This window comes from Solanum dulcamara, chromosome 9 (assembly GCF_947179165.1).
Source record: "Solanum dulcamara chromosome 9, daSolDulc1.2, whole genome shotgun sequence".
Taxonomy (NCBI): Eukaryota; Viridiplantae; Streptophyta; class Magnoliopsida; order Solanales; family Solanaceae; genus Solanum; species Solanum dulcamara.
This window is the reverse complement of record NC_077245.1, coordinates 62,329,173-62,401,261: the sequence shown is the minus strand read 5'-3', so window position 1 is coordinate 62,401,261 and position 72,089 is coordinate 62,329,173. Positions and strand designations below refer to the sequence as shown.

Here is a 72,089-nt window from a genome sequence, read left to right as displayed (position 1 = left end):
AAGATTTACCTTTGAACCCAAACCTTTCTGCAACGACTTTCAAAACTGAGTAGTGAATTGAGCACCTCTATATGAAATAATAGACAGAGAAACTCCATGAAGTCAGACTATCTCAGAAATATACAATCTAGCATAATCCTCTACTAAATCTATAGTTTTAATGGACAAAAAGTGGGATGATTTGGTCATTCTATCCACAGTCACCCAAATTGAATCATGATGTCAGCGAGATCGCGGTAAACTCGTAATGAAGTCTATATTGATAATCTCTATTTCCACTCTAGAAACTCTATATTCTATGCTACATCACAAGGCCTTTGATGCTCTATCTTGACTTGTTGGCAGTCCGAGCACTTAGAAACAAAGTTCGCAATATCTCTCTTGACACCATTCCACCAATAAACTTTTCTCAAGTTATGGTACATTTTGGTAGAACCTGGATGAATTGAATATTTAGACCTATGTCCCTCTACTATGTTTATGTCTAGGAGACCATCAACATTTGGAATGCACAATCTACTTTGATACCTCAAAACACCATCTCCCCATTTGGCAAAATCCATCACTTTCTATTTGTGAACATCTTTCTTCAATTGTAGTGAAATAGGGTCTCGATCCTACTTCTCCTTTACTTCTACCACTAGTGGAGACTCGGCTCCATTCTAAACAATGACACCACCTTCATTTGAGTCCATAAGACGAACTCCCAAATGTGCAAGTTTATGCACTTCCTTAGCCAACTTTTTCCTTTCTTCCTCAACATGAGTAGTACTACCTATGGATAACCTGCTAAGAGCATCAACAACAACATTAGCTCTACCTGAGTTGTAGAGAATCTTGAGCAACTTAAGCTATCTTCCCTACCTCGGGTTAAGCTCTTTCTGAATAAACACATATTGGAGACTCTTGTGATCAATGATCAGCGAACACATCCACATACATGCCATAAAGATAGTGACACCATATCTTTAAAGTAAATACTACGGCTGCCAACTCTAAATCATGAGTTAGATAATTCCTTTCATGGATCTTAAGCTATCTTGAAGCATAAGCCATGACTTTACCTATCTACATCAATACACAACTTAATCCAACTCTGGACGCATCACAATAAATAATAAGCCCATATGTTCCCTCAGTTAGGGACAATACCGAATCAGTAGTCAATCTAGTTTTAAACTCTTAAAAACTTTTCTCACAAGCATCTCATCCTTGTAACTTAGTCAACTCAGTCAATGGGGACGATATGGATAAGAATCCCTCTAGAAATCTTCTATAGTAACCAGCCAAACCCAAGAAATTTCTTATGTCAGTCGAGGATGTGGGCCTGGGCAAATTCTTTACTGCCTCTATTTTCTGCGAATCCACTCAAATACCTTCAACAAAAATAATGTGCCCTAGGAATGCCATAAATGCAAGCTGAAACTTACACTTGGAAAACTTATCATACAAATCACTATCCTTGAGAGTTTGGAGAATAATTTTGAGATGATTGTCATGCTCCTCCTCGTTTCCAAAATAGATCAGAATATCATCGATAAACACAATAACAAGAATATATAGATATTTATTGAACACTCTATTCATGATATCCATGAATGTTGCAGGAGCATTAGTCAAACCAAAAGGCATAACAAGAAACTCATAGTGACCATATCGGGTTCTGAAAGTTGTCTTTGGAATGTCACTTTTTCTCACTTTCAACTAATGATAGCCTGATCTGGGGTCTATCTTAGAGAAACAAGTGGCACTCTAAAGTGATCGAACAAGTCATCGATTCTAGGAAGAGGGTACTTATTCTTTGTGACATTGTTCAACTGATTGTAGTCAATACACATTCTAAGGGAAGCATCTTTCTTTCGCACGAATAGGATTGAAGCGCCCAGAGTGAGATACTCGGCCTAATGAATCCCTTATCCAGAAGGTTTTTCAACTGCTCTTTTAACTCGGATGGAGCTATTCCATATGATGGAATAAAAATAGGCTATGTATCAGGAAAAAAATCTATTTTGAAGTCTATCACCGTGTCGGGAAGGACTCTAGGTAAATCCTCAAGAAAGACTTTAGGAAACTCATTTATGATTGGAAATAACTTAAGAGATGGTGTATCCATAATATCATCTCCAACTCAAACAATGTGGCACCAGGATCATGATACTGCTCGTAGAACTTCATTGAGGAAATTAGGGCTTGGGGTCTATGGACCCTTCTACGGGTATCCTCATATGGATCATAGAACCCTATCATAGGTTTTAGGTGACAATTCCTATAGCTACTGGAATTGTGTCATTAGGTCTACCACTCCCTTCTATGGGTCGTATACCCTTTGACGGGTCATAACTTGGGCTCGTGAAATGGACTATGACTTTGGCCTTAGGAATACTAATATGGGCACTTCCTACGGTCTATAGAAACTTCTACGGGCCATAGAAGCCACTCATAGGAGAGTCCCAGTGAATCAAATTTTTACTAAGTATGGATGGACTCTACGAGCCCCACCTACGACTCGTAGAACCTTTTATGGGTCGTATGTCCCACTCATGGCTCACTGGTCAGTTCACTTTCCTTACTTTCTCATGGCTTTTTGGGATTGGTCTAATTTAAAATAGTTTGGGGTGTTACACAAATGCCTTAAGAGGTTGTTCAAACCTTTAATACTTCCCAAGTTTTTTTCATGTTTGTGTAGCCTTACATGTCATGTTGATCTTAAGAATTAAGTTATTTGGCCTTTAGAATGATTGAAAACCATTTGAAATGCGTTTTAGTATTTAGATGGGAGTTTTCGACCTAAAAAGTGGATTGTGCACCATGTTTTAAGGTCCTCCTACATTGAGATTTGTGCCATGATTATTAGCAAACTTTAGCGAACCAAAATTCTAGAGCATCACGTGATGGGCACCGAGGCATGGACCCTCTGAGGCACTTTTAGCCCCGCCTCGTGAGGCCCCTAAGGCGCATTGAGGTGGAGATACCATAAAGTCAGACTATCTCAGAAATATACTAACTGAACGAAGATTTATAGCATGAGGAAGAACAAAGTCCAACATTGTGATTAGCCTTACATACCTGAAAGATCGATGATCTAGTGAGACTCGAAGAACTTGGTTGAAATGCTCGAACCCTACCTTTTCTCCTCTCCAATCCTTTCTCACAAAATATTCTAAGTGTTAATGAGAGAAAAGCATCATGAGATATTGATATAGGGATTATTTTAGTCCCAAAATATTAGGGTTTTAGTTTGGGAAAGGTGGAAAAAGATAATTTTACCCCTCACTTAAAACTGTCACTTGGCCGCTATAGGTTGTTTAACGGTCCGTAGAACTTTCTATGGGTCGTAGAAGATCCCTCGTAGAACTGATATACCAAAATTATGACTTACTGGATTTTGACTTGATGAGTTTACGACCACTTTTCTATGGGTCATAAACCCTAAGATGGATCTTGGGACTGCTCGTAGAACCTCACTTGGGAAATTGGGGTTTAGGGTCTATGGACCCTTCTACGGGTCATAGATCCTCATACGAGTCATAGAACCCTATCGTAGGGTCTGGGTGACAGTTCCAGTCGCTACTAGAATTGTGTCATTGAGTCTATGAGTCCCTTCTGCGGGTTGTAGACGCTTTGACATGTCATAACTCAGGCTCGTGAAATGGGAGTGACTTGGGCCTTAGGGCCACTTCTACGGGCACTCCAGTCGATAGAAACTTCTACGGGTCGTAGAAGCCACTTGTATGAGAGTCTGAGTGACTCAATTTTTCACTAAGTGTGTAGAGCTCCACCTACGACTCATAGAACCTTCTACGGGTCATAGTCCCCACTCGACACTCACTGGTCATTCCACTTTTCTCACTTTCTCATAGCTATTCGGGAGTGGCTTAAGTTAAAATAGTATGTGGTGTTACAATATCTCACCTTTGGGATCATTGGCCCTCGAATGATGACTAAGATATGAATTTACTCAAGGCACGAATGCAATGCAAGAACTCAAGGACTCAAACTCAAGAATAACTACTCAAACACTCGAGAAGGCACTAAACTCTGAGATAGGAATTGGAACATTACCTTCATCATCAACATTAGGAGTAACGAATAAATGCGGGTTCTTGGCTTTCATATCCTCTTTGGTTTTCCATGTAGTCAGTAAACTGATTTTTCCATAAAACTTTGACTGAAACAACCTCTTTGGTCCTCCTCATAGGACAAGCTATCTTTTATACCGCTGTTTTCTATAGGAACAATGAGTGAAGGATCCCTCAAATACTTCATGAGCATGAAAATCTGAAACATGGGATGAACGGCCTCTAACTCTAATGGTAGCTCTAACTCATAAGCGATATTACCAACTCTATTAATAATTTGGCGGGGACCAATGTAACGGAGACTAAGCTTCCCTTTCTTCCCAAATCTCATAACACCCTTCATGGGTGAAACTTTCAAATATACTCAATCATTGACCTCAAACTCTTAGTCTCTTTTCCCAATATTAGTGTAGGACTTTTGACGACTTTGTGCAATTTTTAACCTCTCTTGAATAATCTTTACCTTCTCTATTTCTTGATGAACCAAGTCTGGCCCTATCAACTCAGCTTCACCAACTTTGAACCAATCAATTGGAGATCTACATCTCCTCCCATAAAAAATCTCATAAGGAGCCATTTGAATACTGGAGTGAAAATTGTTATTATATGTAAACTCTATAAGAGGCAAGTGACCATCCCAACTATCTTTAAAATTAGTGATGCAAGCTCTCAATACGTCCTCAAGAGTCAAAATTGTACGCTCTGCCTGACCATTTGTCTGAGGACGAAAAGCGGTACTAAGATTTACCTTTGAACCCAAACCTTTCTGCAACGACTTTCAAAACTGAGTAGTGAATTGAGCACCTCTATATGAAATAATAGACAGAGAAACTCCATGAAGTCAGACTATCTCAGAAATATACAATCTAGCATAATCCTCTACTAAATCTATAGTTTTAATGGACAAAAAGTGGGATGATTTGGTCATTCTATCCACAGTCACCCAAATTGAATCATGATGTCAGCGAGATCGCGGTAAACTCGTAATGAAGTCTATATTGATAATCTCTATTTCCACTCTAGAAACTCTATATTCTATGCTACATCACAAGGCCTTTGATGCTCTATCTTGACTTGTTGGCAGTCCGAGCACTTAGAAACAAAGTTCGCAATATCTCTCTTGACACCATTCCACCAATAAACTTTTCTCAAGTTATGGTACATTTTGGTAGAACCTGGATGAATTGAATATTTAGACCTATGTCCCTCTACTATGTTTATGTCTAGGAGACCATCAACATTTGGAATGCACAATCTACTTTGATACCTCAAAACACCATCTCCCCATTTGGCAAAATCCATCACTTTCTATTTGTGAACATCTTTCTTCAATTGTAGTGAAATAGGGTCTCGATCCTACTTCTCCTTTACTTCTACCACTAGTGGAGACTCGGCTCCATTCTAAACAATGGGGATGAAGAGAGTTTCCCACACTAAATTGTTACCTCTCTAATAAACTCCAAGACACATGACGTCTCTCAAAAGCTAAGCGGTTTTAAGCAAGCTTCATTCAAGTTTTTGTCTTCTTCCAGGTAGGTAACAATTTAGTGTGGGAAACTCTCTTCATCCCCATGTTAGTGATATTCCAAGTCCTGTATCACTTGAAATTAAAGTGGAATTTCAATCCCAAATCTCAAGCCCCAAACTAGGGGCAACGCAACTGACACTCAATACCTTATTCGACTGAGCTAACCATTGAAACATAACTAAAAGGAGACAATAAAGAATGGCTAGTCTAGGACAATTGAAATACTATGTCCCTCAGCCCCTCTCCCACCCTTTCTATCTATCATTAGAAGTAGTATGGAACAATAAGGTCACAACCACAATAAGAATAATATAATGAAAGGACCTGCAAGACCAATTCAATTGATAAACTTGCAAGCCAACACATACTACAACTGGAGACATATATACATACTAAGCTAATAAGGCTGAGAATTGAAACCTGTAAAAGACCCAACATAGTGTGTCCATAGAGCATCTAGGAGTACTATACATCAAATGGTTGGGAAAAGGCCTCGACAACACCTAAAGATTGTACACAACAACTCAAGTATGCAGAGCCTACAGACAACCAACAACTCCAAAAAGAATGAAGCTTATCAATCCTCAGTTGAGACATCACCCCTAGTGCAAAGACCAATCAAGACCTCTATTTGAACCTGCAACGTGAAATACATTGTCCTTAGGCAACGAGATGTTAGTACAAATAAATATGTATTGGTATGTAAGACAGAAAGTAGAATCATAAATAACTGTGGTAAAAAGGGTAATGGAGATACCACCTGAAACCTAAGTTGCTAGGACTCGGGTGTGGGTGTTCGAAATGGATGCGAATACGAGAGTCAGATTTTGTAAAATCTAAATTTTAAGATTCGGGGATACGAATATGAGTATGGATACGGGTGCGGGGATTTAGCTAAAAATATTCAATATTATAAATATATAGCTATAAAGATATTTGAAATTTATGAGATATGTTGTGATAAACTTACAATATATTATAGAATTCAATCTTCCATTCTCCAAGATGAGATTGCTCTTCCATTTTTCCTATGAACACAAAAAAATAACAACTAAACATTAAAAGCATATTACAATAGAATAAATATAACTAAAAGAATCAAAAAAATGGAAAAGAAGAACTAACCTTAGACCAAGGATAGTAAACTCTTGAAACAAAGTGAAATTGGAAAACTAGAAAAACATAAAATTTAAGACAAACAAATATATTCATCCATAATTTAGATATTCATAATTTCTAATTAATATTCAATAAAGTAAAAAATTACTATTTAACAAAAAACAAGAGATTATCTCAACTTAACTCATAAGTCATAACACATAACTAACATAACAACAAAGTGTTGTCAATTGTCAAGTTATTTAAGTTAGCTATTCTTCCGCATCTTCTTCAACTTCTTCCTCAAATACCACACCTTCAATTTGAGGTTCATCTATTGATAGCTCGGTTAGACCATTATTTGTCTCATCAATATCAAACGGATCTCCACCTAAAATAAATTAAAAAGAATAGATATATTAGAAAATTTTATATAAAGAGAAAAAAATCATCATGCAAAATAAATAATTGAGGAAAATAATAAAGAAAATGTCGACATACCAACATTTTAATATTTGCTTGGCCCATTTATATATTTTTCTTTCTTGCGAGATAGCAACCTTAGATTATAATGTACAAACATTAAATCTTCGACTCTTGAAGTTGTCAACTTATTTCTCTTGATGTTGTGAATCAAAGAATACATACTCTAATTTATTTCACAATAAGAGGAAGAAGCCAGTTGAGTAAGTAACTTGTAAGCTAATTGTTGCAAAAGTGGAGTCGAAACCCCATGATTTGCCCACCAAAAAAGAGAATCTTCACACATCATAGCCTCAATCACATGAGGCTCACCAAAATAACCACTTCCACTACAAAAGGATCCATGCTCCAATGAGACTTGTTACATTTTGTTAGAATCTTTAAAGAACCTTTGAAAGCACTTGATTCTATTTAATAAAATTTCTCTATCTTCATTAGAAGCTAGCCTCCGAATTCCATTCTATCCTTGAAGCCATGATTCATGATAGTATGTGGAAACCAAAAAGTGTTCCATACAATGTAGAGGGGTATTGCTTTTGTTCCACCTAGCCACACGAATATCATGAATAGTATCAAAAAAGTTTGATTGGTCGGCAATGAGATGTTTCCCCTCATGCTCAAAGATTACTTTCTTATTTTCTTAAGCTTCTCAATCATTGAATCCCACATATCAAAGATGAGATGCAATTTTGGACCATCATGTAATTTTGGACCATCAATATCATCACTTCTAAGCATATCAAATTGGTTCTTTAAATTCTAAAAAGTAGTCAATACTATCCCACTTCTCATCATTCATTATAAGGGATTTTATTTCACGAGTTTTGGCTTCAATTCCCTTACCCCCCTTATAATTCTTCCATGACCATTTTCTCTAATGACAATTTCACTTTGTAAACTCAGGTGGTCATAATAATGTGTAAGGCAAATCTTATTTCATTATCTTTCAATAAACACAAATCTGAATGTTTTTGAAAAAGCGCACGTGACAAGTCATGATTCACAATAAAGTTCTTCAAATTACTCACTTGACTAAGTAACTCTAAAATCTATTTGCAATTAGTAAAGTGAGGTGATTTATCCGAAGTTTGGCACATACTTTTCAAAGCTAGATTCAAACAGTGAACAACACAAGGAGTCCAAAATATATGAGGAAATATTTTCTCCACCATAGTACCGGAAAGTTTCATATTATTTGTATTATCCGTAATAACTTGAACAACATTGTTTGAACCTGCATTTTCTATTGCTTCAATAAACAAGTTAGAAATATATTCTCCATCTTTTACTATCCCACTAGAATTGATTGAATTTAATATTGGACCTCCACTAGATGATGCCATTATGTTGATGATCAAAGGTCATCTTTTAGTGTCGGACCATCCATCCAAACAAATCGACAGTCCTTTCTTTTTCCATGTATCTTTAATAGATTGCAACTTTCTATCAATGTGTGTCTTTTCTTGAGCCAAAAGAGTTGTTCTCAACCTATTGTATGATGAAGGAATATAACCGGGAATGAATTTTCAGCTAGAAACTTTGTATATTTTTTGAAATAGGGAGAGTTTACAAAATTGAACGATAAGCCTGATGCGTAGAACTTCTAGCTGCTAATTTATCCGCTGCATTTTTCTCATAAATGCCAGAGGATTTCCCTATAGCTCCACTATCCAAACTCTTTTTTTTAATTTGGAGGAAATTAGTACCCTCATAAGTGATACATAATTAGCTTTTTTTCTTGCATCGACTTGAATGGATGATTTTTTCCATTCAACTTGTTCATGCTCGAACTTCAAAGCCTCAAATATATCACCATGAATTTCTTTACATATTTAAACTCCATGACCTGATAATCTCAAGAGATGTGCTTTGACTTTATTATATGATCTAGTAACAGTTTTATTGCAACAGTTACATAACCATGTTCTATTTCCACCACCATTAGGAGCAACCGAAATAACTTGACATGAATCCATAATGGTTTATCATCAAAATCTAAGATGCACTTGCCATTTTGTTGGATAAAGAATGATAGATTTTTTTTTTATTAAGAAGCTTGAAAAAAAAAGAATTCAGATAGACAATGTGTCATACGGTTTAGGTGGAAAAAGTTGGTGAATGAAAGACCATTCAGCAAAAGGGGTCTTTTTGATGTTACTAGGAAGACTTTTTGGGCCTCCCTCTTTACAAGGAGTGGAATATGTATTGTACACATGTATTTTATTATACACCTATTTTAATTTGATTTTTTTTTGTAGTTCTAATAGAAATAAAATTATTTTATCCATTTTAATTTATGTGATATTGTTTTAATTTGGAATAATATATTTTTTTCAATAAAGACTCTTATGATTTACAACACTTTTTTGATTATTTGTGTGGCTATAAATAATTTAATTATCAATAAAAGGGGCATTTTAAAGTAAATTATTTTAAATTATAAAAATGTGACATTTAAATTATTTCAAATTATAAAAATGTGACATTCTTTTTGGGAAGAACAAAAATGAAAAATGTGTCATTAAAATTAGAATATATGAAGTATTGTTTATATTTCGAACCTATAATCTTATCTTAATCATTGTTTACTATATATCTTGTTATTAATAAATTAGTTGGATAACAAGGTTTGATCTCTAATAAAATACTGTATATATTTTTTTATTCGTTAAATTTGTCTGGTAAAGTCAATAATTAATTCCTATATAACGTATACTTATATTTTTAGTATTTCGATGGTTCAAAACTTGTATTAATAGGAAGAATTAAAAGATCTAGCAAGACGGAATCCTTAAAGCACTTGTATAGATTGAAAGAATTAAGTGATCTAACCAGACAAGATCCTTAATATAATAGTGTGTCTATTGTTATTAGTTAAATTAGTCGGATAAATCACTCGTACTAATATTTCTAGTATTTCGATAGTTCAAAACTTGTATTGATAGGAAAAATCAAAAGATTTAGCAAGACGGGATCCTTAAACTGCGTGTATTGATAGAAATAATTAAGTGATCTAGCAAGACATGATCCTAATATAATAGAGTGTGTGTATATATATATATATATATATATATATATATATATATATATTGTTATTAGTTAAATTAGTCGGATAAAATAACATACTTACATTTACAAGTATTTCGAAAGTTCAAAGCTTGTATGATAAGAAGAGACAAATGATTTAACAAGACAAAATCCTTAATATGATGATGTTTTTATCGATAAGTTTGTCACATAAAGCCAATCATTAGTTCCTATCAAATATAGAATTACATCTCAAGTATTTTGATAGTTCAAAGCTTGTATTGATAAAAAGAATCAAATCATCTGATAAGAAGCGATCCTTAACAAATCTAATCAATTAATATGAAATGTATGAAAACTATATAATCTTAACTATTAATTTTAATTATATTTCAAGTATTTCGAGCTCAGTATTAATTATTAGTTCTAAATTTAATTTAATTAAGGAGTATAAATTAAGTGCTTAAATTCTCGATTATTTTTTTGTCATTTTTCTACATTATATTTAATTTAATCTCAAATCACATTATTTATTGTTAGCTTTTTACTATTTAGTGACTCACAAGTCATAATTTCCTTCAATTAGTGATTCCATATTAATCACATACTTAATTTAATTTGAGAATTTGAAGTTTAATTAACATCAAAGGTATGTGATACAAATTATAAATTGGTTGATGCTTTTTACTCCTTGTGCACTAAATTTTATAGCATTTTTTATTTCTTCGAGATTCATTCAAACTTCTAAGTTTTGGACGATATATCTAAATATATTTTTTTATTTTTTGAAACTAAATTTACATATTTGATAATCAAGCAAAAGAAATATTTTAAGTTATAATAATGTAAAATTTTAAAATATTTAAAAGAAATACAAAAAGATTGCGGTCAAATAGTATGCAATTTAATAAAAGGGTTAATTATGTTCAACTAGTAAATTTGTACGCGCTTTGGGCCATTTAAAAATATTAACTAATTATCAAAAATTGACATGCTACTAATTAATTTAAAATTATAATTCATTTTATAAGAAAAAATAGTTATAATTAGCACAACCTAAATATTGAGTAAATGTAATTTTTTTTTGTAATTCAAGTTGGACCGAAGTTCACTTAATATAAAACAAAAAAAAAGAATATCCAAATACAAAGGCAGACTTGGCCCAACACCAAGCCCAAATCAAAGTTATTTTCAGTTATGACAAGAAAAGGAATTAGGGCTAATCAGACTCCCTCCATTGCTGACCAGCTCCAAATGAAGACAAAACGATCTTCTCTGTTCTTTTCCAAAATGAAGCCAAAACAATCTTCTCTGTTCATTTCTTCTCCCCAGAAATCTCTTCACTTCCGCTCCTCTCTATTCTTTTCCAAGACATATTCTTTCGGTGAAGTCCCTATGAAAAAGTGGGATCGAGAGGTCTTGTGACTTACAAGTTCGTCGCTGATCTAAAGACATCGCCGGCGAAGTCCCTATGGGTGACTGCAACTTCAGTTAGCTATTCTTTATCAAGTTTGTCTGAGAAAATGTCGTCAACTTTAAGCGGCGATGAAATTGCTCTCTTGTTCCCTAACTTGACTCGGTCAAATTATCCGGACGGAGTTGACTGAATGGGAAAAGCAGTGTCGTGTTGAGACGGGTTCGGAGACAAAAATAAAGAGTTTGCGCAACTTAGCCTGAAACTAAAATCCTGCTAGCCACATGGGCATACAACTAAATTCAGAACAATCAACTCTCTCTCTATATATATATGTGCGCGCGCGTGCATATGCATGAATGCTCATCCGACCAACTGCTAGCAATGGTGGCATGTCCGATGGCTAATCGATATCATCTCTGTCATCTCGTGGTCATCTGCACCATAAACTTATATATGTGTGTGTGTTTGTGTGTGTGTCGTGATATGAACTATGAATGCATATATTATGTCATAGTAAGAACTTTGCTAATTTTAGCTCTTTCATGCTTAAAGAATGTTCTTGTTACTTCATTAACTTTCATGTGACCATTTAGGTCCACAAAACTTATATTAGACTCGATCTGTTGACTCAATTTCAACTTAGCAAACTAATCATTTAGGAACTCAAAATGATATAATGACATGGTTAACTTGATTTTTGTTATAAATTACTAAAAGTTGGTAATTGTATGATCCTTTTTAGAAATAAGATTGCTTGACAAATATATAAACAAAAGAATAGAGTACAAGATTTAGTATTAATATCATTTTCGTAAAAGCTTCTAACAAGAAAGAATGGATTAATAATTCCCTTAAATGTAATATGATAGTCGACATAGCTCACTACTAGACCTAAAATAAGAAACTCGACAGAAAATAACTTTTACCATCAAACATACTTCATAACGTTACAACACTACTAAAAAAATAGTGTTTAGCGATAAAATACAGTGATGGACTATAATTTGTTGCTATGTAACATCGACTTAGCTACGAAATAAGTATTTTATCATAAAAATAGAAAGTAAAATTTTGTATTACTATGTAACGACAGATTAGCGATGGAATATGTATTCCATCGCTTAAAATTAACGTGAAATATTGTGCCTTAATTTTCACTGCGGATTTAGCAACAAAAAGGGTAGTAATTAAGTAATTAATAATTGGTGATGGATGTAGAAACAAAAAATTCATCACTATGTTTTTTAATAAATTAGCGATAAAAAAAAATCCACTGTTATCTTTTATTACAAATAAATTTTAGCAATTTCTAGCAACTGAAGGCGTATGTGTCGTTAAAGTCGTAGCTAGATTTATTGTAATTATACCCAAAGCTTTCTCTCACTCAAACTTTACAACACTAAACTTGTTCATCCTAAACTATTAGAGAAATCTCGAGAAATCCATAAGATAAATCTTAGAGAAATCCACAAGAGAAATCTCACAGAAAATCATTGAAGCTCTTATCTCAATTTCAGAAAACTTTCTTTCAATTTAAAACTTTCATCTTTGATGCTCTCTATTTCAGGTATTTACTTACTTGCTTGTATAAGATTAGTGAAATTTTAGAAGAATCTGAATAGTCACAAGTGTTCTGAAAATGTTTTTTTTTTAGCAAAATCCATAAGAGAAATCTACGAGAAGTCCATAAGAGAAATCTCACAGAAAATCATTGAAGCTCTCATCTCAATTTCAGAAAACTTCTTTTCAATTTGAAACTTTCATCTTTGATACTCTCTATTTCAGGTATTTACTTGCTTGCTTGTGTAAGATTAGTGGAATTTTAGAAGAATTTGAATAGTCACAAGTGTTCTGAAAATGGGGGTTTTTAGCAAATTCTCTTATTGTGATTTTTTCTTAACTACCGAGGTATTTCGGTTCTTGCTTGTGAAAGATTAGTGGAAAATAGGGTATTGTTCTCAACTCCCGAAGTATTTTAGTTTTTTCTTCTTGTCGTTGCATTTTTTTCATCTAAAAAATTGAGTTATGTTTGGATTTCGTGATTTTGAAATTGATTTTCTTATAAGAGTATATATTGGTTATTAAATTTTGTTTGTTTCTGATTCTGAAGGTATTATTACTCGTGAAGAATATGTGGAGCTTCATTTCTTCGTGAAGTAAACTTATTCTTCGTTTGTTGCTTATTAACCTTAAAATATCTATATTAAATGGAAGTAAACTCTCATTCTTTCTATCTATTTGTTTCTTTTGGATAGTTGATTAGTAATTTCGATGGATATTTGATAGATGATGCAATTATAATTTATTCATATTGTGTTATGTTTGTTTTGGTTGTTATTGTGAGTGTTGACTTAGGTCAACATTTGATTGAAAAGACCTTAGCCGGTTGTTTCTTCATTTTCATTGAGTTAGAAATATCATTTTTGATTGAGTAGCGTAGTTTATTTGCACTCAAGGAGTTACAAATAAATCTCAAGCCCTAGTCGGGGCATTTTCTCAACTCTAAAGTGAGCCGATGCAGTGTTGTTGGTGTCTACCTGGTTGTTTATGTGGTGTGATTAACTTAAGAATGGTTTGACTGTGTTTTGTATGAAATCATAAACACGACATCTGCATTTAGCATGTTTTGAACTAGAAATGACGGACAGGTGTAACTGAGACACTCTAATGATTTTATTACGATTTCTACTTGTGTTGGGCTCCGAGGGAGCACATTACTGATTTTTATCCAAGAAAACTTGGAGCTTTGAAAAACAGTATTTCTTTTTTGAAGGTTTTTGGTCCAAAGAGTTATTTACTTTAAGCATGGTGATTCCACTTTCAAGGCTTGAATATTTTGAGGAAAAATACCATTTTACGAGAGATTGGATAAAAAATAAGTTTTTCTTTAGAAGTACGGACTTCAACAGTTTTTGTTAAAAAATGGAATATTTTATTTGATATCGTGAGCCCGAGGGATTATGTCACGACCCAAAATGGCTATGAGTGGCACCCACAATTAACCTCATAGGTGGGAGAACCAATGATACACACACCAACTTATATTAGCAACTTAACTTATAAAATACGACAATAATGCGGAAGCTAAAACTTTATTAAAGTAAGAAATAATAAAATCCACTATAGTCCATTACGTAACGTTTTCCAAAATCTGAAAGTATCATATCAAGGAAATCTAATTCCAAAATATTAAGTGTGAGAGTATCGAACACTAGAATAAATAAATAACATAGTTTATGTCCGAAAACTAAGGACATCATGCCATGCCTGAGAGAATCCAATACGAGTTAGAAGAAATAGCTCACCCTGGAACCTGATGTGCTGGACACTGGCTAGAGCTGAGGTCGAGTCGAAGTCAATGGAACACTTGCTGTACTTCATAAAATAAAATAAAGAAGAATACAAGTAGGGGTCAATACAAGACAATATGTACTGAGTAGGCATCATCGACCGACTCAAAATAGAAATCAATATGCATAAAGTAATAGCAGGATATCAACCATAGAACTTAATAAGTGGCAACCAATAAGATCAATATCAAGTGACAACACAATGAACAATTACATAATCAGTCAATAATATCAAGAGTATACATGAGGATTCAGGCCTCCACACCACGATCTTTTGGGAAATGAGTTATTTGAAATTGGGTAATATTAAGTAATTTTAATATGTTTCCTTTAATATTACCGTGCCGGAACGTGACACCCGATGCAAATGTACCATTATGAAATGTGACACTTGATCCAATAATATAATTGATTTGTCATTCTTTATCATCACTTTCTACTTCATTAACAATATTTCATCAAGCCTTCTTTATTCAAGACATTACTTTGATAGAGTAAGTTCAAGATTATGGATTTCATGGTGGATTTCAGACCATCCACAACAACATATCAATCAACCAAACCATAAAAGTTAAATGTCTAGAAAACTTAATAACATTATTCAATGACTATCAATCACTATTAAGAGTCTCTCAATTATATAGAATAAATCATAACCTACCTCAACCGAAGAACCGAAAGTCAAGCAAGCTAATTCACCAATGGCTTTCCCTTCTTCAATGCCACACGTTTTCAATCTATCAAGTATACAATATTCGTAAGCAAACGAATCCATAGACACCAATAATATATTTATGTTTAACCTACATCCAACAACTCACCCAACTTTATAATCAATTCCCTAAAACTCAAGCCTAGGGTTAAACATCAATTCCTCCAATATCATAACTCTAATAATTTTCATATAATACAATACACTTAATATTTAATTACCTATCTCAATATATTAAAACTTTAATTAAAATGAGATAACCAAAAAGAATAAACTCCAAATTATTACGAAACTAGTACCTAACCTAACTATGCAGGACCCTATACCTAATCTTAAACATATCATCTATACCTAATTATTAAATCATGACTATCCAATGATTAGCCAATTATTGGGTCATGATTACACCCATATACTATAAGTATTTTGTCGCCCCAAATCCAAAATTCATTACTACATGTATATCAATTCAATTATTCTTTTGGTACTTTAATTATCCTTCTCACTCTTTCGCAACAAACATTAATATATTATAATATGACCCATCAATATTCATTCATGAATGCTAGAGCTAACAAAGGTTACCTGAAGCACTTGTTTCGACACCACAGCCTGCAGTAAGCTTCTGCCCTTACCCCTTTTTTTTCTTTCTAAAACTCTTATGTATAAAAAGTGACAAATACCCCTAACTTATTTTAACAAATATGGAATAAGTGGTATAGGGCATTAACTAAATTATCCATTTATCCCACCAACTAAATTAAATATTTAAAGTTACCTCTCAACTAAATAATTGTACCTACCAAATAGTCCAAAATACCTATAAAAAGTTTTACGGGATGAGTCTTTTATGAAATAAAAAGCTCTAGTACTCAAAATGACTTAAAGAGTCATTACAACAGATACCAATTTACCCACCGTTCATCTCCGAATGTTCAAAAGAAGAGTGAGGGTAGAAATGATACCTAACTCGACGAACAGATATGGATATCTTCCACGCATCTCCACCTCTGTCTCTCAAGTGGACTTCTCAATCAAATGATTCTTTCATTGGACCTTCACAAATGCAATCTCCTTAGATCTCAACTTGCGAACCTCCTTGTCTAGAATAACTACATGCTCCTCCTCATAGGATAAACTCTCATCAAGTAAGACTGAATCCCAACGAATAATATAATTTCCATCACCATGGTATTTCTTTAGCATAGACACATGAAATATTGGGTGCACTCTAGACAAACCTTGAGGTAAAGCCAATTCATAGGCCACCTCTCCAACACCCTTAAGAACTTCAGACAGTCTAATATTCCTCTAATTTAGCTTACCTGCTTAACAAACCTCACCACATCCTTCATGGGTGAAATTTTCAACAACAGCATAAACTTATGTCCCTAACCTTTCGGTCTGCATACTCCTTCTGCCTTCTATGAACTGCTAGAAGCTTCTCCTAAATGAATTTCATCTTCTCTAATGATTCCCTCAAAAGAGCAGTTCCCCAAGGTCTCACCTCAAATGCATCAAACCAACAAATAGGAGACCTACATCTTATACCATAAAATGCCTCAAATGGAGCCATATAAATATTCAAGTGATAGTTATTATTGTACGAAATCTCTGCCAAGAGTAAGAACTGATCTCAATGACCATCAAAATTTATCACGCATGCACGAAGCATATCCTCTAGCACTATTGTCTGCTCAGACTATCCATCTATCTAAGGATGAAATTTAGTACTAAGATCCAATCTAACACCTAAGTTAGAATGCAGGGTCCTCCAAAAGTTAGAAGTAAATTATGTACCTCTATCTGATATGATGAAAATCGAAACTCCATGCAATCAAAAAATCTAGTGAATATAGAGTTTGGCTAACTTTTCTGCATTATAAGTCACCTTAACTGGAATGAAGTATGCAGACTTAGTTAACCTGCCAACAATCACCTATATCTAATCAACTTACCCAAATTCCTTAGAAGACCAACTACAAAATCCATTGCAATCCTTTCCCACTTCTATTCAGACATGGACATTCTCTAAAGTGTCCCTCCAAGCCTCTAATGCTCATATTTTACCTATTGACTATTCATCCAACGGACAACAAAATCAATAATTTCACACTTCATTTTACTCCACCAATAATGTTGTTTCAGATCATAATACATCTTGGTTGCACCAGAATGTATAGAGTACCTCGAATTGTGAGCCTATGTAAGAATAATCTGAATCAAATCATCATGTACCTCATGCCAAAATTTAGAGAGATTCTTGGTCACCCTAATAATTCTATATACTATGATCACAGAACCTTTATTTATCATCAAGTGTCTATGTAACGCATCACAACAGTCATTGTAGTCCCATTAACAGAGTAGTTTCAATTTCCTCAAAATTCTCAATAACCATGTAGAACTGGAGGTCCATACCGTTGCGCTCCCATAAGTCATCTACCATAATTCAAACAATCCAAACCAACATTAAAACACAAGATCTTCCATACATTACTTTGTCACTCAAATCAAAACCCAAACTTCGTAAAAGTCGATGATAAACCCCTAGTAAGTTTGTGCCGAACTAGTTCACATTGCATGGTCATATCTGAACTTAAAGGCAAAAATACATATAGCCTTCAGCTCCTAACTAAGGGTCTATACGAGATGTCTTATTCCTTCACTTTCTTAGATTCTTCCCATGATGCAAATTTCAAATACTTTGAACTCTTTAATATACTAGACTCTTGTTCCTTTCGCCAACTCGTTTACTAATATTATCCTTTGACCAACAACCCATGATATTTTACCTCATCCTCTAAACCAAAACTTTTAGTGAAACCCTCCCTTAGGTCCTTTAACAATCAAAAGAAACCAAATTTACAATCCAAGCCATGCACAAGTCCTTCTAAATGATTAATACCCGATGCGATCAATCATTTCTAACTTATCCGTCTATACCTTGACAAAATATACTGCCACAAACGTAGACTCACAATGAATAACTTGAATTCTGATTCCAACCTTGTCACTTATTTCCCTTATCTATCAACATTAGCTCATACCTTGGAGATCTTTGTGAATTCTTGTATCTTAGCTTATCATTGATCGCCTCTCCATCGACTTTACTATATCCTTCGTTAAAAACCCAACTATACTAGTTATCAAACTCGAAACCACAAAAGAACTTATCACCACACTTGAGCCGAATGCTTGTAGACTTCTTTCTCAAATCTTATCTAACAGTTTTTAACACATATAAATAACACATAACACTATAACCATAACCAGAGCAAAATAGATGGAACCATGTGTCTTTGAATCCAATTATCCACTCTCTCTGAAGATACATCTTTGGCTTTGCAATATGGGTACCTATCATTTTTCTTGCCTCCTTCCGAAGGTTAAACTACATCCCACTAATTCTTTTCATCTATGACTCTAGCCTCTGTCAATTCTATTCGAGCGGTGTTTCAACACATCCTATCAATCAAAGTGGACGTTCCTAATTTCCATGGCCAATTGCATCCACAATGCCCCATGAACATTGGGAGAAGAAAGCCACCATACAGGATATTTATCGATGGATGGAGTTGTAGTGGAAGTTTCTGTTGTTCCTCATATGGGTTGCAAACTGCTCGACCTTAGGTAAGGTTGCAGTAGCTGTAAGAGAAAGAGGTATCGAATACGACAACTTTTACACAAATTTTCTTTCTTCCTTGTGATTCAACCACAACGGATTGGTACTATGAAAGAAAACCATCTCGTTTCCATATGACCACGCTACTCACCAAATAGTATAAAAGAACAACCTTAGATACTCGTAAGTCGTTATTACCATACCCAATCTATTTAACCAAAAATTCTTATCAGATAGTTGTATTACAATCACAATCTATCATGAACTCTTGTTACCATCATGCTCAGTAGCACTTGCCATCACCATAAGTCAACCTTTTTAGTGACATGACACCTCAAATCTAGCTATAACAACCAAATTCAAAGGACTAACCTAATTTTATATGCACTTTCTTACTAAAATCTTCAATTGCCTTTACCCAAGTTTACTCGTTGGGACTTCCTTTATCTATAATCTTATTGTTCCTATATCAATCCACTTCTTTGGAGATTACGATGAAATCAGCGGTCCTTATTTAGAATCCTCAAAATGCACTCTACAACTTAAATTCATTAATCAAAGATCCACCACTAAAATTTTCCTTATAAACAATGCTTAACCCAAGCATCTGTAGTAACAAAGTAGTTGGTTTCTCAACTTTGAATGTAACATTGAATCTCATTATACAAGCATGTGATACCACTGATAACTTCTTAAATAACTAGTATTCGCACTTGACAATCGACGTATTCATTTCCCTATACCACTAGTACCACACCGTGAAAGTCCGTTAGATCCACCACTAGAACACATTATACCTATCAAGAAGACCATACCCAAATGGCCCACACATTTCTACCTATTGAATAACTACAAAACATTACCAAATCAGATTTGTTTCATCTCTAGCCCAAATAATATGCATTCTATCGTAGATTATGTCACTAGCAAAAATAACACAATCCATAACTCTAACCAAGTAAGCATCGATATCATTGTAGAAGTCATATCATGACCCTCTTTGATATACACTTAATCTATGAAACCACAGTAGAGATTCTGACTTCAATTCTCTCACAAGGCAGCGAAATTCGCTCTTCTGGACTAAAGCAAAACAGAGTAGCATATTTGGATAAGGTACAAAACCTGGCCTTATAGGCTATAATAGACATCTTTCCTTGCTCTATATTTAGGAACTCATCTCCCCTCTTGTCCCTCAAGGTTCGGGGGATATACTTATCTATAAAGAAGTCATAAGATGTTGCCTAAGTCATACAAAACCTCTAACAACACTATCAAAAATGTTAGATCAGTATTTATCCTTAAGAGCGACAAAACTAGACTCAATGGTTCCCACATTCAATCACATATTGCCCAGAAATGATCATGAAGACTAGATGAATTAAGACTATCGGACAACTATAAGTATTCATGGTAGCTCTTCTATATATTCTCATAAGCAAATTGGTGCGTGTAGAACCATATATATACTTCAACTATCCCAAACAACCCTAAATCTGCCATAACTCAAATGACCCAAGTCTGCCCAAGGATATCACCCTACGAAGATGGCAATCACAGGATCAATACACCGGTCCACCACTAAGGTATCACCTATAAATATGGAAACACGCATGGCCATATGTAGAGAATTGTACTCCAAGCCATATTCAAAATGAAGTAGGTGATCACATAAGAATGTACAGAACCAAGGTTGAATAACACAAAATACTCCTTTTCTAGTGCCCATATCAAACATATTCATTCATATGACTCCATCTCTTTGATTTTTAGCTACCCACAATCAACCAGTACGATCCCCATTACAATCGTACACATACTTTATTTATCAAATACCACATACTCCTTATAGTACTCTAATTTAGAACAAGCTCTAACGAATGGCTTAGATATTGTTGTTGTTCTAGTTCTGATCATTTGCAAAAGTAGAGTGAAAAAGTTAGATACCAATTTGTATCACCTAGATACAATTGGATTCAAGTAACAACATGAGAGAAAGAAGGAATAGAGTTTTCCTAAGATCCCATAGCCTCTTAAAGAAAGTAAAGGTGTCCCCGTACCATTCCACAAGACTCTACTAGACCTGCCCTTGTGAGATGCGATCACTGTTCTGATACCAAGTTTGTCACGACCCAAAATGGCCATGAATGGCACCCACACTTAACTTCATAGGTGGGAGAATCAACGATATAAACTCCAACTTATATTAGCAACTCAACTTATAAAATATGACAATAATGTGGAGGCTAAAACCTTATTAAAGTAAGAAATAATAAAAGCCACTAAAGTCTATTATGTTATGTTCCCCAAAATATGAAAGTCATCATACCAAGGATATCTAATTCCAAAATACTAAGTTTGAGAATATCGAACACTAGAATAAATAAATAACATAGTTTGTGCCCAAAAACTAAGGACATCATGCCATACCTGAGAGAATCCAACACAAGCTAGAAGGAATAGATCACCCTGGAACCTGATGTGCTGGACACTGTCTAGAGCTGAGGTCGAGTCGAATTCGATGGAACACTCGCTGCACTCTACAAAATAAAATAAAGAAAAATATAAATAGGGGTCAGTATAGGACAACATGTACTGAGTAGGTATCATCGGCTGAATCAAAATAAAAATCAATATGCATAAAGTAATAGCAAGAAATAAACCATAGAACTTAACAAGTAGAAACCAACAAGATCAATATCAAGTGGCAACACAATGAACAATTATATAATCATTCAATAATATCAAGAGTATACATGAGGACTCAAGCCTTCACATCACGATCTTTTGGAAAATGAGTTATTTGAGATTGGGTAGTATTAAGTTATTTTAATATGTTTTCCTTTAATATTACCATGCCGAAACATGACATCCGATACAATAATATTGTGTCGAAACATGATACTCGATCAAAATATACCATGTCGGAATGTGACATCCGATCCAAATATACCGTGTTAGAATGAGACTCCCAATCTAAATATACCATGTCAAAATATTACATCCGATCTAAATATACTATGTCGGAATATGATACCCGATCCAAATATACCTTGTCGTAACTTGACACCGATCTAAATATACCGTATCAGAATATGACACCTGATCCAAGTGTACCATGTCAGAATGTGACACCCGATCCAATAATATAATTAATTTTTCATTCTTTATCATCACTTTCCATCTCATTTACAATATTTCATCAAGCCTTCTTTATTTAAGACATCACTTTGATAGAGAAAGTTCAAGATTATTGATTTTACGATCTTGGAATTTCAGGCCATTCACAACAACATATCAATCAACCAAACCACAACAGTTAAATGTATAGAAAATATCACAATATTTCTCAATGACTATCAATCACTATTAAGTGTCTCTCAATTATATAGAATAAACCATAACCTACCTTAACCGAAGAGCCGAAAGTCAAGCAAGCTAATTCACTAATGGCTTTCCTTTCTTCAATGCCTCACATTTTCAATCTATCAAGTATACAATATTCGTAAGCAAACGAATCCATAGACAATAATAATATATATATGTTTAACCTACACCCAACAACTCACCCAACTCTATAATCAATTCCATAAAACTCAAGTCTAGGATTAAGCATCAATTCCTCCAATATCATAACTCTAATGATTTTTATATAATATAATAAATCTAATATTTAATTATCTATCTCAATATATTAAAACTTTAATTAAAATGAGATAACCAAGAAAATAGTACCTAACCTAACTATGCAGGACCCTAAACCTAATCTTAAACATATCATCTACACCTAATTATTACATCATGACTATCTAATGATTATCCAATTATTGGGTCATGATTACACCCATATACTATAAGTATTTTGTTGCCCCAAATCCAAAATTCATTACTGCATGTATATCAATTCATTTGTTCTTTTGGTACTTCAACTATCCTTCTCACTCTTTCGCAACAAACATTAATATATTATAATATAACCCATCCATATTCATTCATGAATGCTAGAGCTAACAGAGGTTACCTGAAGCACTTGTTTTGACACCATAGCCTGCAGTAAGCTTCTGCCCTTACCATTCTTTTTTTTTCTTTTTTAAAACTCTTATGTATAAAAAGTGACAAATACCCCTAACTTATTTTAACAAATATGAAATAAGTGGTATAGGGTATTAACTAAATTATCCATTTACCCCACCAACTAAATTAATATCTAAAGTTATCCCTCAACTAAATAATTGTACCTACCAAATAGTCCAAAATACCCATAAAAAAATTTACGGGATGAGTCTTTTATGAAATAAAAAGCTCTAGTACTCAAAATGACTTTATGGGTCATTACAGATTATTCCATGTTACTGTCACGACCCAACTCCGTAGGCCGCGACTGGGGTCAGACCTGGACCCCCCGTACACATATCTATCAGCTGTGGTCACATTGAACTATAAATAAAACAATATATCATATAACAGAGCCCCACTGGGCGATAACATTTTCATAAATTGTAGCCCTTTTCGTTTGTATCACAACATGACAGGGCACGCAAGCCGACAAGGCTGCCATAACATAATAATATACATCATATATCATGTAGACCCAGATGAATCAAACTGACATACACAACCCACATATACATGTCTGCAGACCTCTAAACATATAAATGACAACATATGGCGGGACAGGGCCCCCGCCGTACCCCTGAATGGATAAAACAATTTCTATACATCCGTGGACAGTATCAAAAACTAGGCCCCGATACAGGGGAGCCTCTCCCAGCTGAGCTGCATGGAATCCTAAACTAACGGACTCCCAAAATCTGTATCTGTACCTGCGGGCATGAACGCAGCCCCCCGAGAAAGGGGGTCAGTACGATATATGTACTGAGTATGTAAAACATAATATAATACAATTGGAAGCATATCTGAGATAGAGAATAGGGGATACGATATCAATTCAGAAACCTGTACCTGTACTTTGTGAATTACAAAAACATGCATGTTCGAGTCATATCATATAGCCGGCCCTTTCGGGGGTCCAGTGAATCATCTCTGTAAACCCATCATGGCCCCAGTGCCATCACCACCTTATTACAACACATCATCATATATCTATACACGTATCCTGACCCTCTATTGAGGGACTCAGGGAATAATGCAGTGAACTGTGCACGAGAACATATCCTGGCCCGGGACTCAGGGAAAGAAGTGTTACAATATACACGAGTAGAGTAGTGAGTAACTATATGCAATTTAAATCATTATTAGAGACTTGACCGTATAAGAAGATTAAAATTTTGTCGGAGGACTCGAGTAGTAGTGTAGTCATCTCGAGTGACTTCTAAATGCCATTATGGGCAATATCAATTATAATCTCGGGGCTCCTAGACATGTACTAAAGTAAAGACAAATCGCTTATGGAACCAGAAACATTTGTTAACAAAAAGTCTGTAAGACTTGGAGCCTGTATATTTGTTATCTCTTTAGCATATAACAGTTTCCAGGGAAATAGTTCGGCTACTGTAGGAGTTCAATATTCAGAAGTAAGTAAGAGATGTTCGAGAATAGAGTTACCCTAGAGCTCATATCATATTCAACTTACAACTAAGACAAAGGCATGCCCAAAAGAAGAAAGAGAATAAGCTTTATGTAGTCTGTACTTTCCTTCAGGGGATCTGCATACACATATTTCGTACCCGACCCATCATGGGGCTCGGTGAATCATTATGGCATCATAATCTCATTTTTGTACCAAATACGTGTCAAGAAAAATGAGAGATAGCTTTTCACACACTACTATTTAACACGTAGAAGCCTTACTAGGCAATACTCAATCCTTACAGAAATTCCAAAACTAAGCAGTGGATAGGGGTTATGAGGCGTACTTGGAGTTTTGGGAATGGAATTATCCCCACATTCCACACATAATTCACTTAAGGCTAAAACTTGCCAAAAGGAAAGAAAGATAGCTGTACGAGCCTATACCAAAACATGCCAAGAGAAAGCTTTACATACCTCTTGGGAGTTACCCTTTATCCTGCTCGCCTCGTCGTCTTCTGAACCTATTCAATATAAAGTAATACGAATATCAACTACTCTTAACTTTTCAGTATCTGAGGTCACGCCTTAATGTTAATGGAATCTATTCCCTTAGTCGTTTCCTCGACTAGTTCTTTAGTTTGTTAAGGCGTTAACGAAAATTGGGCAGCACCTCCCCTATAATGTGCCCTATCCAAATTTCTAATTAGGTCCCTAAGACCTACAGCCAACCAACAACAACAACCTGCAGCAATTTATACTAACAATATACAACATAAACTCCAAATGACTTATTCAAAAAGATTATATCAGATAGGGTGTCTAGTCTTTATTTTACAACGCCTTTAATTATACGCAACGGGGGGTCATGTGGAATCAACCAGAAGCACCCTAACCCACATTAGAACATATTTAGGCCCTGAAACAAGACACCACACCCCTGAAGCAGCAACTCACAAGAACAACGCCTTACCTTGACGACAATTCGACTATAACGACTACACTTTAGTTTATTCCGAATACCAAGTATTCTAATGATATTTACACACTTCCAGCCACCTATAGGGCGTGTAACATGCTCCATCAGAACACATAAAGCTCAAATTTAAAGAAGAAACCTTACCTTACGTTAAACTTGTCAAACTCGCCAAAACTATCCAAAATGTGAAATCTGGACAGCTTACTGTTTTACCTTGTCGCTTCGTTTCGAAGGGGTAATGGAGGGAAACAGGATTTACGTCCTACATGAAAGTTATAGAAATGTGTCTTAGGGTCGCAAACAATTTCGAATCATCCCTACATCAATTTTGTACAAAAAGATATGACCAAAATACTTACAGCTGTCCGTGTAGAATTTCCAAAACCAAATCTGAGCAGTACCTCCTCTACGCTTCATCACCATTTTTCGAACTGATAAATGTAAAATTGGATTTTGGAGTCTGAATGAAAGTTATATACCCACGAAATACCTTTCCAAAACATATTAAATCACTCAAAACTAATCTGTACACAAGAAGTTATACCAATATTACTAACCACTGTCCCTTCCAAAAACGGGTTTGTTAACTAGCATTTTCTCTTATTTTCTCTTTCAAATTCCAATTGCAAAGATGGAGTTTTACTTCCATGAAGGTATTAAAATACATATATACGTATCCACGTACTTAAGGTACACCGTATATAATTAATTCACGGAAGAAAATTGGAAAACTAACCTTTAAACTTCAAGAACCATGGCTGCTTCTCTATTTCTCTCCCTCACGTTTTTTTTCTCTATGTTGGCTGGTGTTTTGATGGATAACTGAAGTATATGATATATATATCAACATATATATGTGGCTTTAGGGTGTGACACGTGTCCAGCCCCTATTGGGCCACCGTATCATGCTGCCAACTATGGGATGCCATGTGGCAGTGGGGTCCACCCCCCAAGCAGGTGGGTCACCTGCTTGCTTGAGGTGCTGCCACGTGTCGCTTCTTCATTGGCTACCACGTGTCGTCTTTTTTCCCTTCCTCGTGGGCTCGTAATCTCGTCTTATTTTATGTACCTATGTAATCCGTGCTACGTAAGTTTGATATATGCTTAAGTAGCTCAAGTGCATATAACTTCTAACTTAGTAGCTTACATAGGTAAATCGAGTCCTACGACTCATTACTTGGCCTCTAATTCCTTCCGGACTCTTATGATTTCATCTCCAACCTTCTCTAGTATGGGGTATCACATTCTCCCTTCCTTAGAGCCGTTTGATAGTGTTGTAACTTAAGTGGCTCACATGCTAGCTTCTAAGTAACTTAAGGGACATTCCGAGTTCAAAGATGTGGGGTGTAACATCCTTCCCCCCTTTAGAACATTCGTCCCCGAATGTTAAATGCAACCTTCTGTAAGACTTTATATAAATTATAGAGGGGTTCCTTTCCTTTATGCTATCACATGCATTCCCATCTATATTATTAACATACGAGTTCTCAAGAGTTGGAGTTACTTATAGACATCAGTTACAGGTGCAAATACTTATATTCCATGTTCTCTTCAGTTCCCCGATCATCCTTTTTCTGGTTTTGATTTTTCCACCGTAACTTGACGGAAGATACGTCTTTAGTCTACAATCTTCCAGTTTGCCGATCCAGGATGGTGGTAGGATTTTCCTCATAGGATTCCATCTACTGGACCTCATTTATGGAATATACCCTGGGTGACTCGTCAGTATCTAATGGACTGGGTGTATAGTTTCCAACTGAGGTGGTAAGCTTAACTTACCATCCACGTTGCCCACCTTATGAGTAACTTAATACCGTCTAATATATTCTGGGTCAAGTTCCTTTTCTAGGTGACCCTATGATGAACATCCAATCATCAACTTGAACTCTGTATGTCGACGTCAATTATCTGTATGTCATTCCTGCCGACACTAGGCTTTTAGTCAATAGCTTGCTTAATCATGTCGAGGCCATTGGAATACTAGAGTAGTAATTATTATTGTAGGCAACTTGATAAGTGATGGATAATCATTCCGGCTACCTTCGAAGTTAATCTCCCGGTTCGTGACATATCTTCTAGCGTCTAATAGTGCGCTCAGTCTGTTTAGTAGCTCGAGGGAGAAATGCGGTACTAAGACCTGTCTGTGCTCCTGACCTCTTCTTGGACTGATCTCAAGGCATTAATTATAATTGAAGTCCCTTTATCTGGATATTAGAGGAGGAAACCTCACGGAACCTTACCATTCTCCATGTTCTATAACTCCCTCTAATTTCAGCAACATAGGTGCTCTTGATTGAAAGCAAATGGGCTGATTCCTTAGCCTAATCACAACAACTCATATAGCACCCTACTCTTACCAAGTATAAAATGGGTGCGTAATGACGTGGATAATTTGGGAACCGTTAGCCTCGTATAGTCTTTCTCGACTCTTTTCAGAACTTTAATTGGCCTATATTGTTATTCTGTGGTTTTCCACTCGTTAACTGGTTCTATGTTGAAGAACTGTGGCATTCAAGTGTGTTGTCAGTTAGCAATTAGCTAATCCTCCTTGTATTGCTTAAGTTCTTGTTAGAATTGCCTTAACGTATCTTATAATACTCTGGTACATCATCTCATATCGTTTCTCCGTTGCTAGTTCAGATTCTTCCATCTTGCGTGATCATACCAGCACTAACGCATTAAGTTCCATCAGAATTTTGAAGTTAAGCATGCTAGGGCGAGAGTAATATTGGGATGGGTGACCTTCCTGGGAAGTCTTCGTGTATCATTTCACTGTAATCCTTTCTACGATGTGCGGACACTCAATTTAGCCCAAGATTTACCTCAGTGTTGTCTCGCGAGTCTTTATGTTTTGCCCTGTCCTTCCTTTGTTATCTTGCGACCAGTATCGGTGTAGACCTTTAGTTCCGCTATGACTATGTCCCTTTTTGGTCAGTTTGGTTTAACTTCCCCTATTGTATTCCCCCCTTTCTGTACACACCCATTCATTAGGGTGGGCTACTGAGTAGTGCTAAAGTTCTTTCATATAGTGACCTTTGGAGCCATTTTGAGTTTTGGCTATTATTAGCTGGCATAGCTTTAAAGGAATTTGACATATAAGCTCCCCTATCCTTTATTCACTTTGTGTTCTTCTCATTTTCTACCACAGGAGGCTTTCTATTCCTTTGTCCTTGGTTATACATTTATCGCAACATCATTTGCGACCAACTCTATAGCCAACATTTTGGCTTTTTGGTCTAGCATGTTGTCATTATCCTTCGTAGTGTCTCTTGAATTATTTGATATCCTTTCATGGTTACACTATTTTGTTTTTATACGTAGCCGCCTTCTAGTGTTATGTTGTTCAGGGTCTCATCACAACTTCTTATCGCTGCCTTATGTAGCATTCTGGCTTCCATCCAACTATTGGTAGCCTCCGAACCTTCTTAACATGGTTCGGCAAGATACCTTATTGAAGTTAAGACGTTCGTCTCAAATATATTCCCATATCGATTGCCTTCACCTTACTTTTGCCATTTTCTCATTAACTTCCCCCCTTTAGAGGGTACTCGCACTTTCATTTATTTGTACTTGTAGTCGTTCAATTTCAATTAGGCAGTACTAGTATTCCGACGATAACTATTCCAAGTTTTCTTGAAGAAGTGGCTTTGTACCAACCTATATCCTTTGTTTCTTGGGACGAATAGACGTTGCATCATTTGTTTCTTAAGTTTTCCATCCTCGTCCCTTAAGGGTTCCACTATTTTTGGGGCGACGTTGTGTACACGCGTCATTTTTTTGTATCGTAAGCCCCATGCTCTTACTGCGTTCTCAACGCAGGCCTTTAACTTAGTCAACGCATACTATGTGTGTCTGACTAGTGGTTCCACTTTGTCCCTGCATACTCGTATGACACTGTTCAATTCATACTTACATATCCCCTTTTTATTTCGTATTCGTATTCAGTTCCTGACATCTCTCTAAGGTGCTTCTATTCGAAGCTCTTTCCCCAATTAGTCGGTGGAAAACTATAAACTGTTATCGTAAACCCTTTTCCAATCATTGTTGGAAGAGACTCGAATCCCTTAATCATCATAGTACTTCCATTTTTATACTCGACCTACCTGGTTTCCTTTTGAGTTTATCTCGAGTTAGGAACAACTTATCTAATTTACAATTAGAAGTTGAGGGCTTGGTACTTCCAGAATGAGTGAAGCTCAATTATTGGGCATCTTACCTTTCCACCGGATCTCCTCTTTTTTTTTCTACAACATAATTACGGTTGGAGATACTACGGTCTGAACTGTACTGCTCAGATAGCCTTTTATTTCTTCGAAATGATTTCCTTGAATAAGAAGAGTATCCTTTATTGACGACATGAAGAGTACCTCTTATAACTTTAACTGAATATAATAGGGGTACTTAATATCAATCTCCAGGACATCTTAAAAATCTACGTTTCATTCCCTGTTCTTGTCCTGGGAAAATTTCGATAGAGTTTCCTCTATATTTCTTACTTATCCCAAACCTACATGTAGAAAATACCAACAATGCCTCACAAGGCCAACACATATATATATATTCATGTCACAGCCGCACAGGGCTTTCAACGTCAACAATAATATAAAAATACTGGACTTACCTCATATGTCCAACTTCAAACTGCATCTATTGCACTTCCTGACTGCATTCCCTTCAGGTTTCAGCTTTACATTTCAAATAATACTTCACTACCTTACCAAACAGATATCTTCCGTGCCTTCACTTTACTTACCTGCGTGCTTCGTGATGTCCCATGTCGTCAATTACCTCCTTTGTTGGTGTCCTCCCTCTGTTAAGATCCAAGGTTAGTATAAGGAATTTTCCTATAACTCGGATCTATAGCACGATCTCAGATGTAGAAGAAAGGTAACATCCTAAATGTCCTATAGCTTCCTGTTTATAGATGTGGCGCGCAACACATCGATAACCAAGACTCTATTAGACACGGTCTGCAGACTCTCCGAGGACGAACTGCTCTGATACCACTTCTGTCACGACCCAACCCGGTAGGCCGCGACTGGGGTCAGACCTGGACCCCCCGTACACATATCTATCAGCTGTGGTCACATTGAACTATAAATAAAACAATATATCATATAACAGAGCCCCATTGGGCGATAACATTTTCATAAACTGTAGCCCTTTTCATTTGTATCACAACATGCCAGGGCACGCAAGCCGACAAGGCTGCCATAACATAATAATATACATCATATATCATGTAGACCCAGCTGAATCAAACTGACATACACAACCCACATATACATGTCTGCAGACCTCTAAACATATAAATGACAACATATGGCGGGACAGGGCCCCCGCCGTACCCCTGAATGGATAAAACAATTTCTATACATCCGTGGAAAGTATCAAAAACTAGGCCCCGATACAAGGGAGCCTTTCCCAGCTGAGCTGCATGGAATCCTAAACTGACGGACTCCCAAAATCTGTATCTGTACCTGCGGGCATGAACGCAGCCCCCCGAGAAAGGGGGTCAGTACGATATATGTACTGAGTATGTAAAACATAATATAATACAACTGGAAGCATATCTGAGATAGAGAATAGGGGATACGATATCAATTCAAAAACCTGTACCTGTACTTTGTGAATTACAAAAACATGCATGTTCGAGTCATATCATATAGCCGGCCCTTTCGGGGGTCCGGTGAATCATCTCTGTAAACCCATCATGGCCCCAGTGCCATCACCACCTTATTACAACACATCATCATATATCTATACACGTATCCTGACCCTCTATTGAGGGACTCAGGGAATAATGCAGTGAACTGTGCACGAGAACATATCCTGGCCCGGGACTCAGGGAAAGAAGTGTTACAATATACACGAGTAGAGTAGTGAGTAACTATATGCAATTTAAATCATTATTAGAGACTTGACCGTATAAGAAGATTAAAATTTTGTCGGAGGACTCGAGTAGTAGTGTAGTCATCTCGAGTGACTTCTAAATGCCATTATGGGCAATATCAATTATAATCTCGGGGCTCCTAGACATGTACTAAAGTAAAGCCAAATCGCTTATGGAACCAGAAACATTTGTTAACAAAAAGTCTGTAAGACTTGGAGCCTGTATATTTGTTATCTCTTTAGCATATAACAGTTTCCAGGGAAATAGTTCGGCTACTGTAGGAGTTCAATATTCAGAAGTAAGTAAGAGATGTTCGAGAATAGAGTTACCCTAGAGCTCATATCATATTCAACTTACAACTAAGACAAAGGCATGCCCAAAAGAAGAAAGAGAATAAGCTTTATGTAGTCTGTACTTTCCTTCAGGGGATCTGCATACACATATTTCGTACCCGACCCATCATGGGGCTCGGTGAATTATTATGGCATCATAATCTCATTTTTGTACCAAATATGTGTCAAGAAAAATGAGAGATAGCTTTTCACACACTACTATTTAACACGTAGAAGCCTTACTAGGCAATACTCAATCCTTACAGAAATTCCAAAACTAAGCAGTGGATAGGGGTTATGAGGCGTACTTGGAGTTTTGGGAATGGAATTATCCCCACATTCCACACATAATTCACTTAAGGCTAAAACTTGCCAAAAGGAAAGAAAGATAGCTGTACGAGCCTATACCAAAACATGCCAAGAGAAAGCTTTACATACCTCTTGGGAGTTACCCTTTATCCTGCTCGCCTCGTCGTCTTCTTAACCTATTCAATATAAAGTAATACGAATATCAACTACTCTTAACTTTTCAGTATCTGAGGTCACGCCTTAATGTTAATGGAATCTATTCCCTTAGTCGTTTCCTCGACTAGTTCTTTAGTTTGTTAAGGCGTTAACGAAAATTGGGCAGAACCTCCCCTATAATGTGCCCTATACAAATTTCTAATTAGGTCCCTAAGACCTACAGCCAACCAACAACAACAACCTGCAACAATTTATACTAACAATATACAACATAAACTCCAAATGACTTATTCAAAAAGATTATATCAGATAGGGTGTCTAGTCTTTATTTTACAACGCCTTTAATTATACGCAACGGGGGGTCATGTGGAATCAACCAGAAGCACCCTAACCCACATTAGAACATATTTAGGCCCTGCAACAAGACACCACACCCCTGAATCAGCAACTCACAAGAACAACGCCTTACCTTGACGACAATTCGACTATAACGACTACACTTTAGTTTATTCCGAACGCCAAGTATTCTAATGATATTTACACACTTCCAGCCACCTATAGGGCGTGTAACATGCTCCATCAGAACACATAAAGCTCAAATTTAAAGAAGAAACCTTACCTTACATTAAACTTGTCAAACTCGCCAAAACTATCCAAAATGTGAAATCTGGACAGCTTACTGTTTTACCTTGTCGCTTCGTTTCGAAGGGGTAATGGAGGGAAACAGGATTTACGTCCTTCGTGAAAGTTATAGAAATGTGTCTTAGGGTCGCAAAAAATTTCGAATCATCCCTACATCAATTTTGTACAAAACGATATGACCAAAATACTTACAGCTGTCCGTGTAGAATTTCCAAAACCAAATCTGAGCAGTACCTCCTCTACGCTTCATCACCATATTTCGAACTGATAAATGTAAAACTGGATTTTGGAGTCTGAATGAAAGTTATATACCCACGAAATACCTTTCCAAAACATATTAAATCACTCGAAACTAATCTGTACACAAGAAGTTATACCAATATTACTAACCACTGTCCCTTCCAAAAACGGGTTTGTTAACTAGCATTTTCTCTTATTTTCTCTTTCAAATTCCAATTGCAAAGATGGAGTTTTACTTCCATGAAGGTCTTAAAATACATATATACGTATCCACGTACTTAAGGTACACCGTATATAATTAATTCACGGAAGAAAATTGGAAAACTAACCTTTAAACTTCAAGAACCATGGCTGCTTCTCTATTTCTCTCCCTCACGTTTTTTTTCTCTATGTTGGCTGGTGTTTTGATGGATAACTGAAGTATATGATATATATCAACATATATATGTGGCTTTAGGATGTGACACGTGTCCAGCCCCTATTGGGCCACCGTATCATGCTGCCAACTATGGGATGCCACGTGGCAGTGGGGTCCACCCCCCAAGCAGGTGGGTCACCTGCTTGCTTGAGGTGCTGCCACGTGTCGCTTCTTCATTGGCTACCACGTGTCGTCTTTTTTCCCTTCCTCGTGGGCTCGTAATCTCGTCTTATTTTATGTACCTATGTAATCCGTGCTACGTAAGTTTGATATATGCTTAAGTAGCTCAAGTGCATATAACTTCTAACTTAGTAGCTTACATAGGTAAATCGAGTCCTACGACTCATTACTTGGCCTCCAATTCCTTCCGGACTCTTATGATTTCATCTCCAACCTTCTCTAGTATGGGGTATCACATTCTCCCTTCCTTAGAGCCGTTTGATAGTGTCGTAACTTAAGTGGCTCACATGCTAGCTTCTAAGTAACTTAAGGGACATTCCGAGTTCAAAGATGTGGGGTGTAACAGTTACACTACATGCATATTGCATATGTTGATGAGCTCCGGCGGCCCGCTTATTGAATTTCTAGTTTTATGATTACTGCATCTATAGTTGAGCTCAAGCATATTTCGTATTGTTTGAGGAGTCTATGGTATGGCCAGCGAGACAATTACAGAACTTTTTACTTTATTCATGCATTGACCACATATATATTGCATCACCTTGTTTTGTATATCTATCTATGATCGCCTTGATTTGTATGGCAAGGATTCATTATTTTTATCTTGCTCACTGATTGTGGTGTCTGTATATCCTAGTTAACTATTGAATCATATTATTAGTACCATCATGCTTCTTAATAGATATATGATCTTTTTGAGCTTGGTCGACCTATGATATGTACTGAGTATCCTATGTTTGATACTCATACTACATTTCTACATCTTTTTTTATGCAACTCCTAGTATGAGTCATCCTTGTTGAGTTTAGATCTCCTGTGGCTTTCACATATTTGGATCATGGTGAGCTCTTGGCATCTGGAGATTTGCTGATTTCCTTCTTTATGCACTATCTATATAGTTTGTACTTTTGATTAGACAGATCTAATGTATATAGCCTTTCTGCACTAAAATTCTCTTGTATTGGTGACACTAGGTCCAGGAGTTGGATTCCTATGCATAGTTATGTCTTTCAAGTTTACTTTCAATCTCTTTTTGTATATTTTGTATCATTTTGTATCTATCTATGCTTTGGGCCCCTCTTCTTCTTATTATTGCTTCTATGTAGTTGTGCTTAGTGTTTTATTTACTTTTTTGATTTGGATTTTTGGCTTGTCTACTAAAGGGTTATGATAGGCACCATCATAGCCCTATTTTAAGTTGTAACAACATGGTATTAGAGCTTTAGGTTCATCGGTCTTGCCAGTACAAGATCCAGTTCCTAATAGAGTCTCACGAATAAGTACAATGATGTTCTGTAATGATCCTCCAGGTCATTTCGGTGTTAATGTCCCTTTTTCATTGGTTAGAGCTTTCCTATAGGGACCCTATTCATATATAACTTACTGACACTGATAGTTCGATCGCCTGGTCGCTCATTTGGATTTTGTGTAGCTTTTCATATTTGGAGGCCTTTATAACTTGAAATATTGACTTCGGTAAAAAATGCAAGTAAACGACCTTCGAATGGAATTCTGACAGTTCCATTAGCTACAAAATGGCCTTTTTAGACTAGAAGCATGGTCGGCTCAAGTTTTGAGGCTTTTGGTACGAGTTTAAACTATGTAGCGTTTTAGCTTTAGAAATTTGGCCTAAAGTTAACTTTGGTCAACATTCTTTGAAATCATGTCTGAACAAAAATTCTATCAGCACGGCTAGCTTCGAAACATTGAGTTATGTAGAACTATGTTTCATTTTTTTCTCAAGGCTTCCAGGATCATTTCGAGCCCTTGGTAGGATTTATTTAAAATAGCATTTGGGAGTGGAACCCATTTTTTTATTGAAACGACATCGTATGGAAATTTTCACTACACCATTGGGTTTGAAACATCGAATTTAGTGGGATAGCATAGTCTGTTTGCATGCATGGGGTTCCGAATGAATCCTAAACACCCGTTGGAGACTTTGAAAATGGGAAAAGATCTGTTGGTGTGTTGGTGTACTGAATGGGGTACAAATTGAGCTTCTAATTTTCAAACTTGAATATCTTGAGCTATACAACTCCAAATTGAGTGATTCAAAAGGCTAAATTATGGGGATTTTCTGCGAGAACATAGTAGTGTGTCTGAAATTTTTGAAGAGGCTATGTTTGAGGTAAAAACCTTGATTTAGCTATTTTTCCAGCGTATTTTTCTTAGCTTAAATTGGATTTTTATTTCATGGCTGATTTTTGAGTCCTGGATTGTGTTCTATTTTATGACACAAGTTTGGAGAATTATTTAGGATCATTTACGGAGTTAATTCCAGGATTTCCAGCGTGGGTCCCACATTCCCATTTTAGACTTCAAAATTAATCTATCTTCGTTTCTTGCAAATTTAGTGTCAAAACGACCGTATTGACATTGTAATTCTATTTTTGATAGTGTAGAAGCATTCAGAGGCTATACAGAAAGGGAAAGCTCCTGCATTACGATTTGAAGCACGTGTGATTGGCCTACAAGTAGGCTATGACTTTTCTTGTTTTAAATTGAGTTAGAATAGTGAATGTAAGTGGATTTACATGAATATTGGGTGGGGAACTGGTTTAGTAGGCTATGCTTGATAAAATTCATATTTTGGATTGTTTTTGAGTTAGGCGGGTATGCGAATTGCTATAATTGAATTTTCTTGCATTTTCGGTTGCTTGTTTTGACTTGTATATAATATTAGAGCATGTTTGTCCTTAGTACAGGCATATTCTAGTATTTTCCATAAACTTGTGATATTTAGGTGTCGATAGGCGTTTGCTCTTTTTCGGCATTGTACCAGATGACTTAGCTCCCTTTAGAATGATATAATAGACTTGGGTCTGGTAGAGATGAGCCTTAGCTAGGCAGTAACTCAGATTGAAGCCTTGTTATCCATAATCCCCGTACTTCCCTACTTTGGAATCTTTAGTTATGCTTTTATGCTTGTTTGGAGAATTCGATTAGGTACAATGCGCCTCAGCTATGTTGGGCTTATTCTGAAGAAAAAGATGGTAATCTGTAGAGACTTGCTGATAATAGTTGGTATGGGAAAATTTTGAGAGACTTACTTTGTATTGGATATTCTTGGTATGATATTATAGGGAGGCTTCATCCGCGGTTCGAGGTGTAGACTCTGTACTTCCTGATTTGGCAATACATCTTCCTACACCGGATCAACATTTAGAGTTTGGCCCATTTGATATCATCAATGCACTTACGGGAAGGCGACATCCACAATTTGAGGTTAGGGCTCTATGCTAACCCTTATAGGGTTCAATTTATTGACATTCTATAATAGAGAGACTCATCTATAGTTCGAGGTCCGGGATCAACACTTCATCCCATTCATAGCTCAGAATTATTGGCAGTTCTAAAATATCTTGGTTCCACCGGTTCTTTTATTCTTAGTTTAGCATTTCTGTGTACTTGTCGGGCTTATAGGGGTCCGTTCGGATTTTCACCTTAACTTGTGCATGGGTGTACCTTCTAGGCTTTTGGGGGCTCAATTGGATTTAGTTCTTAGGTTCTGGTTGTTCTTCTACACCCGTGTGCATACCTCTACTATTCTTGTTCTTGACCCCTACCTGTGTTTTTATTCCAGCATTTTCTATTGCATTTAATTTTCTTACTCAGTCGGCCTATGCTACACTCTATATCTGTTTTTGTGATACAGGACCGAGTACCAATTATCACTTCTGTCATTTAAGCCAGTAGTAGCCAGGATTCAGAGGAGAAGGTAAGCACAAAATGGTCTGGATCATTGTCGTCTCCTTCTGTTAATTTGTGACTTGTCTTTTGTATTCGAGATAGTTCCTTGTGGTTGTATATATTTTTTGTTCACTTTTGGGACTTGTACTCTATTAGCGTCTTTGTACTAGTAACTTACAGGTTTTGGGAGGGATTCATTTTTCTTATGTATATATTTTTGGCTTCCCTTGTATTATTTGTGTATTTCTTCCTTTATGTTATTTAGTCTCTGCCCATATACCTATTACTAGATGTTCTGGATGAGTTGGCTTACCTACTGGTAGGTTATAGTAGGTGTCATCACAACTTGATGAATTGGGTCGTGACATGTTCGTATCCTATCTTCGTGGGGCTATAGGGCATTGTTAGGAATATTTCATTTTTTTGTTCCTTATCATGCGTTCTTGACTCTAGCAACTCCCAAACTTTATTTGTTTTATTTTTTCTTAGATAGCTAGGATGAGATTATCCGCAAGTAGGCGAGAGCCTCCTGCACCTGCATATGGAGTCCCAGCTAGGGGTAGGGGACAATGTCGACTTAGAGTATGAGGTAGAGCATGTTATAGAGGTAGAGAAGGTTCAGCGTCAACCGAATAGTATGGGGACAACACAACCTCTGCTAGGATTCGATGCCACATTGGTGCTTCAGGTCACCTTCACTAGGATCCTCACTTTCATAGATGGTATGTCCTAGGATGGGACTTTGCCTAGTACTTTGGATAGCCCTTAGGTTAGAGATGAGGCACAAACTTTAGCCCAAGCAGGCATATAGGGTGTCCAAGTACCGAAGGCGCAACCTACTATTGTGGCTCCTCATCTAGCGATTTCCCTAGTGCTGATAGTTGCTCTGCCTATGGCAGGTAGGCTGTTTGTCTTTTGAGGAGCAGAAGATATTGGGACAATTTATCAGATTGGGTCTTCTCAGGTTCTATGGTGCTTCGATAAAGAATTAACATGAGTTTCTTGGGAGTTACTAGGAGAGGTTGTATAACCTCAGGTTGGTCGAGTCGCAAGGTGTCGACTACACTGATTTTTCGATTGATGGGCCAGTGAAGTAGTAATGGAAGTCCTATCTTAAGTGCAAGCCAACCGGGAGGGTCAATTTCAGTTTCTGAGTATAAGTGTCATGACCCAAGAACCAAAGTCATAATGGTACACATCCCGAATCCAACCCCGATATGTAAGCCTAAAACTAAAACTCATATCAGACTCCTAAGGGGAAGTCAGTCCACAATTAATACAGAAAGGAAAATAACAAAGAAATAATCCCAAAACCTGGTGTCATATGTACAAGAGCATCCCATACAAAGTTTGAATTTGAAGATACGACATAAGTCTCTGAATGATACAAAGACACAGAAATAAAGATAGACTAGTGACAATCTGAATTCCGGGATCTCACTACTAATCTGGAAATATAGAATCTGCTAGAAGATCAGTTGCCATATACGCTGTCTAGAATCTACATTAAAAGGGACATAAAAGTAGGAGTACAATCCACATATACTTAGTAGGTTGGACCGACTGAGTATAAGTAATTAATCAAAGCTATGCAATAAATTAAGGAACGCTTCACCACCTGCATGTAGAAAAGTCTCACTCTAGCATCGATGCTGCAAGTTTATATAGAAAGGCGCGAGTAAAGTAAACATATGTAAGAATCCAAAAATGTGAAAGGTCCAAAACCAAGAAGCAAAGGATGAAATTTCAGAAAGTTGTAGAAATTGGCACCAGAGGCTGACCATGGAGGCCATCACGGGCCATGGTATGTATCACGAACCATGGTGAGAAACCATGGTAGAGATTCAGAGACTCAGATTGTAGAGAACGAACCACGAAGGAGGACCACGGATCATGGTGAGCACCATGGGCCATAAAGCCCTCCGTAGTGACCCTTCCCCAAGACCCTCGGAAATTTTCCAAAGGTAAGGTCCATAGATGACCACCATGGATCATGGAAGCCTCCACGGATTGTGATGTGTCCTCATGGTGGACACCCTGCAAGTCTACTTGCAGGACCTGCACCACATCCATCTTTTACGGCCCATAATGCCCTTCACGAACTGTGAAGAGGTCTCGTGGTGAAACATCAGAGACTACCCTACAGGCCCTTCCAAGCTATTTTTCTAAGTCCCTCCCCCATGAGATCCCACCACAGGTCGTGGTTAGCACCACGGACTGTGAAGTCCTTTTCAACCAGATTTTAAAAGGGGTATTTTAGTCTTTTCCTATATTTTAATTCAAAATGATGACATTTTGGAGGTTTAGTTCTTCTATCTAAAGACCTTAAAGCCTCTAAAATCCTTATTCTCTATATTTAGACTCAATACACTAAATTTCCCCTCCTCTCAAACTCTTCCAAGAACTTCAAGGCAAAGCTAGGGTTTTCATCCTAAGGCATTTCAAGTCTCCTTTCTTATTCGAGTTTCCATAGGGATTTTGGGTCTCCAAGGTATGTGAATTTTCCATTCATGGGTCCTTCCACCAATGGATCCCAAAAGTTCTTTTCAACTTGATATTTCAATTCTAGCGATGAATCTTCATGGGCTTTTATAGAATGACTCTAAATGCATAGATTATAATATATTTTAAGTTTATTTTCATGTATTGATGTGTACTGAATCTTAATTTCATCAAATGTATGATTTGCTAAAGTGCCTATATGAAGGCTCGAAAAGGGTTTTAAGGCATATATGGTGGGTTATTTTAAAATATGTATTTTGATGCATTTCCATCACTCTCATGCATGCAAGTATCATTTAAATGCACGTGAAGGTTTTCATGAGATGAATCCACCCAATTTCCTTATGTTAAAATAAAGTTGAAATGAAAGCTTGACTCCAAATGAATGATATGAAGCAAGTGTTTAAGTAATGGGAGTCTTATGATTGATTGAATGATATGAAAGGGATTTTAATGTGAAAGGATAATCCTCAGATTGAATCAAATGAAAGGTTTCAATGAGATATTCCACCAAATAATGATTTTATGTTTAAGTTATATAAATGCTTATGCTATTATGATGTTTAAATATTATTCTGTGGGATTGACCTAGCACCGAATGTAGCATGTATAGGGGGACTCGACCTAAGGGGTCCTTAAGTAAAGTCTCATGATGCATTAACTATGCACCAATATAAGGGCCCTTGTCGGTTATTCTAGGCTAGTGGATCCGCAATTAGCCATTAAAGTTAAAGTTAGTGAAATGATTAAAGTTGATGGAGTTCTACCTGGCAAGTAGTCTCCCCGCCAATATAGGGGGTTATATTGGATTCCATGCAATAGCTCGCATGGTCTTACATGTCGGTTACAGTCACTCTCCCATAAAATGAATAATTTAAGGTTCCATATGATGTTTCTCATGCATGTACTCATTATTGCATATTGCTTATATATATGAGTTGATGTTCTTCATTATAGTATGCTCTTATATTTATAACATTCAAAGTACTAACACATACTTTTGCCTACATGATATCACTATGTAGGAACTAGCGTTTCTCCACACTCTCCTCCCCGTGGCTAAGTTGATCGTTGAAGGCTATCACTTTTGGTGAGTTCCCATGTTCCGAGAACAACACTTCTAACCTATCTAGCTTATATTATATTTAGACATTTGAGTTACATTTTGGTATTTTGACTTAATCTTGAGGGTGATCTAGGGACATGTCTTAGCCCCCGCCAAGTATTAATGTAGAAGATATTGTTAGATGTAGTAAGGGAAGATATGTTGACTTTGACTCTTATTGAGTATGAAACCCCTTATTCCTAATTGCCCCTTATGTTTCTGCTTGTTGTTGTTTTATCATTACCGATGAAATGCTCAATGAATTCTAAGAGGCTTGGGTGAGGTACCTCCGGGTGCTTCATTTGCCGTATCGCATCTAGGACCTAGGCTTGGGTCATGACAACATATAAGGACAATTCAATATCACATAATATCAGATATGACAAATAATTCAAAATGTAATGCAATGCAATGAGATAATGTCATAATGTGGTGGTACGGTGGAATTAAGACTATCGCACAGCCTATCGTATATACTTGCCAAGCTGGGCTACCAAGCAGGATCCATGGTGGCCTCTTAGGCCACATACCTCAATCACAATATCTCATCATCCTTGTCACCTCATCGTGGTCAAGGGACCACAATATCAATATCTTATCCTCCTCGCCATCTCCTCGTGGTCAAGGGTATTGTAAAAGTGTTTCATTTTCTTTGTCAAAAAGAATTTTTATATTTTGCAACTTTCCATATTTCATGATATGATGAATAGGGATGAATGCATCAAAATACGTATGGCATGGAGGTAATATCCAACTCAACATGTAATATAAGGTTCCAAGTTCTCAAAACTTAATCTAAGCATGATTTACACCCTCAATAGATGCTATAGGAAAGAAATGTGCTTGAAATAAATGTTCACCCCTTTTAGAATCATTCCGGCACTCAAGTGTGCTCAACCCCCCCCAACTCAATCCCTCAGGAGGGCATCACAAGTAAAATAATATTCTGAAGCCTCTCTCATAGGCAAATCATGAATTACATGCTCTCAAAGAAAATAAGATAGAAAATAAGGCCCCCACACGGGCTATGCAATACAAATAAGCCCTACACGGATAACACAGTAATAATCAAGCCCCCACACGGGCATCACAAATATAATCAATAATCCTTCATCTCATTACAACATCATCCCAAAGTCTAAAATATAAGAATGACTAATTACCCCATCCCAGAATAATGACTCACTATCAAAAATGAAACATACACGTCAAAAGGAGTCCAACGACACCCATATTGATAGGTTTTTGGAACCGTAGGTAAAATGTTCAAAAAATTGATTAAACTCAAAAAAGGTCGAATCTAAAAATTTCTTTCAAAAATATGTTCTACTCATTGAGGGGATTTTATGGGTGAAAACCCCATAAAAATTGACCATTAACCAAGTGAGAAGTCGAAGAAATTCGGAATTAAGGTTTAGGAGTAAGAACCCCAAAATTTCCTCTTAAAAACTAGATTTTTCAATAATTTAGAAAGAAGAATTCGTAAATAAATGAAGTAGGATTGAAAAAGAAACTTACCCACACAAAATACTTCAAGAAATTTACCCAAAATTGCCTCTCCTAATGCTCAAAATGAGAAACAATGATGGAATTTTGGAAATGGGGACTAATTCTCGACATAACACTGTTTAGGCAAAAATTGTGCATCGCGATCGCAAATCACTTACTCTTGCGATCACGAAGCACTAAGAATCAACCTTTTGCGATTGCGTGCAAAGGGTCACGATCATAAAAAATGAAAAATAGGCAAGTCGCGATCGTGGGGTATACTTCACAATCGCTTAGAACAAAGTGACCTACACTAGAAACCAGAAACTATAGATTTGTTAAGTCTAAAATGCTCTCAGTCAGACCCTAAAAAATTGTTCAGAATCCCATACACGTACACCATATATGTACTCCCACTAAATTCAACGTTTCGGACCTAATGGAACCATCATAATTTAAATTTGAGGTCTCCTTGACCAAGAACTCGATAAGTCACAAGTAAATTAACTTGAACCTCAAAAAGACCAAAATGCCCTCAGAACTTTCGAAAAATATAAGAAAGCTTATCTTACGCCTACAATTATCCACTGAAACCAATGGAATGATTACAAATCCAATTTGAGTCTCGGAACCTGAATTGTTGACCAAAGTCAAACTTGGCTCATTTAAAACCAAACTTTCCAACTTAAGACCACAAATCCACGTATCAATCCCAAATCTAATTTCGATAATTTTCCTAGACCAATTCCCATATTTTAGAGCTGATGGAACTAACGAAATTCCATTTCGAGATCCGTAGCTTTGATTGGTACCGAAAACCACTTTTAGAATAATTTAAACCTTAAAACTCACAAACTTGCACAATTCACAACCTATTAAGAATTTAATAAAACTAACTACACAAACTGGTCAAATAACACTCGAGAATACTAATCATAGGGGTAAAATGATAATTTCTCAAGAATTTCCAAAAATGACCCTCAAGGTCATTACAATAATAAATAATTCCGTGAGCTATCCAAGCACGCAACTATGATTATACTAATAGAGAAAGAGCAGGTTTGTAGGTTAATCAAAGGGTTGGTTTTGGTTTTTTGGTTGTCTACAGAGTTTATAGTGGCATCGAGTTATTTGTTTCTTTAAATAGTAGACCATACATGCTCCATTGAGGGGATATATCGCAAGGATTTAAGAGGAAGCAACAAGAGGCCCCAATATCATGGTGGTTTTAATGGGTCTTAGTCTTATGGTGGGGGTTTCCAAGGCTGAGATTACCACAATAGTTTTAGCCTAGTAAGCCAGTTCAGGCAGCCCTACAACTTATAAATGATGGTATTGTAGGTGCTAGTGAATAGGGCAATCAAGCTTTGGGCAGAATTTATAGGGTTCACATTTCAGGTATTCAGGCCATGGTGGACAATCGGGTTCAACGGGCCATCTCAATGGGGTGCATTTAGTGCTATGAGTGTGGTAAGTTAGGATACTTTGCTAGAGATTGTCGTTGGGGCCATTCTCTCAGGCAATAAGATTAGCAAGTTCAGGCCTTAAGGCTCCAATATAATTGGATACAGGTGGTGCACAAAGTAGTAGGGGTGATCCCTAGGGTACTTAAGGTGATCCTCTATTAAGTAGGTTGGGCGTTTAAGGTAGACATGACCATATGTATGAATTTAGTGATACTAGTATTGACACTCCTTCCCTCGAATCAATTCCAGTGGTTGGATAGTATTCTGATGTGTTTTGTATCGATCTACTTGGTCTTTCTCTTGATTATGATATTGATTTCAGCATTAATGTTTAGTTGCATCCAATGTCTATTCCACAATTTCGGATGGTTCCAGCTGAGTTGAGGGAGATTAAGGAGTAGCTCTAGGACCTCCTAAGCAAGGGGTTTATTAGGTTTAGTGTATCTCCATGGGGTGCTCTTGTTCTATTTGTAAAGAAGAAGGATGGTTCCTTGTATATGTGTATTGACTACAAGCAACTGAACAAAGGGACCATCAAGAAAAGGTATCCTATTTCTCTTATTGATGATTTGTTTGACCAACTTCAGGGTGAAGTGGGGTTCTCTAAGATAGACTTGAGATCGGACTACCACCAGTTGAGGATTAGGGCGACAAACATTCCAAATATTGCCTTTAGGACTCGTTATGGTCATTATAAGTTCCTAGTAATATCTTTTGGTTTTACCAATACCTTCAACAACATTTATAGAGTTGATGAACCATATGTTCAGGCCCTACTTGGAATCCTTTGTCATAGTGTACATTGATGATATCCTAGTTTACCTCGGGAGTAGGGAGAAATATGAACAATATTTAAGGATTTTTGTTTAGACTTTGCGAGAACAACAATTGTATACCAAATCCTCTAAGTGTGAGTTTTGGACTGGGTTCATGTCATTCTTGGGGAATGTGGTGTCAAAGGATGGTAATACGATAATTGGCGAAGATAGGGGCAGTTTGTAGTTGGGGTACGCCTGCCTTTCCTACCAAGGTTCATAGTTTTTTTGCTTTAGAAGAATATTATAGGCGGTTTATGGAGTGAGTTTCTTTGATTGTATCACCTTTGACTAGAATGATGCAAAAGAATGTCCTTTTCCAATGGTCTGATGAGTTTCAGGTGAGCTTTTTGAAGCTCGAGACCTTATTGATTTCAGCTTTATTTTTTACTCTTCCTATTAAGGGCCATGGGTTTATAGTTGACTATGATAATTTTGGGGTTGATTTGGGTTGTGTGTTGAGACAACAGGACAGAGTTATTACATATGCTTATAAGCAACTGAAGATTCATGAGAAAAACTACCCCACTCATGACTAGGAGACACCAACGGTAGTCTTTACATTAAAGATTTGGAGGCACTACATGTTTGGAGTTCATTGTGAGGTATTTACCAATCATTAGAAGGACTTTAATCTGATACAACTTAGGTGGTTGGAGCTATTGAAGGACTATGATGTTACGATCCTCTCACTCGAGCAAGGCAAATATGGCTTGAGAAAGAACGTAGTGAGTATGGGGAGTTTGGCTCTCTTAGTCATAAAAGAGCGACCTTTGGTTTCAGAGATTTAGTCCTTAGCCAACCGGTTAGTTTAACTTGATATTTCTGAGCCCGATAGGGTTCTTGTTTCTATAGAGGCTAGGTCTTCTTTGATGGAGAAGATTCGGGAACAACAATTTGAGGACCCAAGGATGAGTGTGATTTAAGATAGGTGCATAGTGGCGATGCTAGAAAGGTGAACTTATATACAGATGGTGCTTTGAGTGTTGAGGGTCTCATTTATTCCTAGAGTTGGAGACCTATTTGGGTGATTTTGGAGGAGTCCTATTGTTCTTAATACTCCAATCATCCAGGTATAGCAAAGATGTATCATGTTATGAGAAAGCACTACTGGTGGTGTGGTATGAAAAGAGATATTGCAACATTTTTAGCTAGTTGCTTGAATTGTCAGCATATGAAGTATTAGCACTAGAAGCTAGGAGGATGGACCCAGAAGCTACCCATTCCGGAGTGGAAATAGGAGCGGATAGTTATAAACTTTATGGTAGGTTTTCTATGTATCCTTTGGAGGTTTGATTCTATTTGTGTCATCATGGATCAATTGACCATGTCTGTTTACTTTCTATTGGTTCAAATTTCTTACAACTAAGAAAGGTTAGCTCAGATTTATATTTAGGAGATTGTCTATTTTCATGGGGTGTTGATGTCTATCATTTTAGATCATGGTACTCAGTTCACTTTGTCTTTCTGGAGGTCTATTCAGAGGGAGTTTCTTACCCGAGTTGAGCTTAGCACCAATTTTCATCCACTTACTAACGGTTAGTCGAGGAGGACTATTCAAGTTTTGGAGGACATACTTCAATCATGTGTTATTGATTTTGGAGGCCAGTGGAATCAGTTCTTAGCTTTGGCAGAGTTTACGTATACTAACAACTACCATTCAAGTATCTAGACGGCTCCATTTATGGCATTGTATGGTAGGAGGTGTCGATCTATGGTAGGTTGGTTTATTGCTTTTGAGGTTTGGCCGTGGGACACCTACTTGCTGCATGATTTTATGGATAACATTCGTATAATATAGGAGTGACTCCTCACTTCCTAGAGGAGGTAGAAGAGTTATGTTGATCAGAGGGTGCAGGACTTAGAGTTCATTATTAGTGATCGTGTGTTTCTACGAGTGTCACCCATGAAGGGCATGATGAGATTTGGGAGGAAGGGAAAGCTTAGTCCTAGATTCATTACCCCTTCTTAGATTCTAAGATAGATTAGAGGGGTGACTTATGAGTTAGCCTTACCTCTAGCCCTTTTGAGTGTTCACCCTATTTTCTATGTTTTATTTTCAGACGTTATGTTTCAGATGAGTCTCACGTGTTTCAATAGAATTTAGTGTGGCTTGATGAGTCCTTGGATTTTAAGAGGTAGCTCGTGGCTATTCTAGATGGGCAGGTTAGGAAGTTGAGGTATAAGGAGTTTATGTCAATGAAGGTTCAGTGGAGGTATCATTCGGTCGAGGATACTAATTGGAAAGGTTGACATGCAGACTTGATATCCTTACCTTTTCGAGCCTTTAGGTACTTTGTTTTCTTTAACTTTTGAGGACCAAGTTCCTAGTAGTATTGGATATTATAATGACCCTCGTGGTCCTTTGCTTGCTTTTGACTGAAAGTACTATTTGTGCCCTTTCTCATAATTTCTATTAGTGTTTGTGGTGTGTTGGGATGGGTGGCAGCTTTTTGAGTTAATCGTGAGAGTTTTGAGTGAGTTTTCCCTTTTTGGAAGCTTTAAAGTTTAAATAGTTGACTTTGGTAAACATTTGGAGAATTTGATATCGTCTGAGTTTTTCTCAGCTCCAGCAGCTCCAGAAAGTCCATTTTGGGCTAGTGGCATAGTTTGTTCGGGTCCCGCTTTAGTGTGAGTTTGAGCCATTCAAAGATTCTTGAAATTCATGGTGGGTTGTTTAAAACATGATTTTTAATTAATGGATTTTAAAGTATATATGCATATTCATTTACATACATGTTTGCAAGTTGAAGTGATTTGAACCCACCTAGTTTTACTATGCTTTCAATGAAGTTTGACTTAAAAACTTTGACTCCAAATAAATGTTATGAAAGCAATGTCTATAATAAAAAGGGAGTCTTATAAAATAAAAGAATGATGAAATGCTGTGAATAATGGATTCTTTATGCTATAAGGATAATTCTTGCATATTTGAATCACCAAATGTTTTCATGAGCTATTCTATCGAATATCATGTTCTGAATTGTCAAGCTGAATGCTATGACTATTTTGAAGTATTAAACTATTTTGTGGGATTGACTTAGCACTGAATGGGTCATTGAGGTGGGATGCGGTAAAGGAATCCTAGTAGCAACCCTTTGCCTCATTAACTATGTGCCAACATAGAAGCCCTTGTAGTCTTAGGCTAATGGATCCATGAAAGCCCTTAAAGTTAAAGTTAAAGAAATGAATGAAGTTGACGGAGTTCTATCCGGCAAGTAGTGTCCCCAGCCAAGGTAAAATTGAGCACCGCATTCCATCCTCAAATGGATGGGCAAGCCGTAAAGACGATTAAAACACTAGAGGATATGTTAAGGGTTGTGTGTTGTAGTTTAAAGTAAATCTGGATGATCATCTACCGCTCATCGAGTTTGCCTATAATAATAGTTACCACTCAAGTATTAAGATGGCACCGTTTGAGGCTTTGAATGAAAGACGATGTAGATCCCCGGATGATTAGTTTGAAGTAGGTGAGATGACCTTGTTGGGCCCCGATTTGGTACTTGATGCTTTTGAGAAGGTGAAGATTATTAGAGAAAGTTTGAAGACGGCTCAAAGTCGTCAGAAGTCCTATTTCGACACTAGAAGAAGGGATCTTGAGTTTAATGTGGACGATTGGGTGTATCTGAAGGTTTCACCCATGAAGGGTGTGGTTTGGTTTGGTAAGAAAGGGAAATTGAGCCCTAGGTATGTAGGGCCTTATAAGATCGTGAGATGTGTTGAAAAGGTTGCATATGAGTTGGAGTTACCATTGGAAATGGTCATGGTTCATCCGGTGTTCCATGTGTCTACGTTGAGAAAATGTATGGGTGATCCTAGTTCCATTTTACCTTTGGGAGTAGTGAATACTGAAGAAAACTTGACCTATGAAGAAGTTTCGGTTGAAATTTTGTACCGGCAAGTTAAGAGATTGAAGAACAAAGAAGTTGCATCTGTTAAAGTCCTTTAGAGGAATCAACAAGTCGAAAGTGCTACATGGGAAGCGGAAGCGGAAATGATTACGCGATACCCTCATCTTTTTCCCTCTATCCAAACCTAAGGTATTAAGTTGTCCTTGCTCAATTACTTTAAATCCTTGCATTTCAACTTTTCTTATCATTTGCTTGTAAAATTATGAAATATGTTTCGAACGATATTTTAAATTGCATTAATGATGGGTTGTTGGTTTATACTCTAGTCTACTCAAGCTAAGTGTTTCCTCATTCGAGGATGAATTTTTCCAAGGGGGAGATAATGTAACACCCCCTAAAAGTGTTGTATATGATGTTTCAATTCTCGATGAAAATGATATCACTTCTGTATTTTGGGTATAAATTTTAATAGGATGGTCCAAATTAGGTGATTAAAATTTATGAATAACTCTAGCATCATTACCTAAAACTTTTGTGAGGCCATATTTTACGTTTCAGAAGTTAAGTAGGTCAAATAAATTAATTATTGCAAGATGTGGTGCTGTGATGAAATGGGGTATTTGTAGAAGAAAAATCTTATATCACTGTAGGATAATCTAAATCAGTTGATTCTTGAACGAAATGAAAGTAGACCTCTTGAGCAACAATTCATATGAAGACACTAAATCCTAATGAGGAAGTTATCTTTTTCAAACGCAGCTCCGAAAAAGGGTATTCCATTAAAAAAAGGTTCATCTCACCAACCATGGAAAGATCTGGATCCATTTGACATCATCCATGACATCAATAGTCCTCCATTTGACATCACCCATGACATCACAATTTTTCATTAAATTTTTAGATTTTTCTTTATAATTATTTTAATTATTGTTAGGTCCCTTCTTCACACTTATAAATACCCACCTTATTTCATCATTTTGTTCATCAAACTTTCTCAAGCAACTGTTCTCTCTATACACTCCTTTGCTAATTCTCAAAATATAGTTTTAGTTTTTAGTAGTGTAAAAATACTATTTTGGTGATTGATATACTCCGGGTAGTACACAAAATGCTTAGATGAGGAGAAAATGCTAGTATTCAAGAGTGTTTATTAAGTCCTTCGATTCTGAGTAACACTTCGGATTCCAGGTATGTAAGGTGTCAATGAGAGTATTCCTTCCACTCTCATGCCTAAAGTATTTTGATTATATGATAAATTATGTTTATTTTCTCTAAGCTTTACTCTAAGTTATGTGGGTGTTTATCCATGGGTTCTTCCAACTATGTAGTCTAAAAACTCTTTTAATTAAATCTCTTGATTTCAAGTAATATTTTCTTATGAGTAATTCTTATTTTTACTTAATAGCATGAATAATGATTAAACTAATGATTATTGTTCTATTTTGGTGTAACATGATTTCATATATATGAATTGATGGTTTGCAAGTGATTTCTCTATTTATCACTTTAAAGGTTCTTGAAATTCATGGTGGGTTGTTTAAAATATGATTTTTAATTAATGGATTTCAAAGTATATATGCATATTCATTTACATACATGTTTGCAAATTGAAGTGATTTGAACCCACCTAGTTTTACTATGTTTTCAATGAAGTTTGACTTAAAAAACTTTGACTCCAAATGAATGTTATGAAAGCAATGTCTATAATAAAAAGGGAGTCTTATAAATTAAAAGAATAATGAAATGCTAGGAATAATGAATTCTTTATGCTATAAGGATAATTCTTGCATATTTGAATCACCAAATGTTTTAATGAGCTATTCTACCGAATATCATGTTCTGAATTCTCAAGCTAAATGCTATGACTATTTTGAAGTATTAAACTATTTTGTGGGATTGACTTAGCACTGAATGGGTCATTGAGGTGGGATGCGGTAAGGGAATTCTAGTAGCAACCCTTTGCCTCATTAACTATGTGCCAACATAGGAGCCCTTGTAGGATTAGGATAATGGATCCATGAAAGCCCTTAAAGTTAAAGTTAAAGAAATGAATGAAGTTGACGGAGTTCTTCCCGACAAGTAGTCTCCCCGGCCAACGTAGGGTGTTGGATTCAATGTAATATATTGCATGGTCTTAAATATCGGTTATGGTCATTTTCCCATAAAATGAATGTTTTAAAGGATATCTATATGATTGATTATTCATGCATTGCATTATGTTTCATATTACATAAATGTTTTAATGTTTCCTCAATGTTCATACATGCTTACATACTTAGTACATTCAATGTACTAACGTATACTCTTTTGCCTACATGATATCACCATGTAGGGACCGATGCTCCTCCTCGTTTTCCTCCACGTGGCTAGTTGAGATTTCGTTTGAAGACTACTTTTGGTGAGTTTCCATGTTCTGGGAACAATAGTCCTTTATCTTTCTAGCTTTTGATATGTTGAGATCTTTAGACACTTACTATAGCATTTTTTTCTATTATGATTGAGGGTGAGTTAGGGACTTGTCTTATCCCCGTTAAATCTAAAAGTTAGAGGTATTGTTGGACATATATAAATTGAAGATTTACTATTATGATTTCTGCTTGTTTATTTATTGTCATTACCTATGAAAGGCTAAAAGAATGCTAAGACTCTTGTTTGAGGTACTTTCAGGTTCCTCATTCACCATTTCACTTCTAGGCCCTAGGCTTCGGTCGTGACAGTAAGCTTAATCCTTAACCCTTAGCCCGGAACAAGAGCCAACAGGATACTAAACGAAAGATGATCAATAAAGCGGAAAATAAATAATAATAAAAAAAGAGAGAACAATTGAAATAAATTACAAGGAACCACCTCAAGACCTGGCTTCAGTCGGTCATCAAGCATCAAAATCAAAATACGAATACAAGGCTTTTAAAATACAAAATAAGTATAGGTACTCTTCGAAAGCAAGTAAAGACTAGTACTAATCCATCATAGATAAAAATTTGCAACTATGGACGCCAAGAGCTCACTAAATCTTCGAACCAAAAGTTGTTCGTACCAGTCCAAATCAATGGCAAAAACCCGTACTATGATCTGCAGGGGAAGAAGTGTAGTATGAGTACCAAACGAATGGTACTGAATAGACATATGCCGACTAAGCTCCAAAGATAAAGCAAGTATAAAGAACATATAATCAGGTAATTATAGCACAAGTAAGCAAATAAGATCTAATACAAGGTCAGGTAAGAAATAAGAGAAAAGAGACAGAATATATATATAAATATAGGAGTCGGAGTCGAAGAAAGCACCTGCATGCGAAAGCCACAACTTATTTACAGTAAGGAGGCACTAAAGGAGCTAACTAATTAAGGACAAAACACTGTCTACCATAGCTAATCACATACCACCTAAGGAATAAACAAGCTGAGTCTATCAGGAAACACCAACAACAACCTAGACTAAGACACCCTGCAAACCAACTACAAACACGACAAGAGATAAGAATATGTATAATCACACAATAACCGGCCGGACGGCCATACCTTTCACGACCTGATTTCTCAAGTCATTATGGCACCTACTATCAACCCACCAGTAAGTAAGCATAACACCACAATCCGAAACCATAGGCAATGGACCATCACAAGCGGAAGGAAAGAAACGAAAAATAATAACAACAATAATAAGAAAAAAAGAATAAGATAAATACAACAAGATAACCCCCAAGACCTGGTATCAGTCGGTAGTCAAGCCACTAAATTAACTAAAGGAGTACAAGGTTTATACAGATACAATATTAGCATAATTTTCTCTGAGAGCAAAATAAAGACTAGTCCAAGCTGAAATAGAAGGAGATAGGCAACTCTGAACGCCAAAAGCTCACCCTAGTCTCCAAAATCCAAGAGCTGCTCCGCACGATATCCAAATCAGTAGTGAAAACCCATACTAATAATTTAAAGGGTGCAAAAATATAGTACGAGTACCAACAAGTGGAACTCAGTAGGCATCGACCGACTAAGCTCCAAAGATAAAGCAAGTATAAAGAACATATAAGTAAGGAGTATATATCACAAATAACTAATAAGAATAATACAAAAGCCTAAAATAAAAAAAAACAGATATAAGAAAGAAAGAGATAGGAAACAAGCAATGAAACCAAGGATGTAGCTGGTCGCGCCAACCCAAGAGCTAAACGCGATGACACACTACAAAAAAGGGAACCACTAAGTGACAACCTACTAACCAAAGTACACACAGATATCACATAAAGGCCTAAAGTACCTTATCAACTAAATCCCTGCACAAAAGTTAAATAAATAAGAACAAGGGAAGTAACCACCTTCAAATAAGAGACCATCTTTTATACCACCACAAGTTCGCAAATAGTAAGACAACACCTCCCGAGCCCCTGTGTGCCAAGGAAATTCACTCACAAATAGTTAAACCCACACGGTATCCCATACTACCAATAGGTACAAATAACTATGCTGGTGATAGGTAACACATAGATGAATGAAAGTCATGCAATAAAACCAGCAATACCATATGTGCCAAGTGCCTCATACCATATGTGCCAAGTGCCACATAGACCCCTGCGCCTCTCTGGGATTGTAATAGGGGGCTCAGAAATGCTCTATATACCTGCCTGGTTCCGATACAGGTCTTATATCAATATAGAAATAAATCTATATATCCATTCATCAAACTCCGCACCATCACGATGACCGAAGATAAAAAGTCAAATCTGTATTGAAAAGGACAAAAATCTCTAAGACTGGGCCAATATCATAAAATGAGTGCATCCTCGATGCCTCTATCAATATAACAACATGAGCGCATCCTCGATGCCTCCAGTCCACTGAAAATAGTAGTAATACAGATAGTACGACCCCCCATTCAAAAATCAGTATAAAATTGTTTGGGTTACAACCCAACTTTCTTAAATCAATGCCAAGAACTAATGCATGCACCGGGGTCGACTACATCCATGGGAAAATAATGATCTAATGCAAGAAATGCCATCACCAGCACCCAAACAACACGCACAATCATGTACAATAATGACTTCACAAGCACCTTACCCTCTAGAGCATAGAAACATGACTAGCACATGCAATCAACCTCTAACCAAGGCCTATGGCTCAGATCTACTCCTCTAACTCAACAACAAGGCCCAAAAGGGAACTCAACCCTAACTGGGTAACAAGGAGGAGTAAAGTGAGGAAATAGTACTCGGCTAGTCAATCAATACCTCTAGATCCAACTGGGAATATAACCTCGAGATCACAAACTCAACTAGCCCCGCCAAACAACAAAAGAAAGCATAGGGGATTCTAGCTCTAAATTCAGAAATGGGATCCAACAACAATTTATAAGCCTAACCGGGTGAAAATCACTAAACGAAGGCTCCAGAATAGGTGCTACAATAGAGAAGGACACTAAGTTTAAGAGCCTCCCGCCAATAATGGCTACATCGACTGAGGATCAACTCAAACTCCATTCTATGGGGTAAATCCCCCAACCACTATAAACATCAATGAATTCATCAAAAATAGGCTAATCAGGGCCAAACTAGGGCATAATCAATAATCTTACCAACTAGACTGGAAATATCATAAAGGCAACCTAGATTAAGGATTACACTGAAACAAAGAACCAAAATCTAAGAATCAAACCTAACCTGCCACATACAATCAAAACCACAAGTAATTTATACTAAACAATACCTCATGAAACTCAATCAAAAGAAAGGAGACTGTAGCCTACCTCGAAGCCGAACATGATGTGCTCCAAGTCTACTTCTCGATAGCTTTTCACTCCAAAAAAAGACTCCAAATGCCTCCACTCTATCAAAATATTTATCATCTCGTCAATACGAACATATTGACACTAAAATTGCATTTTTCGGAGACGGATCCAAAATTAGGTCGAAAATAGAATTATGAGACCCACGATGAGAATCTTGAAAAGGACTCTGTGAAAATATTCTAAACACTTTGTTGAGCTTGTACCATAAAATGGAGCACCAATCGATGCTCCAAATGACCTAAATCAGCCCATAATTAAAAGCACCATTAAATCCTTAAACTAAGCTTGGGCAGCCCCTTTGGAGCAGAAATTACCTTAATTTGACACCTTGAAAGCTCCCCCTATCATGCCAACACAAACCCAAAATTTCCACGAACCCAATGCAATTGGAATGACCCAAAATGGAGATCCCTAGCTCCTAAAATCAAAGAATGAAAAAAGGGAAATAACTGAGTTCGCGTCACTAGTCTTATTTAAAAGACTAGTGAATTGCTCTCTTTGAACGCGGAGAAAGAGTCCGCGAATGCGGAGGATATGCCTTCAATGCTCCATGAATGCTGCATGGGCCTCGCGGATGCGGAGGCCAATCCTTTAGGCTTTCGCGAATGTGGCCTAGGTGACACAAACGTGAAGACAAAATTTGGTCTGCACTAGCTGATGCACATCAGCTGGTTTTGGCAACTTTCACAACTCCGATGGGGTGCTCGAAATTCATTCGGAATCTAATGAATGCAAATGGACTATGCTACACTATCTAATTCAATGTTCCAAACTCAATGACGTAGTCGAAATTTCCACTCGAGATCATCTTGACAAAATTATGGGTCCCACACCCAATTTGCTATTTTCACAAGGGGCTCAAAATGAGATCGGAAGTCTCGGGACATGAATGAAAGGTCATTCTAGACCAAACTCGACATTCCAAACCTAACCATGGTGAAGCAATTACAATCCAAGCGCGTTTACTAAGAATATTGATCAAAGTCAATCTTAGGCCAAATTTCAAAGACTAACGCTCAAATGGCCCCAAACTCGCATCAATTGCCTCGAAACTCATGCCAACCATGCTTTCAGCCTAATTTGTCCATTTTGGAGCTAATGAAATCTTCAGAATTCCATTCTAAGGTTATTTTCTTAGAGTTCTGACCTAAGTGAACTATTCAAACTCCAAGAGATCCAAAACAGGGAATCAGGTATAAAACCCAAACGAATGAACAGGCGACTGAACTGTCAATGCCTGCAAGTTATAAATGACTTGGGATCGCTATAGGAAAACTCTAAATGCTGAAAATATTGGAGAAAGATAAAAATAATCTTGAGGGTCCTTACAACATCCACTACTAAAAGGACTTTCGTCCTCGAAAGTCAAGGGATATAAGAGAACCCAAGGGCACAAACAGATTAGAAAGTTAGGCCTGCAAGCTCCGCCAGAACTACATGCACCTTTTTGGGACTGGCAACGCTAATCCAGAACTCAAGCTAAGAGAAAACTCTCAAATTCACTTTTCTTCTTAGTAGCTCAATCCAATTTCCAATGCCTCTGTTTTGATACTGACTACCACCCAGCAAGAATAAATTCAACGGAACGCAATAGACTAACTCAAGTAAACCAAAAGAGCAAGATACCTTAGAATTAGGAGACTAATAGACAGAAGAATATGCTAATCAACTCTTAATTGGATTTCTTTGCTTTATACTCCAAACTAAAGACTCTTTAGTCATCATAGGTGTCCTACCCATCCTAAACCACTGTAACAATTCCTAACACCATCTGAGCACTGTCCAAATAACCACGAAGGAAACGCAAGCACCACCTGATCATCAAAGAGTGACACGAACTCAAAATAAATGATTCAACCCAGGGCACAAATCCAAAGTTCTAACCCAAAGGCTCCTAAAATCCCTAACTTTAGTCTGAAACCTATCTTTCAAGACTAAAAATGTTACTCCAAGGGACAACCAAATCCACGGGTGAAAAGAAAAGTCGTACTTAGGCCAACTCCAATGTCACTTGCTACCAATAGGACTTCTAAAAAGCTGAACCAATATAAGATTCTAGCCTAGAAGCAATAAAAATTGATACCATGAGTCTATAGATCACCCCACAAGTGCAAATCTGAGTAAACCACCATAATCCAACAAAACCTGAGCTGGTAGGTAGCGAATAAACATATACACCCTTTTTAAGAGTGACTCAAAATGAAATAACCCACCATAACGAAAACCACAAGCTAACCATAATGACACACAAACTTCGCACCTTGAAGCAAACAAGGAGTTGTTGATTCCACAAACTACTTTGACTCTATCCTAGAGGAGAGTTATTTGAGAAGGTTCCCTTAATTCTAACGAAGATTATCATCCAGAAGCAGTTCGTGAACTCCACCACACTTAACCCAAAACAAAAGTTTGAATTATTCAAAGCACACCATAATAGAAGACCCAAATTAATGATCTAATTCTTTGAACCATCAATACACCTCTGTAGTTCACCGGTAGAAGCAAGGCACAACACGGAATCACCAAGATTGAAGAGAGTCCTAGTTGTAAGGTAAATAATCCTATGAATGAAATTTCTGAGACATTTGAATAACCACCTAAAAGTCCATAAGTCACAAGAGAACACCAACGCAATTATAATAAACTACGACTCATCAATATAAACACTCTCACTCCACATTCATCCCTCTTTAGCTAATTGTTGGTCGACCACAACTGTATTACTCTATATCTTCCATGAATCCCAATGAAATCCTTTTTACATTACACTTCATGATAAAACATCGCCATACTTAGGATAAACAAAGGCAATTCTAATCCCGGCTTTCCCAACTCAAACATAGCCATCTGATAGCGCATCACACAACCATTGACCCTATAACTTAACAATAAAACTTACCATGAAGAGACAACCCAGCTAATTGGAAAGGTAAACCTTAACTTCGCCACCTTAAAAAACTAAGAATATGAAATCCAAAGAAGAAAGAATCAACGAATGAAATCCAAAGTAGACCACAAAGGCCACAACTGCTGACGTACCCCTTTCTCGACAGCAACCTCACCCCAGCTAAGCACACTAGAAGGGTCAATCTAGGAAAAGAAAAAAAGGGCTAATACAAGAAAACTCTAGGATGGCTAAATATAAATCTCCAAGAGCAATCAACTAAGCTCAACATCCACAAGGTATAACTCTACAACTACTTCCACATAACAGTAACACCAATATGATCCACTACTAAAACAAACCACCTAAGGAACATAAACATATACATATAGTTTCAAGTAAAGCTGTCGTAGTAGACAATAGACAAGTAATTAGGTTGAGTAAGCATGCCCACATAAGTCCAAGTAAAGTAATTACCAGAATCACAAGATGAGTCTAACAAGCCAAGTATTCACTGATGGATATGAAGAACCCAACACCCAAGCACTACAAGCAAGGAAATTCCTAAAAAAAAGTTTACACAAATTTGATTGATATCTGGAGCCTCGTCCTTTGTCTGACCTGTAGAAGCATAGGATGGAAGGCACCTAGCCTCGAATTGAACACATAAACCACTAACTGCAATACTCGAGGTAACACCTCTAACTGACATCCCTGAGCTCTACGAACTCGATCTTATTGAGCTTATCGCTTGTGATGTGTGACTATAGGACACTCCCTAGCTGGAAGCCCAAACTCATCGCACGTATAATACTTTCCACCAAACGCAGCCCACTGAGATGACTAGTTAAATTAGTATGAGCCCCAAAATCTGAATGCTTAGATAGCAAACTGTGAGAAGTCTGTCGTGAACTCTATCCACTATGGGTACGATAACCTGTCACCGAACGTCCTGAAACTTGAGGTGGTCTCGCCATAGGTACGGTAGGTCTAGAATGAGGTTGACCCTCACTAGGAAGATGCCTACCTCGGGGTGAGATACTACCTCTGCTGCGCTGATGGTGGGATATCCTACCTCCACCTTTATAAGTCTTCATACATGCATGCTCCATAGACCTCACATAACTGACCACCCAGGGAAAAGTAGACCCAACTGCTATCAATTGCTGTGATGCTAGGTGGAATGGCAAAATCAATCCCTTAATAAATGGCTGAGTCATGTCTTGCTCTATAGGAAATAGTGTAGGATCATGCCTTGTCCAATCTAGAAACTCTATTACATACTCAAATACCGACAAAGAACTCTGCTGAGGACCTACAAGCCCAATCCTAGGCTACGAACCACTCAGTGTACCCAAAACTACTCCTGTCTGTGGTGTATGCTTATCAAGATGCGGAATCTCCAATGATAAATCCAAAGAAGCTGAGGTGGCTATAGATACTATCAAAACTTAGGTAGTATGTGATGGCACACTCTCCATGCCTATCGAAAAGCTCGTACTATCCATTAAAAGAAAAATAAATTCCAAGAAAGTATTTAGAGGTTGATCAAAGGAATTCCCCATGATAAGAAATCAAGAATAAAGTTTTCCCTAAAATGCCCTATAGCCTCCTAAAGAGAGAACACCGACGTCTCTTCATCTATACGCAGGACTCTAGTAGGCATTTGACCTTATACCGATGATACTGGGAACCTAAGCTTTGATACCATTCTGTCACAACCTGATTTCTCAAGTCATGATGGCACTTACTATCAATCCATCAGTAGTTAAGCCTAACCTAGATTGTGGAACCATAGGCAATGAACCATCACAAGCGGAAGGAAAGAAACAAATAATAATAACAACAATAAGAAAAAAAAAGAATAAGATAAATACAACAAGCTAACCCCCAAGAACTAGTATCAGTCGGTAGTCGAGAAACTAAACTAATTAAAAGAGTACAAGATTTATAAAGATATAATATTAGCATAACTGTCTCCGAGTGAAAAATAAAGACAAGTCTAAGCTGAAATAGAAGGAGATAGGCAACTTCGAATGCCAAGAGCTCACCCTATTCTCCAAACTTCAAGAGATGCTCTGCACGATATCCAAATTAGTAGTGAAAACCCATACTATGATCTGTAGGGTGCCGAAGTATAGTATGAGTACCAACAAGTGGCACTCAGTAGGCATCGGTAGACTGAGCTCCAAAGATAAAGCAAGTATAAAGAACATGTAAGCAATGAGTATATATCACAAGAAACTAACAAGAATAATATGGAAGACTGAAATAAGAAGTATCAGATATAAGAAAGAAAGAGATAGGAAACAAGCAATGAAACCAAGGACATACCGGGTGGCACCAACCCAAGACCTAAACACAATGAAAGACTACAAAAGGGGGAACCACCAAGTGACAACCTACTAACTGAAGTACAGACAAATATCACATAAAGGCCTAAAAGACTGTATCAACTAAATCCCTACACAAAAGTTTGATAAATAAGAACAAGGGCAGTAACTACCTTCAAACAAGAGACCACCTTTTATACTGCCACAAGTTCAAAAATAGTAAGACAATACCTCTCTAGCCCTTGTGTGTCCGGGAAGTTCACTCACAAACAGGAAAACCCGTGTGATATCCCATACTACCGATAGGTACAAACAACTCTGCTGGTGATAAGCAATGCATATATGAATGGAAGTCATGCAATAAAACCGGTAAATCTATATGTGCCAAGTGCCTCATACCAAGATATATACACCTACTTCTAGTTCCGACCAGGAAGTAGGACACATGCGCCTCTCTAGGATCACAATAGGTGGCTCAGGAATGCCCCTATATACTTGCCTAGTCTTGATCCATGTCTTATATCAATATAGATATCAATTTGTATATTCGATCATTAATGTCCACTCTATCGTGGGGACCAGAGATAAAACGTCAAGTCTGTATAAAAAAGGTCAAAAACCTCTATGACCGAACCAGTATCATAAAATAAGCACATCCTCGATGCCTTGATCAATATAATAAAATGAGTGCATCCTCGATGTCTCCAATCTATTGAAAATAGTAGTAATAAAGGTAGTACGACCCCCCATTCAAAAATTAATATAAAATAGTTTGGGTTACAACCCAGCTTTCTCAAATCAAAGCCAAGAACCAATGCATGCACTAGGGTCGACTACATATGTGAGAAAACAGTGATCCAGTGCAATGCATGCAATCACTATTACCCAAAAAACACGCGCAATCACATACAATAATGACTCCATAAACACCTTACCCTCTAGAATATAAAAACATGACTAGCATATGCAACTGACCTCTAAACAAGGCCTATGGCTCAGATCTACTCCTCTAACTTAACAACAAGGCCCAAAATGGAACTCAACCCTAATTGGGTAACAGGGAGGAGAAAAGTGAGGAAACGGTACTCGGCTAGTCAATCAATACTTCTAGATCCAACCGGGAATATAACCTCGAGATCACAAACTCAACTAGTTCCGCCAAATGACAAAAGCAAGCATAGGGGATTCTAGCTCTAAATTCAGAAAAGGGATCCAACAACAATTTACAAGCCTAATCGAGTGAAAACCACTTCACGAAGGCTCTAGAATATGTGCTACAATAGAGAAGGACACTAAGTCTAAGAGACTTCTGCTAATAACGGCTACATCGACTGAGGATCAACTCAAACTCCATTCTAAGGAATAAATCCGCTAACCACTATAAACATCAATGAAGTCACCTAAAATAGGCTAATCAGGTCCAAACTAAGGCATAATCAATAATCTTACCAACTAGACTGGAAATATCATAAAGGCAACCTATCCTAAGGATTACACCAGAACAAGGAACCTAAAATCTAGGAATCAAACCTAACCTACCACATATAATCCAAACTACAAGTAATTTATACCAAATAATACCTCAACTTAATCAAAAGAAAGGAGACCGTAGCCTACCTCAAAGTCGAATACGCGCGCTCCTACTCCACTTCCTGGCAGCTTTCAGCTCCAAAAAAGACTCTAAATGCCTCCACGCTATCAAAATATTGATCACCTCATCATTACAAATGTTCTGATACTAAAATTATATTTTTCGGAGATGGATCCAAAATTAGGTCAAAAAGGGGATTGTAGGACCCGCATGGGAATCTCAAAAATGACTTTATGAAAATATTCAACAAACTATTGAGTTTGTATCGTAAAATGGGGCTCTAATCGATGCTCCAACAGACCTAAATCAGCCCACAATTAAAAACACCATTAAAGCCCTAAACTAATCTTGGGCAGCCCTTTTGAGGCAGAAATTACCTCAATTAAATGCCTTGCACGCTCCGCCGATAATACCAACAGAAACCCACGAGTCCCACGAACCTAATGCACTTAGAATTGCCTAAAACGGAGCTCCCAAACTCCCAAAATTGAAGAATGAAAAAGGGGAAATGACCGAGTTCGCTTCACTATCTTAATTAAAAGACTAGTGAATTGCTCTCTGCGAACACGGAGAAAGAGGTCTGCGAATGTAGAGGCTGAGCCTTCAATGCTCTGCGAACGTGACACGGGCCTCACGAACATAGAGGGTAATCCATTAGGCCTTCGCAAATGCCATCCCGTGCCCGCGAACGTGGAGGCAAAGAACCATGGCTTCCGCGAACGTGGCCTAGGTGGCGCGAACGCGATGACCATATTTGGTCTGCACTAGCTGATGCACCTCAGCTGGTTTTGGCAACTTTGAAAACTCCGGTGGGGGGTTACGAATTCGTTTAGAATCTTGTGTATGCAAACAGGCTATGTTACCCTACTAAATTTAATTTTCTGGACTCAATGGCGTAGACAAAATTTCCAGATAAGGTCTTCTTGATAAAATTGTGGGTCCCACACCTAATTTTCTATTTCCACAATGGGGCTCAAAATAAAACCGAAAGTCTCGGAATATGAACTAAAAGTCAATTTAGACTAAACTCGACATTCCAAAGCTAACTATGCTGATGAAATTTCAATCTGAGTGCGTTTACCAAGAATGTTAACTAAAGTCAATCTTAGGCCAATTTTCAAAGACTAAAGCACTAATTGGACCCAAACTCTCATCGATTGCCTCGATATTCGTACCGACCAAGCTTTTAGCTTAAGTTGGCCATTTCAGAGCTGATGGAATCGTCAAAATTCCATTCTGACATTTATTTTCTTGGATTTTTGACCAAAGTTAACCATTCAAACTCCAAGAGCTCCAAAATAGGAAATCGGGTATAAAACCCAAACAAACAACTAGGCGATCGAACTATCAGTGGAATCAAGTCATAAATGACTTGGGGTTGCTACAAGAAAGCTCTAAATGCTGAAAATATCAGAGATACACAAAAATAACCTTGAGGGTCATTACAACACCCATATAAGGTAAAAATAATAATGAGCATACCCTCGCCCCGTATAAAACTGGGGACCATACCATACAAGTATACTGGTGATAGGCGATGCTAATGAATGCAAGTTTGTAGTAAAATCGAGTAACATCATCGATGAATTTCAATTATCAACAAGTGTAGGCTCTTCGGGACATCAGGCGAGAAATAACTACTCCAATCATCCCATCCACACCTATTATGATGATATAGAACCCGGGACATAGACCCACCCTGGCCCTTAGCCTGCCAGGTGGGACCCATGCGACTCCCTCATCCAGTTCAGTGGTGCACTAGCTAAAGTGGCCCATAGGGGATGTGGGAAGTTCATATACACTATTTGACCCCGAGCTAGGTCTTATATAGACATATGGTATCCCCGTAGTGGTACCAGAGAGTGAGTGGCCAAGTCGATGTATAAAAGGCGACGCCATGCTGGATAATCAAGTACATGCTAAAAGCATCCCAGATGCAGCCAAAGTATAAAAAGGGTGACGCCACACCAGATATCAATAAAAATTGAGCACATCCTCCATGCCTCTAAAACTATTCGTATAAAAGAAGCACGTCCTCTACGCCTTGTAGATCTCAAAACCAATATCCAAATGTCCTAGGTGGTAGTTAAAACCAATTTAAAAGTAGTAAAAGCGTGAGAAAGCCTTCTCAAAATCAGTAGTGAAAATCCAAAAAAACTACCAGGATCGTACCACAAAATGAGTGAATATGCTCAATCAATGAAAGCATGCCATCAATAGCATCCAAACAAGACACACACAATCCAAATGGTAATATCAAACTATACCACATTATCAAGGCAAAGGAACTAACCTGGGATCCAAACTCTCCTCGAACACTACTTTGGCCCAATAATAGATAATAGATATAGGGCAGCAAAAGCCTAACGCTAAATAAGAACGACAATTGAGACATGGCTCAGAATCAGATAGGGGAGAAATATCTCTAGAAATGATGTCTTACCCCAAAGTATGCCATCTCCACTCCCAAAGAGCCTAAGCCCAATCTACGGCTACGACGAGCCTTAGAGGTCCCCACTACTAGCTCTAATTAACACCAGCCATCACACACCCTTCCAGAAGCTACGCCTAGCTATATGGGAACTGAAACATAAAATAAAGCATCTAAGGCTCAAACCTAGCCTAAGGCCATCAATACCGATCCTAAGAAGGATAATCTCACAAAACCATAATGCAATCGAAACCACAAACCTAAAATAAGGGTCTCAAGAGACTATGCTAGTCTAAGGTTCAACCGGAGTCAAGGAAATGAAATAAAAGGAGGAAAGTCCTAAAGCCAACCAATACTAACCTAAGTCACATGAAATTTATATTAAACGATATCTAATAGAACTCAGTTAAAAAGAGAGCTCGTAGCATACCTCAAAATCGATCATACATGCTCCAAATCAACTAAATTGGTGATCTTCACCTCTGAAGCACCTTTAACTATGCCACGCTAGTAAAAATATCAATCACGAGGTCAATATGAACGATTAGACACAATATTCACATTTTTTGGAGATGGACCCCAAATTGGGTCTAAAAAGGAATTGTGGGACTCACACTAGGAATCCCAAGTTCGACTTTATAAAAAAGTGCATTTGAGCTTAATGAACTCGTGTTCCAAATTATAACAAAATTCGACGTTCAGTAATATGAAAATCATTCCATGCAATCAAGCTACCATTAATGGAGAATTCAAGAAGGAGAACATCCCATTTGATCTCAAAATTACCTCAGTGTAACACTTTCCGAAGCTCTCAAACATAGCAAAGATCACCACGTACACTTAGGACTTTGAATCACCAAAATTGAACTTATAGAACTTCAGTTATGGATGTTTGAAGTTGGGGAAAATGTCTGAAAAATGGGTCTTAAAAGAACCCCAGGGGTCGCTAAAGTCAACATATGTTCGCTAAAGCCAACAAATTTTCGCTAAAGCCAAAAATGTTCGCAAAAGCGGAATTCACTAAAGACAATAATGTTCGCAAAGTAGAGTTCGCTAACACCAACAAATATTCGCAAAAGCAGCATGGCACCAGAAGCCTTGCACTAGCTTTTAAGCTAAGAGTTCCAAACTTCAAATAGACACTCAGAATTCATTTGGAGTCCAAACGATGCAAACTAAAAGTGAAAACTACTTGGATACGACATTCCAAAATCAATGATGCAATCAAAATTTTCATCAGAGGTCATCTCGATAAAAAGTGGGTCCCACACCCAAGCGTCATTATAAGCTAAAATCCATAAAAGGGCCTGAAATGAGATCAAAAGCCTTGGGAACCACACAGATCTAGACCAAACTCGATATTAAAGTTAACTGCGTTGATGGAATTTCAATCCAAGCGCGTTTACTAACAATGTTGACCAAAGTCAACCTTAGGCCAAATTTTAAAGGCTCAAGCGTCGAATGGCCTCAAACTCGTATCGATTACCTCGATACTCATGTCAACCAGCTACTAACCCAATTTGGCTATTTTGAAGCTGATGGAACCGTCAAAATTTTGTTCTGAGATTTTTTTCTTGGAGTTTTGACCGATCAACCATTTAAATTTTAAGAGCTCCAAAATAGGAAAATGGGCATAAAACCCAAATGAACGACTAGGCAATCGAACTGTCAGTGTCAGCAAGTCATAAATGACTTGGGGTAGCTACCTAGAGGGTCATTACAACATTCACTACTAAAAGAGACTTTCGTCCGTGAAAGTAGGAAGACAGTCACAACCTAAAGGCAAGAAAAGAAGAGGGTACCAGGTCTGCATGCTCTGCTAGACCCTCAAACATCCTCTCGGGTCGAACAATGCCATCATAGAACTCAGGCTGAGAGGAAAATCCTCAAATTCACTTCCAACTCCAAAAGCTCCTCCAATTCTATTTTGGGCTCCAACTCTCGCTCGCTTAGGCCGAACTTGATCAAAATCACTAGATTCTTCTAAGAAAGACCAAGTACATTGAAACCACTAAAAATGAGCAATGGAAGACCATGGCAGATACAACTCAACTCAGAATTCCAAATACTTGCCTTAAGCTTCCCACTCCACCTTCTCCTAGCCACCAAAGGTATCCTGCTAGTCCATAGCTATCCTAAAAACCTTTAACGCTATCCGAAACACGCTTATCGAACCACACTGCACAAATCATAGGGAAGTCACATATCTCAACTAAACCTCAAGGGATGACATCAACCAAAGCAAGGAAACCAACCTGGGTAAAGAAAAAAATTCCAATCTCAATTCCAAAACCCAAGAACCCAAACTGAAATTGAATACTCTACTCCAAAACACCAATTTACCCTACGAATAATGAGACCATACTGATTCCAACTCCGTTGACGTAACTCCTATAATAGGAACTCCTGAAACACCACTACTATGTGCCTACAAACTATTCTGCCACCTCAAATCTGAGCCAACTATACAAGTCCAAGGAAAACCTAGCTGGTAGGCGAGGTGCAGACATGGAAAACTGATCGATAATGGTCCAAAAGCACTAACTCCCACTCGCAACCACCACATTCAACCGAACATAGTAAAATCAAACCTTGCAACCTAAAAAATTCAAATAAAAAACTCCAAGATTTACTGTGACCCCATCTTGTAGATGATCTTTCTAACCAATTTCCCATCTTCCATCTTAGGCTATATCTGAAGCCAACTACAGACACTGCTGCTCCAACTCTATCTGAAACTCAAAGTCTCGAGAGCTACCAACACAACTGGATGGAACTAGAAACAACAGTAATAGAGCACAGTGAGGGATCACACTTCCCAACTTCCCAATTAGCCGCAGCCTAGCACCAAAACTTTCAAAATAGAAAACTCCCAAAAGGTAGAATGAGTGGACTACAACTTAGCAACCGAGAGAAAGAGTAAGGCATACAAGAAGAGATGACCAACTAAAATTACTATAAAGAATCCAACCAGGTAGACTAACAGAGCAAACCTCAACTTCATATTCTTAGAATAGAAACAAATAATACCCAGCAATGAAAGTAGCCGCCTGATCCAAGAAACTAGAATGGTAGAGGAGGAATACTAACTGAGGTAACACTAACTATGAACAAAAGTAATAAGAGCCATTCAACCACTAACCAAATGGGACATCACACAACTAAGGCAATCCTCGAAGCCAACTAGATCCTCTAGTATTACCACTCCCAAAATTAACAAAGCTAGTCTAGCCACCTATCTAACAAGGATCGGTACCATGGCAAAATCAATAGTAAATGAGACAAAAAAATACTAACTAGCTTGGCCGTAATCTCATATCAAGGATAAGGCACAGGGAGTTGCTCAATCACCATTAATTATCACAAAAACTCAACCTAGTCGATTCATTACTAAAAGAAATCAGCTACAACACTGAAACATATACACATAAGTCCAAGTAAGGCTACTACCACAGTCACAGGATAAATAACAATTCAAATAGGCATATACTGATATAAAATACCTTAACACCATACAAAATGAGCAGTAAATGACAACATAATGAATTCACACTAGAAGCAATTGATACCTAGAGCCTCAGCCTCAGGTTGACTCATAGAAATATGGAATAAATCATGACCGACCATGACTAAGAACCTGAAGCATCACCAATAACCCTCTAAGCTCTACCTCTAACTAAAGGTGGTGTAAATAATGATATTAACTTGGCAGAGCAAATTGTGCATGGGTCCCACGTCGGGGACAGTCTCTAGATTGATGGCCAACCTCTCCATAGATGCGACAAGGTCCAACTACTCTAGCTTGGTGAGTACAAAAAGTATGAAATGTCAAATCTCGCATAAGGCACTCCCAGGACCAGTGGTTAAACTCCCCACAATCATAACAACCTCTAAAATTTGAAGCCCGGTGTGAAGATCATGCTAAACTCCTTAGGCGGCTCCTAACAAATTGTGGCCCATCTCTAACACCCAAACAACCACCCCTAGCTGACGGCAATGGGGTCCTGGGATGCTTTCTAACAAAGTGGCCTTCCTCACCATACTCAAAGAAACTATTGCTAAAAATAACCCACTGAAAGGACCCAGCTGGAATAGGATAAGCTCCAACACCTAAAGGCCCAATGCACTCACCCCGAGAAGTCTAACTTGAACTCTGTCTGCTATAAGCTCCATGACCTGGCCCAACACCTCTTGGGACTTAAGATCCTACCGTTGTGGGCCTGATGGGTCTAGAAGAAAGATGACCCTCACCAAACTAATACTCACCTAAAAGTGGGATGCTATCACCACTGTGCTGATAGAGAGGCCTTTTGCCACTATCTATGTAAGCCTCAAGGCATGCTTTCTCCATGGCTCTCGCATGACCAACCACTTGAGAAAAGGTAGAACTAGCCTCTATCAAGTTCTCTAATGACAAACAGAGTGGCAAAGACAATCCTCTGATAAATTCTTGACTCATATCCCTATCCATAGGGGATGATGTGGGGTTATTCTCAACCTACTCAAGAAATTCCATGACATATTCTGTTACTGATGATGAATCTTATTAGGGAACAACCAACTCATCTCTGGCCTAAGAACTACCCGCCGAAACCCTGGTAGAACCTGCTAACGCTCTGACCATATCCAACGAAAAACTTTTGCTATCCATCTAAGAAAGAATGGTTTATGAAGAGTCGGTTTAGAGATTATTCAAAGAAAGGACACACGATAAGGAAACAAGAATATAATTTCCTTAAAATTCCCTATAGCCTCCCGAAGAGAGGATACAGACGTCTCTGCACCGATCCGTAGGACTCTACTAGACATTGCCCTTATACCAATGATGCTGGTCAACCTAGAACTCCGATACCAACCTATCACAACCTGATTTCTCAGGCCGTGAAGGCACTTTCTAACACCCACCAACAGGTAAGCCTAACCCTTAACCCTTAGCACAAAACCTGAGGCAATGAGCTACCAAGCAAAAGATGAACAATAAAGAAGAAAATAAATAATAATAAGAAGAGAGAGAACAACTAAAATAAATCACAAGGAACCACCCTAAGACCTAACAATAGTCGGTAATCGATCATCTAAATCAAAATAGGAATACAAGGCTTTAAAAATACAAAATAAGTAGGGACAGTCTTCAAAAACAAGTAAATACTAGTCCTAGTCCATAATAAATGGAAATCGGAAACTTCAGACGCCAGGAGTTCATCAAATCTCTTAACCAAAAGCTACTCTGCACCATTCAAAATCAATGTCGAAAACCCATACTATGATCTGCAGGGGGCAGAAGTGTAGTATGAGTACCAAATGAATGGTACTCAGTAGGAATTGGCCGACAGAGCTCCACAAATAAAGAAAGTATAAATAATATATACTCAGGTAAATATAACACAAGTAAGTAAATAAGATCTAATACAAGGTGAGACGGGAAATAAGAGTAAAGAGCTAGAATATATACATATATATATATAAATATAGGAGACAGAGTCAAAGAAAGTAGCTGTACGCACAAGCCACAACCTATTTACAATAAGGAGGCATAAAGGAGCCAACTAATCAAGGACAGAAGCATTGTCTACCACAGCTAATCACATACCACCTAAGGACTAAAACAACTAAGTCTATTAGGAAATACCAAAAACAACCCAGACTAAGACACCATGCAAACCAATTATAAATAAGACAAGAGATAAGAACATGTATAATCAGAAAATAACTAACCGAACGCCCATACCCTGGAAGGTACAAACAATGAAAAACATACCTCCGACCCCATAAAACTGGGGGAACATACCATATAAGTATACTGGTGATAGGCAATGCTAATGAATGTAATTTTATAGTAAAATCCAGTAACATCATTGGTGGCTCTCAGCAATCAACAAATGTATAGACCTACCCTGTCCCTTGGCCTAGTAGGTGGGATCCATGCGACTCCCTTATCCAGTTTAGTGGTGCACTAGCTAAAGTGGCCCATAGGGGATGTGGAAAGTCCGTATACATTGTCTGGGCTTGAACCAGGTCTTACATAGACATATGGTATCCCCGTAGTTATACCAGAAAGTGAGTGGCCAAGCCAATATAGAAAGGGAAACGCCGCACTAGATAATCAAGTATAGTCTAAAGGCATACCAAATGCAGCCAAAGTATAAAAACTGAGAATGTGCTCGATGCCTTTAAAAATGTTTATATAAAAGGAGTACGTCCTCGACGCCTCATAGATCTCAAAACTAGTATCCAAATTCCCCAAGTGGTATGACTCCCGTTAAAATTAGTTTAAAAGTAGTAAAAGGGTGAGAAAGCCTTCTCAAAATTAGTAGTGAAAATCCAATGAAACTACCGAGATCGTACCACAAAATGAGTGAATATGCTCAATTAATGCAAGCAGCCACCACTAGCATCCAAATAAGACAGACACAATCTAAACAATAACATCCAACTATACCACATTATCAAGGCAAATAAGCTAACCTGGGATCCAAACTCTCCTCGAACACGGCCACGAGCCCAACAATAGATAACAGATATAGGGCAACAAAAGACAACTGCTAAATAAGAGAGATACCCGACACTAGCACTAATTCACACAAACCATCACACGCAATTCCGAAAGCTACGCCTAGCTATGAGGACACTCGAACACAAACTAAAGTATCTAAGGCTCAAACCTAGCCTAAGTTCATCAATACCGATCCTAAGAAGGATAATCTTACCAAACCATAATGCAATCAAAACCACAAACATAAAATAAGTGTCTCAAGAGACTATGCTAGTCTAAGGTTCAACCGAAGTCAAGAAAATGAGATAAAAGGAAGAAATCCCTAAACCCGACCAATACCAACCTAAGTCACATGAAATATATACTAAACAATATCTAATAGAACTCAGTAAAAAAAGGATACCATAGCCTACCTCGAAGCCGATCACTCGCGCTTTAAATCAATCAAATTGATATTTTCTCCTCCGAATCATCTCCAACTACCGCCACACTAATAAAATATCAAATCATGACGTCAATACAAATGATTCGACACCAAATTTGCATTTTTTGAAGACGGACCCAAAATTAGGTCTACAAGAAAATTGTAGAATCCACACTAGGAATCTTGAGTTTGACTCTGTGAAAATGTGCATTTGAGCTTAATGAACGTGTGTTCCAAATTACAATACAATTTGATGCTCAAAAATATAAAGATCAATCCATGCAATCAAGCTACCATTAATGGAGAATTCAAGAAGGAGAGAAGCCCCTTTGGACTCGAAATTACCTTAAGATGACACTTTTCAAAGCTTTCCTAACATTCCACAGGGTAGCCAAGATCACCATGAACACTCAGGACTTTGAATCACCAAAATCAGACAGACATATAGAAGAGTTATAGATGTTTGAAGTTGGGGAAAATGTCTGAAAATGGATCTTAAAAGAACCCCAGGGGTCGCTAAATCCAACATATGTTCGATAAAGCGTTCTTCGCTAAAGCCAACAAATGTTCGCAAAAGCGGAGTTCGCGAAAGCCAACAATGTTCGCAAAAGTGGAGTTCGCTAAAGCCAATAAATGTTCGCAAAAGCGGAGTTCGCGAAAGCCAATAATGTTCGCAAAAGTGGAGCTCGCTAAAGCCAACAAATATTCACAAAAGCGGCATGGCACCAGAAGCCTTGCATCAACTTTTAAGCTAAGAGTTCCAAACTTAAAGGACCCTCAAAATTCTGTTGGAGTCCAAATGATGCAAACCAAAAGTGCAAACCACTTGGAAATGACATTTTAAAATCAATGGCATAGTCAAAATTTCAATTTCAGGTTATCTCAATAAAAAGTAGGTCCCACACCCAAGCATCATTGTAAGCTAAAATCCATAAAAGGGCTCGAAATGAGATCAAAAGCCTCGAAAACTGCACGGAAGGTCATTCTATACCAAAATCAATATTCCAAATCTAACCGCGTTGATGGAATTTTAATCTGAGTGTATTTACCAAGAATATTGACCGAAGTCAACCTTATATGAAATTTCAAAGGCTCAAGTACCAAATGGCCTCAAACTCACACCAATTGCCTCGATACTCATATCGATCATGCTACTGGCCTAATTTGGCTTTTCTGAAGATGATTAAACCATTAGGATTCCATTCTAAGATCTTTTTCTTAGAGTTTTG

The 72,089-nt window shown here is 37.3% G+C and overlaps 1 long non-coding RNA gene across 1 annotated transcript; it reads left to right on the top strand.

Moving 5' to 3' along the window:
• Window positions 1-12,934: 12,934 nt before the first annotated feature.
• LOC129902041 (uncharacterized) lies at window positions 12,935-41,480 on the top strand. Its single transcript, XR_008770033.1, has 4 exons — window positions 12,935-13,199; window positions 13,287-13,417; window positions 37,656-37,718; window positions 41,218-41,480. It is a non-coding gene; the product is annotated as an uncharacterized LOC129902041 (long non-coding RNA).
• Window positions 41,481-72,089: the final 30,609 nt, after the last annotated feature.